The 63,831-nt window shown below is 36.0% G+C and overlaps 2 protein-coding genes, 1 long non-coding RNA gene and 1 pseudogene across 4 annotated transcripts; 1 reads left to right on the top strand and 3 right to left on the bottom strand.

Moving 5' to 3' along the window:
* Positions 1–5,374: 5,374 nt before the first annotated feature.
* On the bottom strand, positions 5,375–17,109 carry LOC109147421 (annotated as a pseudogene).
* LOC109147423 lies at positions 13,747–30,782 on the top strand. Its single transcript, XR_002048654.1, has 3 exons — positions 13,747–14,323; positions 24,394–24,396; positions 30,771–30,782. It is a non-coding gene; the product is annotated as an uncharacterized LOC109147423 (long non-coding RNA).
* A 9,087-nt stretch (positions 30,783–39,869) lies between these two features.
* Positions 39,870–44,255, bottom strand: LOC109147420 (putative late blight resistance protein homolog R1B-16). 2 transcript variants are annotated; one of them, XM_019295068.1, is made up of 3 exons: positions 43,957–44,255; positions 40,938–43,626; positions 39,870–40,217 (listed from the first exon to the last, which is right to left on the bottom strand). In XM_019295068.1, the coding sequence occupies exons 2-3, from the start codon at positions 43,614–43,616 to the stop codon at positions 40,191–40,193; spliced, it is 2,706 nt and encodes a 901-aa protein (XP_019150613.1). In that variant the 5' UTR covers positions 43,617–43,626; positions 43,957–44,255; the 3' UTR covers positions 39,870–40,190. The 2 variants fall into 2 exon arrangements, with proteins under 2 accessions (XP_019150613.1, XP_019150614.1); XM_019295069.1 differs by lacking the exon at positions 43,957–44,255 and adding an exon at positions 40,423–40,469 and having other exon boundaries at positions 40,938–43,711.
* Positions 44,256–50,939: 6,684 nt separating this feature from the next.
* On the bottom strand, positions 50,940–52,665 carry LOC109147422. The gene is made up of 3 exons (XM_019295070.1): positions 52,460–52,665; positions 51,384–51,518; positions 50,940–51,265 (listed from the first exon to the last, which is right to left on the bottom strand). The coding sequence occupies exons 1-3, from the start codon at positions 52,589–52,591 to the stop codon at positions 51,173–51,175; spliced, it is 360 nt and encodes a 119-aa protein (XP_019150615.1). The 5' UTR covers positions 52,592–52,665; the 3' UTR covers positions 50,940–51,172.
* Between the last annotated feature and the right edge of the window lie 11,166 nt (positions 52,666–63,831).

Raw genomic sequence — 63,831 nt, 5'->3', positions numbered from 1 at the left:
ATATATATATATATATATAATTACAATCGTATAAGAACCAATGTTTAAGTAGGAACCTAGGAACTAATCTGAGCCTTTTATTTTATTTAATTAACGGTTTATGTTTAATCTTTTTTAAATGGGTTTTTTTTTGCTGTTTTGGTTATATTTTAGGCAAACAAGGGTATTTTAGGTTTTTGGGTGGTGTACATAGGTGGAAGGTGCGGTCTTCTCGCTTATTCTTCGCAGTCTGAAGTTGTGAGTCGTAGGTTGGACTCTATTCCCGTCCCAAAGCTTGGTATCTCTTTTCTCTTGCGATTCCTCTTTTGAGAGTTGAAAGCAATGACGGCGAAGTTGACGGCGAGTAGTCGGCGACGACAAGAAGAACAGTGGCGCCAGTGATAGCAATGAGCTTTTGCTTCTCCCTTTTCTGCCTTGCCTCCATTCTCACTGTGCTTCGTCTTCCACAAGCTGCCAAAATCTCAAACCCTCTTCAAAAAAAAAAAAAAAAAAAAAAACCTACGAGCATCTTTGCATTTTGGACAATTTTTTTTTTTTTTTTTATCTCATTCTAATTTGAAATTTCTTGAATTCAGTGATATGGATTGTGGAACTTAATTTGTGAACTAGACTAATTTTAAATTGTGTATAATTTATGTTTATCTTGGCAGTGAAGAATTCCGTAAAGTGAACCTTCGTTTTTCAATGCATACTGGATAACTTAGTCTATGAGGAATAATAGTCCCTTTGTTATCGATCTCTGTGATTTCAATATCCGGAGTTGTAATTTTTCTCTGAGCATTGGTTTAGTTGTTTGATCCCTAATCGTAAGATAGTTTTTTGCAACAGGTTTAGAGAATTCCCCACACCTTTCTGGTAATACAAAACTGAAACTTCAAGAATTTAATCTTTTTGACAATCCAAGTTCATTCAGGCAGTATTATTGGAAATTTTGGCACACACAATTCTATGTAGGAGCACAACAAGTTGTGCTCCATCTTTTCATACATTCTTTCCCATTTAGGTTGTGTTTGATTTTGGTGTTCATTCAATTTCTAATATTTTTCATCGGTGTACGCTCTTTGGCAAAAGATTTGTTATATGTGTTCCTTGATGACGTGGTTGATGATTAGTGTGGGGCTATCGTACGAAAGCTTGTTCCTAGAAGGATGCAGATGCGTTGACGCGATGCACGTATCAAAGTGGATTGTGGCGTCTTTGCGATGCGGCACATGGAGACCTTCTTCAGGCAGTCTATGAATGAATGGGACTGTGGGCTGCAAAAGGGCGATAGTAGGGGTCTTGATTTGTTGAGGATGACTTATATGCGTCAAATTTTGTCGGTTGAGTTTAACATGCACCATTCGAAGATCATCCATAGCGCAGTTGAAACCATGACGCTGTTGGACAATGCTAGCTACCTGTGCTCATTGGATCAAGTTATTCAGTGCTTCTGTTTAGTTCATTAGGAACATTTCTGTATTATATTTATGATGTTTGACATTTATTCCTCAAGTGTTCCATGAATACAGTGAGATACATCTCAATTTAACAATTTTTCGTATATTAGTTTTTTTAACCATCCTGGCACCCACTCGTAAACCCAAGTGCTCAACCTAATTTATCACATGAACCTGACTTTCGTTGTTCATGCTGTTAGTATTATTGCACGATATGGTACACACATGTCAACCCAAATGCACACCAACTTGTTGTATGTCTTTCATACACACACTCAATTTGCACATTATAGCACATCCAGTTTAAACCAAGTGCACAACGTAGTGTATAACATCAACTTGGTTCCTGTCAATTTATTCTGTCTGTAGTTTTGTATATTAGTGCACACACAGTTCAACCCAAGTGCCACCAACCTGTTTTATGTTTTTTCATAGACACACTCATTTTGCACATTATAGCACACACGGTGTAACATAGGTGCACACACTAGTCTATCACATCATCTTGATTTTCGTGAATTCTTTTTGTCCATATTATTGCAAATATTGGCACACACAATTCAAGCCATGTGCACACTGGTAGGATATTGGTAGCATTGGTGCTATGCACATTCATATACGTGTACATGCACACATTCCGTTCAGTGTATCAGTGTGTACTCTATGTGGTACAGTATGGTGTATTGTGTGCAAGACGCTTTCGATGTGCACATTGTGAAATACAGTGTGGCACATCGTAAGCTCGCGATATTTCGTATATCAATTTTTTAACAACGCAATGACAAACACTCGTTAACCCAAGTGCACACCTTAAATTATCACATCGTCTTGGTTTTCGTGTATTCATAATGACAGTGTTATTGCACAATATGGCACACACAGTTCAAGCTAAGTGCACACCAAATTGCTTTACTCCTTCTCATGCACACACTTACTCTGCACATTAAGGCACACCCAGTTTAACCAAAATGCACACCATAGTCTATAACATCACAAGGGTTTTTGTGAAGTCAATATGTGAGTATTTTTGCACATTATGGCACACACAGTTCAACCTAAGTGCACACAAACTTGTTTTTTTGTCTTTTCATAGACACATTCATTCTGCACATTATGGCACACACGGTGTAACCCAAGTGCACATACTAGTCTATCACATCATCCTTATTTTCGTGAACTAATTCTGTCAATTTATTGCACATATTGGCACATACAATTTAACCCAAGTGCACAGTGACCTGCTTTACGTCTTTTCATACGTACATCTATTCTAGACATCATGCCACACACAGTTTAACTCATACACGCTTTACATTCTTAAATTAAGTTGTTTTATGTTTATTCAGTGATTACTGTACTTTTCATCGTGAACAAACTTGACACATAAATTGAGTTACCAATGATTGGGTGGCACACGGCAGTATGGATCGATGCATTAAAATGAATGTTATTTAAATTGAATAAAACATATTCAATGTTATTTAAATTGAATAGTACAGGCTTTTAGGGATACAAAAGAATGTTACCAAGTACTATAGGGATAAAAAATAAATGCTACCGTCATCCTTCGTCGCATACCGTATTCTCCATATCGTCGGACGACCGTCTTTCTCTCCATGTCTTAGATGAGTCGATCACAGAATTTCAGTCCAATCAGTCTCCTTCATTATCTTGTCATCCTAAAATCTCGAAAAGAATCAAAATATAATATTAATTTATAATTGGTACCTCGATAAAATTACACTAATATCCTTTTTAATTAATTAGGTTTAAGATCCACATATAAATGATTACTTATTTAAACCATTGATTGAGCAAATTTAAATGGCTTGGATTAGTTCTTAGGTTCTTACCTAATAAAGGGTTCTTACTTGAAGGTCTCCCTATATATATATATATATATATATATATATATATATATATATATATATATATATATATATATATATATATATATATATATATATATATATATATATATATATATATATATATATATATATATATATATATATATATATATATATATATATATATATATATATATATATATATAAAGAGAGACTAGGACTATGTGGTCCAATGGTACTCGGATTGGACTTTCATTTGGAAGATTATGAGTTCGAGTCTCAGTGGAGGCGTTATTAGCTCTTTGTGAGAGATAGAGATATTAAAGAAAAATGAAGTAGCGAAAAATTTCCTCGCCAAAAGAGATTAGCAATATTAATGCATTTATTGGTAAAGTTTTATACAGAGTATTTAATATTTGTGTATATATTTATTTAAACCTCAATTAAAATTAATTTGACTCCACATATGTAAAGATGAATTAGATATAAAATAAACATAGTTCTTATATAAATAATCTTTTTCAAATGAATAATAAATTTTTTGTGAACATTTTTGACAAATATTACCTGTTATTTTATTTAAATACGTTAGTTATGTAATTAAATTAATTATTTCAAATTGAAATTCAAATAATAATACAAGTAACAATGAACTTTAAAATTAACATAATAATAACATAATTAAAGTTTTAAAAATATTAAATATTGCATTGTATAGTTATACTTACATTTTTAAAAACAAATTCTGCTTAGTATCATAACATTACAATAATACTTATAATGTTTTGTCCGTGTACCGCACGGGACAAATACTAGTACATATATAATCCAAAATATAGTGTAATTATAGTACAATTTTTATGACTCATTTACAAAAAAAAAAAAAAAAAAAAAAAGGCGAAATCAGACATTTGGTCCATCAATTATTACCAGATATCCAATGTAGTTCCTAGTTTGAACAAATCTGATCGCTCACCTTTCTAACTTTCACCAATTTAGTCCTTTTGTGATTTTATACATTAACTACCGTTTAAGCCATGAACATTTTAAAAATTTCACACCCTACTTAATAGTTTTTCCAATTTAGATTCAATAAGCTAAGTTAATTTTTAAGTAAACTACTAAAGTAAATCTTCAACACATTAAAAATGAAATTTTAATATATTAAAAATAAATAAATTTTAACATATTAAAAATAAATATTTATCCATAGTTCACAACAATATAATTTTCATTAATTTTTAATTTGAACACATTACATTTTCAATATTAGTTTTTTTAGGGAGACATTTTCAATATTAGTTATTTAGTTGCAATGATAAATTGAGTCGTCCATTAAAATTTTCATACAATAGCTATTAATTGTGAGGGCAAAATGGTAAACTATTAACTGATAATTAAATCTAAAATTCTGAAATGAACTATACTTGTGCTCGGCCAAGTCATAGAACAAGGTAAAATATATGCAGCTATACCATATATCAACAATTACATATATTTATAGAGTTAATACCCAAAATCGTCCTCGACTATAGTGGTTTTTCTCAATTTCGTCCTAAACGACTTTGGTGACCTAATATCGTCCCAGACTTTTGTGTTTCGCTCAATTTAGTCCTAGACTTTTGTGTTTTTGCTCAATTTAGTCCCTCATTTGTTATTCTGTCCATTTGGTGTTAAATAAATAGACAATTCAGTAATTTTAATATTGACATCTCTTTACTCATAGACATGTGAACTGCGAAATCCTTTTTCTTTTACGAATTACTCCCAGAATTACTCCTAAAACTGCGAATATAAAATTTGATTTGTAAGTTCGGGAGTAATTCTGAGTGTAATTCGTACAAGAAAGAGGAATTTCGCACTTCACAAGTTGAAAGTAACGAGAGATCAATATTGACATTACTGAATTGTCCCTTTATTTAACACCAATTTGATGGAATAACAAATGGAGGACTAAATTAAGCGAAACACAAAAGTCTGGGAATATATTAGGTCACCAAAGTCGTTTAGGACGAAATTGAGAAAAACTACTATAGTCGAGGACGATTTTGGGTATTAACTCTATATTTATATAACTGAAGTACAATCAACAAAGGAGTTAAGGAGACATATTATACAACAGATTAGTATATTGCAGGGGTTGCTAGAGTGTCGCATAAATTAGGAAGCTTCTTTACGAGCAACTCTTCTGTACTCTGAATCCCTTTCACTTGAAAGATTCGATGAAATAGATGAGCTGGGAATTGATCCAATATGAGGATTCTCTGCTTGATTTCTAAAGCTTTGAGAAGCCGAGGGCGTCGACGCTTCTGGAGCAGGATTTCCCTGTGCTTCAGCACCAAGGCGCTGGAGAAGATTCATCACAGTTGGAAGAAATCTTGAGGAGATGGAAATAAGTCCAGAAAGCTGCATTGCATAATGCTAAACCCAGTGAGCCTGTGGAGAAAAATGTATCCAAAGAGGCAAGTACATGTCCTCTTTCAAACAAAAATGATAAGAGTACTCCCGATAAGTAAAACTCTTATCAAATGTCCAGATTTTGGGTGTGTTTGGTACGAACATGGGAATTAGAATCAGAATGCAAATCAAATAAGTACTTGGTAATAGGAATGAGTTTTGGTGAAAATATTTTGCATATTTGGTAGTCTGGTGAAATTAGAATGATTACTAATATTGATGTTCGGTTATCTATGACCCTATAATCGAAATAAAGTGTTTAAAAATACAAAAATAAAAAATAAAGGCAATTGATCTTAAAAGTGGCGATGAAATGAGTAGGTAGTGGAGTGAGGAAGTCAATGGAGTGAGGAGAGATGAGTGAAGAGGCGATGAAATAGGGAGGGATAAGGTTAAATTAATGGAGTAATACCTGATTTAAATTAGGTAATGGATTTTGTAATTACATGGGTAATTAAATTCTATACCTGTGTGCCAAGACCTTGTGGATTCGAGGCTTAGGGGAGGCGATATAGACTCTTTGTGTTTCAGTAGGTTGAGAGAGTACTTACAACAACCAATCACAAATAATTTCTATTTGTTTTAAAAAGTTACGGTTATCAACCAAACAATGTGTATAACTTCCATTGTCATTCCTTGTGTCTAACCCCATGAACCAAACACACCCTTTATTTGAAGAGAAGGAAAGAAATAAAGAGTTGTGACCTATTTCTTTCTTTCTTCTTTTTTTTTTTTTTTTTTTTTTTTTTTTTTTTTTTTCTCTTTAAATCCATTAGAGCATGCAAGTATGCAACATCAATAGGGAGTAAAAAAGGGAGTCAAGAATACATGAACTATTACTCTATTTCAAATGCAAAAGAAAAAGAACTCATAAGCAAATATTTTAGTAGCTTTACTTACTGTGCCATTTCGAAACTCCCTTGGAATGTCCATTTGTACCCACAAGGCTTTTCCGAGTAAATATACAACGAACAAAACCATGAGGTATAGAGGATTTCTGTTGTCATTGAAAGTATAAACAAAAAGGAAAATCAGTCAATTCAACCAAGAGGACAAACACAAATAAAATCAAGACAGCAACATAAGAACCTTAAACCGGTATCAACCTTAATAGAGCCATGAATTCATTGAATCCTAGTAAAATCAGAGCCAAGATTGCCCAGGGAGGGGGTAACCAATTGTTGCTTTGCTTATACACTTCCTGAAAGATATTTTCATAGACTAGGCATTAGCTTCCTTTTATAAATGTAAGTAGTCAAAATTTGCACATTGCATGATAAATAAATATCCAATGAGAGAAAAAAAAAAGTTTAAAAAAAAGTACAAGAGAAAAAAGATGATAAAAATAATAATACATCATGAATAAAGAAAAAAATAAAATTGAAAAGAAATTCTACAAGTTCAAAAAATAAGCACAATATACAATTACAACATTTAACAGTGTTTTTTAAAATGTTAACAACTTAAGAGGGAAAAAGAAAAAAAGAAGATTAGAGGATAAATTAAAAAAGAATTTGTAAATATACAAGAAAGTAAGAACAATATACAAAACTATTACTATAACTAATTATACCAACACATTTTATATTTATGTTAAAACCTTAGTCCTATGCACAGTAGGAGTGGGCTTAGTTTCCTATTCGTAGTAGGATTGGTTTAGCCCCAATGTTTCGATCAATACAGGATCTTTAAACAATTTAATATACAGAGAGACAATTAGTTGTAATTTTTCATTATAATATATTCTTTCAATTATCTTTTTCTTTGGTTTCTCACATATTTTGCTTTCGCCTAACTGGCACTGGCTGGTGGCGAATCTTTAAACCCCTCAATTTCAACATGGTATTAGAGCCTCGTATCCTAGGCTATTTCTTCTTTTATTCTTCTATATAATTAGATAAAACTTAAATATAAATAAGTAAACCAGGATGAGGACTCATCCATAGCAGCCAACCACCTTCGTCCTCATCCACCTTGGTGGACGGCCCCGCAGCTGTCCAGATCTGGACAGCCACAGCTGTCCTTCTTGGGAAGCAATGCCGTCCTTGGAATGCTTCTTTCTTTTTTTTTTCTTTTTTTCTTTTTTTTTTTAAAAAAAATTTTAAATTTAAGTAAAGGAAAATGTTAAAAAATCAAATTAGTACACTTGATATCCATGCAAGCAAGCAATGTTACACAAGGAAGCTACGTTAGTATCACCTATGATTGCACCATTTATTAAAGTTCGAGGGTTTATATGATGTCTTTAATAGTTATAAGGGTGCAATTGAATGTTCCAAAATAGTTCAAGGGCTTAATGGGCCATTTTCCCAGTTTCATGAACTCTGTCTATATACATGTAGGCATCTACTTATCACCAGAAAGTAACATACAAAATGGCCTACCTGTGCAGAAATGGCTTGGGTAACAATGTACTCTGTTTCCGCCTTAAACTGTCTCCACAAAGATTTACATTGGACTGGTGTAATCAATGTGTATTCTGGTGGAACCTGATAAACTATTATTTGTGAGAAATGGATTTCATGTAAAATAAAAACAAATAGGAGATTTGATACATTCGCTCAGACCTCTTCCCATTTGCTTGAAGCAAGAGGGTCACCAGAAACTCCAAGGGACCTATCCTGAGAAATTGAGACTGTTCCATCCAAGAGTGTTGACAAAAGTATGTTGTCTATTTTGTCGGGTTTATCACCCAAGCGTATAGCCGCCATAGTCGACAAAAGCTTTAAGGACTGTTTAAAAAAATTAATTAAAAAAATGGCAACTACCAATATATTGTCCAAAGCACTCTGTTCTGATCATCCAGAATCTAGACAATCAGGGAACTGAGTTTTTATAAAGACGTAAATGTGGATTACCGCAGAGCGAGCTTCCCTTGTTATTGCTTTAATGTCTTCCTTCCCAGTCCAAATTCTTGGCATTGAATCGCTATCATGGCTAAAGACAGTAATGAACCTAAAGGGCCAAGATTATATGAAAGTTAGAAGACAGTTTCTGAAACAATTGCAATACATTATACACTGATTACCTATCCTTCATGTGAATTAAAATTTTTCCAGCTTCCTCTCTTGCTTTTTTCACAACAACACTTTTAGCATAGTCCTTCAGATTTTGCACCATTTTATCCAATGCCTCTTGGTCCAACTCAAAGCCAGATACGGCAGTAGAAAAGTTTGATATTGCCAAATCAGTCTCACGTTTTAGAAGCTTTCTTATAGAAGCCCAGGTGTCACAGTCACTAGCATCTAGAAGTGACTCTACAGGTTCAGTGAGTGCTATTGTAAGTTGTTTCTGCAAAATGAAAATTGATTCAATTTCAGAAATGTACCCAATAGTCTATTTCTCATTTCTCTGCCCCACCCCAACAGAAAAAAAAAAAAAAAAAAAAAAAAAAAAAAAAAAAAAAACAAACAAACAAACAAACAAACAAACAAACAAACAAACAAACAAACAAAACAAAAACAAAAACAAAAAACAAAAGAGAGAGTAACATATGAAATGTTGTTAGTAGAAAACCATGGAGATCTTCCAGATAATTACCCTACAGCAAGCCTCTAATTCTGACAACTTATCATTGCGAACAGAAGATGCATGAGCCTCAATATCATGACTAAGCATTTCACGAACTTTTGAAGAATCCCAACTAGCATGCTTTATTGCAGCATCTGAAATGAGGCACATTTGATTAACAAAATAACAGAGGATAGAAGATTCAGAATTTAAATGTTAAATAATAAACTAAAACTTCCACTGTTCCTTAAAGATAAGCACTAACCATTTGAAAATAAAAGCCACATATGCAGTGTTTTTCTAACATATTAACTGAGCTGGTACAATTCACCAAAATAGAGGTTTTGCTGTCTAGGTAAAATTATCTCCAAGGTTATATAGAAATAAAAATATCAAAGGATCTATGCCTCATAAACCACAGGGGTGCTGATGTAATTAATGAAACAAGAGCAGTTACAGAGCAAGTCAAGGAGTGTAGATGAAATTATCTTATCACTAACTGTACCAAATTAGCCTAAAATCCTCTCAGGGAATTTTGATGCTATTTTTATGAGGAAAGGTTTTAACATTGATATCAATATATGTTTCTTAGTTCTAAGGGCTTTTAATAAGTAAAATGACAAGGAATGAAAAGAATAATTTGGGGTAGCTTTGAAACCATTTCTTAGTTCTTATTTGCTGCAAGTGTTCACTTCCATTGACATCAAATGATAATATTTTTTCTTCTCTTCATTGATAAAATTCAAGTGACTATTTGTGCAATTAAGAACTTTGCAATACAACCACTACCAAATTGGGGAGCAGAGAGTAGACTAAAAAGGGAAAATAAATAAATAAAAGACTTGTGAGGAAGCTGAGCATCAGGGATGACGTCAATAGGATGAATTTAAGTGAAACAATATTGTTTCTAAGAGTCTAAGACACCCCTATATCCTACACAACAACTCCAAAAAAGTAAATTGGGTAATTAATCCAAATACAGAGTGATACTGATAGTTGAAACTGCACTCATTACAGGATTTCATGAATAAATAATACTCCATAGTAATAAACTTGATGCTTTAAGAAGAATAATAGTTAAGCATTCCATGAAGTCAATTTATAAGTGTAAAGCATATTAGTTGAGAACTGAGAAGGTCCACAAATAGATTTTACTTCTTTTAGCATTGCCATAAAACAGATTTATAAACTAAAATTTAGCAACTTGCTATACATACCCAAGCATCCTTTGTCAAAATCAAGCATACAAGACTGGGTACATGTTCGAACAGATGCAGCAAATCCTTCTCCTCTGCATAATGATTGTTCCAGCCGCTTCTTAAAACCTTCAAATGCATCAGCACGTAAATGCTCCAACTGGGAAATGTAAGCAGGATGGACCAGCTGCAAAAAAGCTATAGATATTAAAATGTGTATAGTAATTCACAAAACAATGCATCATGGCAATTCTGAATTCAGCATGGATACATAGTTGAAGACACAGTTTATAAATTTCAGTAAATACTTAACCAATGTTTTTACCACAATCTTCGACACAGGTTATCTTCATACTTAAAAAGTGACAAAACATATAGAGTTTCAAGCCATCTACCAATAACAACTGCAAGCAAGCAGCACATTTGGTATGGAATTGCATTTTCCTGGGCATAGAGGGATTGACAAGAACACCCATCACAAATGAAACAGTTAAAAGAAGTTCAATTGTAAAGGGCAACCATAATTTAAATGAAGAAGCCCAGGAATGGAGAAGACTGTATTGTAATTTTGATACAAGTAATGGAGACTTGTTATATATATATATATATATATATATATTAAAAAAAAAAAAATCATACAAAAAGCAAACTTTCACAAAATCAAATATCCACAACAAATGGTAAGACAGATACCTGTAAAGCTTTCAACTCAAGATGTTGGCGCTTAGCATTTCTCACTGATTCTTCAAAATATAGAGTCAACATCATATCTAGAAAATTCAACATGCCAAACTTCAAAAATTAAGTCTCTATTTCAGAACCAAAAAAAAAAAAAAAAAAAAAAAAAAAAAAAAAAAAAAAAAAAGAATTCACTCTCAAACTTTGTGCTTTGCCAATTATAGAATATTAATGAATACTGAAACTATGCAACAAAAAACATAAAAGAATTCACATCTCGAACTTCTGTGCTCTGCCAATCACAGAATATTAATGAATAGGGAAACTTTGCAAACTTCAAAACTATTTCATAGAGGTATTCTTTCATGGTATCAAAAGTACCTTTTTGAAGATTTTTTTGTGGGAGTTACTGAGTCTATTTGGAGGATCTTTACTTTGTGATAGAAATTATAGGTAGAAGCAAAAACAAGGGGGTTTATGTTCTCCCTTTAACAAATTTTGAGACTAATGCAACTTCTCCTTCTTGGTTCAAATCAAGTCCAAAACACTTGTATGTTTGCAACAAGTCAACAGTGACCTTTTAGCCATAAGTCAAAATCCACAAAAGATCAGAGTTGGCAGACCTGAAAATTTCTATCTTATCCCCAGCATCAACATATAAATAATCCCTTTTTAAATTGAAATTACCAATTACTATGGTTTTATAAGTGAACATCTGCTCTGCAGGTCATCTAATTGAAATATTCTTGTTTAGTCTAGGCACATGGTTAAAAGTTCTTCTCCAGTTCGTTTCTGAATAAGCATTAGATATAGAAAATAACCAAACACAATATTTGACAGATAATAATGGTCCATAGAATAGATTACCAACTTATTTCAAAACTATGTAAGAAATGCACCAATTGTCACCCATGCTTATGAGCAAAATCCTTCAATTTTGTCCCAAATATTAGCCAGTTACCCATCAGATATCTACATAAACCAACACAGGTTTTCACATTGAACATTAACAAAACAAAGTGTGCATTAGCATGATTCAAAACTTTCAAATATTAATGCAACATCCTTCCATTGTTTTTCACATGCAAGGCATTGAATATGCACTAATTTTGGGAAGAGAAAGTGCATAGAACTCCTTAAAGTTGGCATCAATTCATGCACTGTTAAGCATCTATACTGATTCCCAAACTCAGAAGTGTCTACTTACTGAGACAGATAGGTATCTAAAATGGAACTTAGTCTTTTGCCAAAATTAGGAACTGCACCATCATGAACTGTGTGCTCCAGAGCCAACCAATCCTGTGCAGATATGAGGTCAGACTAGAATGGAAGTTTCAGGTTCAAAAGGATAAAATATAAAAGATAATCAAGAAAACCTCATCTATCATTAAGCAACTGAATTTCTCATTGGCAATTTCTTCACAGCGCACAGTGGCAACCATGACCTACAGAAAGTAAATATGGGTCTCTCACTCACTATTGTTAATCAGATACAATAAAACAAAGCTACTGACATTATATCACAAGTTCACAACCATACTCAACCTTGTGTGCAGGCAGGTCAAGGTCCTTATTTTCTTTGATAACTTTCCATATCTGTTGTGCACTATAACAAAATGCTGATGCTGGTACAACACCCCGTCTATCGCCAGCAAGCCCTCCTGGAGAAATAGACTGGAAAAACCGCTGCCTAAGTTGAGAAACCTGAATATACCCAGGCTGAGCATTATTATCTCCATCTGAAGCTTAAAAATACAAATATTTTAGTCGTGCAGAAGCCACCTGCTCTTTAAACTGTTCCTCCTTCTCCTCATAGCTTGACAAGGCAGTGACCTCTACCTTCACATAAAAAATAGATAACAATAAGAAATGATTATACTGATTTCTTTGTTGAAAAGCATCAAAAGGAGGATAAGGTTCTTGCATTGAAAAATTCACTTAGTGGAGTGTCCTTGTGAGCCTGGGGCTTACGAGTTCCATCCCATATCTGCAAACGAATACTTCACATCAGCTAAAAACAAAAAAGTACTGCACAGTTCTCTCTGATTAGATGTTGTGACTAAGACAAGGAAGAGACAACATCTTTAATGCAATCACAATATTACTAAGGTCACCTTCTGGATATCCTCCCGCAAAACAGGATCCAAATACTCAAGTGGAGTCTGCAAAAAGGTCAACAAGAGGATTGTAAACCATATGAGTTGACAGGTAGACAATAATGCATTAAGTGAGCAGTTCCATGGGAAGTGTAGAACTAACTAACCTTTGTTTTATCACGTATAACAAAGAGAAGGGTAGTTTTTCGAGGACTAAACAAACGCATCATGACCTAACAAAATAAAAATATAACAGAGTATTAAACATAAAAAGAATGGTAAAATTCAGGAACCAACTAAAAATACATAAAGGAGTTACTATTTGCATGTACCTGAAATACTGTTCTCAGTAGAGGTTTGTTGGCAGCTTGCTCCCTACCAATATCATGGCACCACCTGGAAATGATGAAAAGAAAAAGTAAAAGGTATACCAAATTCCTTATTTATGTGCTAAGAAATGGTAGAAGTGATATGTCATATTACAACAGAAAACTTGTGAATGAGTTTTTTTTTTTCTCTCTCTCTCTCTCTCTAATTTTAAGAGTGGAATGAGTTCCCAAAATATTAATTTACAGACAAAAAAAAATTAAAAGAACACCCTAGAATTAGCAGGATGGGAATGAACAAATTTCAATTAATTGCATGTAATTCAATTTTTACCAACAATATAACTAAATCGTTTTGGAACCATATGAAAATTTTATGATAGTTGTACCAGAGATCCAAAATATTTCGGTTCATCTAATGGCTAATGATTTTTAAGAATTCCGGTTAACGGTTAATTCGGTTTAAAAGTGTCGGTTAACTAAATTGCATGTACATATATATTTTTTATTTTTTTTATAATTCATAAATCATGCTATTAGACTCGTTTTTCAATTTTTATCATTTAAATATTGATGTAATGAGCAATGACTACTTTGTAGTGTGAAACTATGAATTAAAAATTTTCATTAATAAATTTTAAGAAATAATAAATTTGACTAAAATATTTGGTTCAGTTAATTCAAAAATAAGAATTTCAATTTGGTTATTGGTTAATGGTTAAAACATTTTGCAAATTCAGTTATTTCGGTTCGATTATTACTCATTGACGAGTGATGATGTTGAGATGCAATTGAGTCATCGACATTAGACAACCGATCAAAGACAAAGAGTAGTTTGTAGTTCCACCCATCTCACAGCTAAGACACCATCGCCAGTAACCAGTTGCTGCTGACCAGTCGTCACCACAGCCCACAATTTGCCAACTCACCACAACCCATTGGTTGGCTTTTACGTTTCCTTTTTTCTTTTGTCAATTTCCTGTAAGTTCAGTAATTTTCAAATAGAAGTATAAAACCCTACTATGCTAAAGATTCATTCTAATTTTTCTTACTAATTTTATTGTAATCTGAATTTTTTTCTATTAGGCACTAGGAGCCCATCAATCACCCAATGGGTGCCTAATGATTTTTACAACATTGACGGTGTTGATAGTATCGGGTACAATCATGTATAGTATACATGATTGTTACTTGTTAGTACCCAGTACTAACAACATTGTGTGTGTGTGTGTGTGTATGACACCAAAACCAGCCAAAGCAACATCCCCAAATGGTGGGAGGACTGTAGTCTTAGGGGCAGCAAAGCACTCCAGAAAGTCCAGAATCATGCCAAAAACAAACAAGTGAATGAGACCCAAGTAAGTTATTGTTGCAATATAAAAGATTTGCAGGACAGTTTAATTTCACTTAAGATATAAATACGCAAAAAGTTTGAACTGAACCTCAGTGGACTATAGTCCCAGATTTACTGTGGTCAGTTAAGATGTTAAGGGTAGCATATAGGACTTACATGTTTATTAGCATAACATCTGCGATTGCCAAAGCAAATAAAGCACTTTGCTTCTCAAATGTTGTATCATCCTGCAAACAACATTTCCAGGAAAAGCTATGTGAAATTTCAATTTAGTACTTTATCATATATTACAATCTTATACTAATAACTTTGCACATGCAAGGAATATATACACATTTTGGATAGAAGAATGGAGGTTAAGGCCATAAGTTCTCAGGAAAGTCAAGGGAATATCCTACTTTATAGTTTATACATCATGAACAATCTACTTTTGGACTCAAGGAGAGACTCCTATTAATGCTCTTTCTTTCCACAAACAGTCCTGCCGTGTACCACTGGAGGATTATTCAAGATTGTAGCTCCCAGTCTCCGAGCTTATGTTTTACACCATCCCTTGAGGGCTTGAAATTGCAAATTGTTTGTTATTTCTCTCATTCTAATAATCCGCTCCACAAATGCAATGTAGAGATCTCTGCAATCAATCTCCAAAGACTCTTAGTCTCTTACTCCCCACCCCTCCCACCCCCATCCAATTTTTCTTCTGTCTTGGCCTTTTGTTCACAAAGCATTTAACCCATCCCTGCTCTCTTTCTCATTACACATCCATTATTATCATCTTCCTCATCAAGAAAGGTGGAAATCTTATGACAGTAAGGTCTTTTCCAACTTCCGAGCAACCACCATGGTGACTTTTAAGGGATTCTCTTGGAATATATTAATTACCTACTTGCTGGGGAAAAAAAAAACTTCAAAGAAACATGGTTCAAAAAATTGCCCCATCCACAAAAGAAACGCCCTAATACTCTATTCATAAGCTTCCTTGACACAAAGGATTTGAAATCCAATGGAAAAGGGTAACTCTTACACAATATATACTACACAATTAAATTGGCTTGGATCAACACTTAAGCACTTTCAACATTTCCGTATATAATAAAAAAAAAAAAAAAAAACTAGCTGTATGTAATCATAATATGCAGCTGAAATTGAATAGCTTCTCTTCTTTTCTTATTTCCCATGATGCTTAACTACACCACAACAAAATAAATTTCAAGAAATCCTAATAAACAAAAATAATACAAATACAATGATCAGTACCTTCACCCTATTGTCAATACCCAATACTTGGGGAATCCTAATATTTGATCAAATAAATTCATATTTATTTGGCTTTAGTTTGTCACATCATTTCTTCACAATGCTGAAAGTATGGTGTATGATTGGGTTATCTTTTATAACAAAAGAATATAAATACAATATTCAATACCTCACCCCTTTCTCGGCCATCGGTGCCTTCCAAATCCATGACAACGGTACAAGGCTCAATGCCCACCGCCTTTGCTATCCATATGCCTTTTGTTGTCTGACTCCTGAAACGAAATTTAAAATAAATTGGAGAAATTACATGAAGGTTACATATTTAACTATTTCGTGGAACTCACCTGCCCCTGTAAGCATCCATCTCCCTGAAATTCGTATGGAAGAGATGATTCAACAAAGTACTCTTCCCTGTGCACAACAAATTGTTCAAATATTAAAACTCAAAAAAAAAAAAAAAAAAAAAAAAAAAAAAAAAAAAGAACTCTTCGCCGTGCATTGAAAATATATACAAATAAAAAGAAAAATTGTAAAATCAAACTGAAATCCAAAACATATTTTGAAATTACCACTACTCTGAGGACCCATAATAGCCACAACGGCATAGGAGAGGCCGCACTGGTTAAGCTTAATGGCGTCAATGAAGCCTTGCAGCCCGCTGACGTTGAACTCTCCATTGCCGTCTATGAGCTGCGTCGAGCAACAGTCATCCGGTTGAGAAGCCATGGAATGAAGCTTTCGTGTAGTTTTTATCAATTTACAGTTGAATTGATCAAAACTAACCCAAAAGACGATTTATGAATTGTGTGATACTCCGTACTGAGCACAAGAGGTTGCTTTGTACTGAAGAATTGCTGAAAGAGAGAATTGCTGTTCCACCGCTATCTAGAATCTAGAGAGAGTATATGGCCTTCCCTTGATTCGTGACTTCTTGTAAGTTGTAAGGAAAATGATATTGCTAGAAGAAAATATTATAAAAAATTATACTCCGTAGTCCGTAGTTCATTTTATGCCACGATAAATTGAAACCTGACATGTTAACCTTGAATAGACGAATACGTGCACTATTATGACGTTTGGTTGTAGAAAACAATTAAAAAATTGTATATTCAAAGATATGTACAGGTGATATAAAAATTTGTGTAATAGTTTTTCTTTAAAAGGTATTAAAAATAAACAATTAAAAAAATTTATTTTAAAATATGTACGGATAATATAAAAATTTGTGTAATAACTTTTTTTTAAAGGTATTAAAAATAAAATATCAAATTGACTATTTGTGAAGTTAAAAAAGTATCTATGTATAGATACAAATTGTAATAGAGTTAATAATACTCAAAAAATAATAAAATGTCAAAAGGAGAATAAGTAATTCATTTCCCATAAATTTAAAAAATTCATTTTTCATTGGAATAAATTCTCTATCAAATTCTAAACCAAATATGACGTTAGTCTTTGAGAACACCTATGCCATTGTTGTGGCTATTATGCAGTAATTTGTATGCCCTCATGCAGTAGATTGTGTGCACCTATTTATTTATTTATTTATTTATTTATGTTCATATGAGAACATCTCCCCACATGAGAACATGAGAATACATCATGATCGTTCAACAAAGTTATTTTAATGGTTCAATTTTTCCTTATTTTTTGTATCATTGTTTGTATTAGGACTTTTTGTACTTGTACTTTGTATATATAAGTCTCTACTTCTGTGGTATACTAGATTGTATATAAGTTTAATCATTCAGTATGTATGTACATAACTATTATTCTTTCACCTATCAGAATACACAACTACATTCATCGTTTCTATAATTAATTTACATATATGGGTGAAATTTTAATTGGGTGTGCATTTGAAATTGTATTAATTTTTAATGCATATCTTTTGCTTGATTTTATGACTTTTAAATATGGTACAACTACGATTTGTCTTCTAGTAGGATTTTGACGTTGCACGGATGCTTGAGGATTCTGGCAGTGGAAGCGTAACGATGAAGTCGGTGGCGGACAAAGGTTTGTTCACTATTTGTTTATTTTTGGGCATGTGTGTTGGTCTGTGTGCAATGTTGTGATCGGCCCTAAGCTTTGTACTATCGTATTTGGTGCATGTATAGTGCTATATCCATGGGGGATATTGGGGTAAGAATAGGGATGGAGCGTGTCATTGCGCTGCAATCCGGTGGAGCAGTGCCGTAGAAGATGATATGTGTGCACATGCTTAAGCAAATATGTGCATATGTGTGAATGATCGCATGGGGCGTGTTTTTTAGTGCGATGTATGCATTGTAAGTTTTCATTTTTTTTATGGAGTCGCACAGCGGTAGGTAAGTTTTTTGTTTCTTTATGTGTGTCAATCCGGTGTTCTCTTTTTTTTCTTTTTCTTTTTTTTTTTTTCCGTGGGAGTGTGGTGTTTGGCAGTGGAGTGAGGTTGGGTATGCGGTGTGAGAGGAATGTAGGGTTGTTACTGCGTAGTGTGCATTTATTTGGTTCGGTGTGTGAATTATTTAGTGGCTTGTGTGCATTCTTATGGTGCTGGGTTCCGGTAGAGTGGTTGTGCATTCCACAATGTCTGGGTCCTTAGTGGAGCTGTCGGTGTGTGGTTGGTGGTTCATGCACAGTTGTTTGGTCTGTTGCATTGCAAAGGGTGGGGGGTTTTGTCAGCTATGGTGTAGTGTGGTTTGTGTTTCTTATGTATTGTGTATGCATTTGTTTGGTGTGATGTATGCATTGTTGAGCAGCAATGGGTTTTGAGAGCTGCTCTGTAGAGTTGGTGATGTTTCTTACTTGTGTTTTGTCATTGTTTTTTTTTTCAACACATGGAGCTCAATTGGGTGCACTTGATGGGTGTGTTAGGGATATTTCGCCTAGTGGAACGAAGTACAGGTCACCAACTTAGGACGAGTCTATCAAGCCATTTATTGGGCAACGTTTTGATAATTTGGAGCATAGGAGTTCTTTTTTTATAAGCATTATGAATAATATGCACTTCTTTGTACTGTTGCATGCATTTTAGACCCACAACACTTGATTAACATATTTCAATACTTTGGGCGTTTTTTAAGTGGCTATGACAACACAACACAACACACAAATGCACATAAATGAAACAACAGAACAACAACTAAACGCATGTCTAAAAGATGATAAAATGTATGAATAAATGCACGTCATCTTATTTAGAATGCACAAAACAGACCACGTGATGCATACAACTACAAACAGCCTATATATGCACAACACTAGTGCACATACGGGTAATAGTGTGCATTTGTCTGAAGCATACCAAAGTACCCAAGATAGAGCATAAAAGTGTGCATAGCACATTACCTTCGACACGATGACATATAGAACAAATCAAAGTTAACTATTGAAATAAGTACTGAGGAAAAAAACCTCCAAAATAAATAAATAAATAAAAACAATCATAATAAATGAAATGAGGAAATCTCATATTTTTCCATTTCTACCATAAGTGAAAGGAGGCAACTTCAAAGACCACAACCATGAAGAATCTTATTCTACCATAAATGCATTCCTAAAATCATGCATAACATCTTAATCAAATAATCTACTCATTTAAATTGCTATTCAAATTTCGTATTTGCCCTTATTAATTTCTTCTGTATTAATTAATCTCTATATTTTTGGAATCATCTCATTCATCCAAACCAATAATTTAAATTGTTGTCCTTACGTTCTTATATATGATGTGTGCATTTTTTTGGTGCCTTGTGTGCATTTGTAGAGCGGTGATGAGTTTCGGGACCTGCTTTGTAGAGTTTGTGGTGCTTATCACTTGCGTTTTGTCATTGTTTTTGTTTTTTAGCGCATGGAGCTCAATCGGTGCACTTGACGGGTGTGTCATGGATTTTTCATCGGGTGGAACGAAGTACTGGTAACCAACTTGTGACGAGTCTATCAAGCCTTTTATTGGGCAACGTTTTGATAATTTGGAGCATGGTGTTGATTTATATAAACATTATGGATAGTGTGCACTTTTTTGTACTATTTTGTGCATTTTAGGTCCATTGTGAGAAAATTGACAAATAGCACTGTATTAACATATTTCAATAGTTTAGACGTTTTTTAAGTAGCTATGTCTGCGCAATACACAAATTCTCATAAATGAAACAACCGAACAACAATGAAACACATGTCCAAAAGATGATAAAATATATGAATGAATGCATCTCATGTAGAATGCACAAAAATGGCCACATGAGTGTACAGAACTACAAACAACCTATATATGCACAACGCAAAACACAAGTGTACATATGAGTAATAGTGTGCCTTCGTCTGAAGCATACCAAAGTTCATACGATTGAGCATAAAAGTGCACACAATGCACTAAAAAATCAAAGTCAACCATTAAAATAAGTAATGATGAAAAACACTCCAAAAATAAATAAATAAATATTAATCAATAAAAAAGATTGTCCAATACAAGCATAATAAATAAAATGAGTGAATCTTAGATTTTTCCATATGTAGATGAACATTCCATACACACAAAGTACTAATTTGTCCTTAAATGCTAATCTTTTTCCTTTTTTGAATGCTAATTACATGGGATTAATAATGAACATTGATCTTTTGTTTTATACGGCTTAGATTAGTTCTCATGTGAGAAGGGGTTCTCATAGGATCATCACCCATATGCTTGTGTTCAAATGAGAACACTTCCTTAGTTGAGAACGTGCAAACAAGCATGAGTGCATACAATATACTCCCAAGCATGCCTGGATGACGGTGAAGACCTTGGAGTAGATTATGTACGCTTATGTTTGTTCGCACCTATGAAAGTGTTTTCATTTGAACACAAGCTTATATAGGGGCACGCTCAGGTGAGAATGGATGCCCAGAAAAGAACTGAGAGCCAATTGCAGTCGTCGACATGTCCAAATTTCACGGATCAGATATAATTTTTTTTAAAGACGTGGTGGCATTTTCGTAAATAACTCGAACTTTGGTGCAAGTAACATGTGTTAAAAGTGCAAGTAACTGGTGCAAGTGTGCAAGTAAAATCACTTAAAAGTGTAACTTTTACTTAATAGTGCAAGTAATTTTAACTTTTAAAATTGGTGCACCTAATGATAACGTCTTTCCCATTGGTGCATTTAATGATAACGTTTGGTGCAACTAATGATAACGTTTGGTGCACTTAATATTGATGTTCAGTGTACATTATTTGTTGTATTTTTAATACATTTTATTTGCACTTATAATATATTTTACTTGCACTTAGGTGTACTATATGAAACTGTTACTTGCACTTTTAACACAATTTACATGCACTTCAGAGTTCAATTATTTACAAAAATGCCACCGCGTTTTTTTAAATAGTCTTTCTGGTCCGTTAGATCTAGACATGTGGACGATGTGATTTGTTCTCAGTTCTCTTCTGAGTATGTGGTTGTCACTTGATCTGTCTCATATATATATATATATATATATATATATATATATATATATATATATATATATATATATATATATATATATATATATATATATATATATATATATATATATATATATATATATATATATATATGTTAGGAATATATTGTAAATTTTGATGAGCCGAATGTATTTTTGAAAAATCAAGTAGTCCCCATTTTTTGTTCTATTTGAGTCAGTTTAAGTCTACGGAGTATGGTGCACCCATATCATGCAACCCATGTACAAGTCTGGAAGATCATAATTTATTTGAAGAAGTTAAGCGGGATTATAGCTTAACACAATTATGATGCGGATAAGTCACCAAGAACCGTGTTAGAGGAGTTGGAAGAAACACGTGTGAGCTATGCTAAATGATCTTAAGTTCCAATCTTAAGTGAAGCATTTTTACCTTGCTTGGGAGACTAACCTCTAGGAGACTAGCTAACAAAATTGGAGACTAGCTGGGAGACTAACCCACCAAGAGGGAGACTAAGTAAATTGGAGACTAACCAAAGTGAATGCACAAGTCTCACAATAGCCATGCACCAGATGAAGAAACACACCAAGAATGGTGGACCAAGCTTAAAATCGAAACAGAGCATCTCACAATGAACAACTATGAAGCTTTTACAGAGGTTCCAATATATTATTTTACAAGGATCATGAAGGAGAAAATATCTGATATATTTTCATCTGAACATCAAGTTTTTACGGTGGAACCGGAGACGCTCGAAGAAGGCTGATTCGCGGAGAAATTGTTTTATACTCAAGCAAGAATCAGCAGATAAATTATTTGATCAACTTGACATGTCAGAGCATTTATGAAGGACAAGAAATATCAAGCTTGCCGCGCCGAACTTATTCAAATTTTGGAGGCTACAAAATTCAAGACACGGCAACGGGCAAATTATTCAAATCATCTGACAAAAGGAGAAATGACATCTACCTAATATTTCAGATCAAGTTGACAATATCTTTTGATTAACTACAATTTAAAATGGACGATCGAGATCGAAAGTTGATCAACGGGCAAATAGTTTTCATTGGCTATAAATTGCCCAAGCAGACTTGAAGACAAACATGAATTCAACGACTTGAACAACGGCTAAGACATACAACCAAAAGATACAAGCTATATTTCTAATTAGCCGAAAAGGGGAAACAGAGCTTCATAGAATTACATTCAAGTCTGAGTGAGAGGGAAATTTTATCTCTTTGTAATATTCTCTACTGAGTGTAGAAAGAGGGCGGAGTAACTAGAGAGAGTGAAAAACCCTGGTTGAGTGTAGCTTTGTGCGTAGCACTCGTTGTAAAGGGCAGAGTAACAAGAGGAGCTTGTGGAAACCCTGTGAGAGTGTAGCTTTGTGCGTAGCACTCGTTGTAAAGGGCAGAGTAACAAGAGGAGCTTGTGAAAACCCTGTGAGAGCGTAGCTTTGTGCGTAGTTCTCGTGGTGAAGGAGTACAGCTTGGTGTGAAGTACTCGGGAAGGCGGAGTAACAAGAGGAGCTTGCGAAAAACCTTGGTGGAGTGTAGCTTTGTGCGAAGCACTCGGAGAAGTGTCGGTGGACACTTATTCACTAATGTATCTGGGTGATCGAAGAATAGTGAATTTCCTCCTTGGAGTGAAAGGAGAAGAGTGGACTAGGAGGATTACACCACCTCTGAACCACTATAAATCTCTCTCTATTTACTTATTGCTCATATATTTTGTGCATGCTTTTTATAACTGCGAACTAACCCGATTACGATTTATCACATATCTTTATCTGTCTGGGTTTGATAGTTTCCACGTTTGCATGCAAGCCACACTTTACGTATATCATCCTTGAACCATATCAAGTGTTTCTAACGTGTTGCATGTTTAGAATCTCTCTTTGAGCACCGCACTTTTAAGCATGACACTTTAACCGCTATCTATTCCGCTGCACACTCTAAGTTGTTTATCTTGTTAATGCTTGTTACTTAGAGTTGAAATTACCAAAGTGTTATTTGCCTTGTGTGTTTTCGAAGAAAGTTTGAAAAGTTAGAGAAGTCTATTCACCCCCCCTCTAGACTTCTCGCCACCCTTTCGGGACCAACAATATATATATATATATATATATATATATATATATATATTGTAATTTTGCATATTCTCTTAATCTGAATATTGATTTAGTTTCTAGCAAACTGTAAAATAGACTGACTGACTTAGATTCTCGATTAAGCAGTCATTCAGATAGAAAGGCAGATATAGCGCAATGCGGAAGACAAAGGCAGAAAGTAAATCAACACATATGTTTGTTTACCCAGTTCGATACAGTATGTATCTACATCTGGGGGACGATCACCGATGCGTCCAATCCACTAACTCATCATCCAATGTACAAAGGTAGAGAAAAACAATCTCACCCAAGTGCCCCACACAAGGTCAATACCCAGTCTACAAAGGTTTAGTGGATTGTTGAAGTCGGAGAGCCACGCATTCAGGAGTCCAATGAAATCCCTTCAATTGGAGAGTTAACTCTGATGCAATCCGCTTCAATGACGCAGTCCCACGTTGTTCCCACAACTGAGTGATCTTCGCGTCCTGTCGTTTAAGCAACGTTGATACTTCTCAAGTTCTTCTTCGTAATCACCAAGAACTTATTGTATTGAGAAGAGGCATGACAACCAGAGATGTGTATTCTGTTTAGTAAGAGTGTTGCGGCTTCAATCAATGCAACCCTAACTTCTGAGCGAATAAGAATATATATACTTCTTTGATTTGGACATTCTCCAAATATATATCTGATTGTAGATGGTAGGACTTTTTGCGAAGAAAGAAATCTTAAGATTCGGTCCATACCTCTCAAGCTGATTCGCTGATATTCTTTCCAAAACCATCATCTCATAGCCGCGTTCCAGCTTTTAGAAACTTTCCTTTATCAGATCTTCGGTGGCTTGATCTAGAGGTGCCTCTGTTGAGTTTACTGATCAATCAGTCTTCTTCAAGGACAAACAGACACCAAGCTAAACCCTATCTTAATTTGCCATAATAATATTGCCAATTATATTCTGAGATTTTCTTAAAGAAATAAAACACTAACACACACACACACACACACACACACACACACACACACACACATATATATATATATGAAATTCAGTTCAGTGCAGTTGGGTGTGTCCCGTGCGATTGTGCAGTTAAATCTGATCCACTGATCTTGCCTAAATCAATGTCCAAGAATAACAAAATTAAAAAAAAATTGCAGTGGCAATTTGGTAATTTTTGAATCTAGGTCAAATTTAAGGAGCGTGGTTTTCCTTATAAGGTGCGTGATTTTCCTTTTTAAGATACGTAGTTTTTGTGCTTAAGGTGAGTTATTTTTGTGTTGTGTGATTAAGGTGCGTCAGTTGTTGAAAACTTAAGTGCGTCGATATAAAGGTTTTGGTCCGTGGTTTTTCTTCTTAATTTGCGTTGTTTACCTTCTTAAGCAGCGTGGTTTGTGTGCTTAAGGTGAGTCAGTGGTTGAAATTTAAAGTGAGTCGGTCTAAAGCTTTTGATGCGTGGTTTTTCCTTCTTAAGGTGCGTGGTTTGTATGCTTAAGGTGCGTCAATTTTTGAAACTTAAGGTGCGCCATTTTAATGCTTAAGGTGCATCTTTTTTAATTAACCACACAACCACACGAGAAGCTATACCCGCATGGCCGCATTTGAACCCTTATATATATATATATATATATATATATATATATATATATATATATATATATATATATATATATATATATATATATATATATATATATATATATATATATATATATATATATATATAGGGTAGGGTTCTAGTGAGAACATGTGCTTAGGTGAGAACATGAGAACACATCATGTGCATCCATCTAATATTTTTTAATGGTATAAATTAGATTAAGTGTGTGCGAACGCGCATTAAATGTGTGCAAACACACTTAATCGCGTTTGCACACATTTAATGCGCGTTTGCACACACTTAATCTAATTTAAACCATTAAAAAAATATTAGATGCATGGATGTACACGATTTGTTCTCACGTTCTCACCTAAGCAGGTGTTCTCATATTATCTTAAATATATATATATATATATATATATATATATATATATATATATATATATATATATATATATATATATATATATATATATATATATATATATATATATAATTCAGTTCACGTGCGGTTGTGCGATTAAATATGAGACATTGATCTTGCTTCAATCAACGTCCGTCCAGGATTACCAAATTTTTTTATAAAAAAAACGCGATGACAATTTGGTAATTTTTGCATCTAGGTCAAATTTAAGGTGTGTGGTTTTCCTTCTTAAGGTGCGTGATTTTGGTGCTTAAGGTATGTAAGTTTTGTGCTTAAGGTGAGTGGGTTGTGTGTTTAATGTGAGTAGTTGTGAAACTTGTGGTTCGTGATTTTTGTGTTTAAGGTGTGTGAGTTTTGTGCTTAAGGTGCATGGGTTTTGTGCTTATTGTGAGTAGTTGTTGAAACTTAAGGCGTGTGGTTTTCTTTCTTAAGGTGCATGATTTGTAGCTTAAGTTGCGTCAGTTGTGTGAAGCTTAAGGTGAGCCATTTTAAAATCTTATGTGCGTGGTTTTTGTTCTTAAGTCTTTTGTTGTGTGCTTAAGGTGCGTGGTTTGTGTACTTAAGGTGCGTGGTTTGTGTTCTTAAGGTGCTTTGTTTGTGTGCTTAAGATGCCTGGTTTATGTACTTAAGGTGCGCCATTTTAATGCTTAAGGTGCGTCAACCGCACGAGAAACTATACTAGCTATACTCACAACTGAACCCTTCTATATATATATATATATATATATATATATATATATATATATATATATATATATATATATATATATATATATATAGAGAGAGAGAGAGAGAGAGAGAGAGAGAGTGTTAAGTTGAGGTGCGGCCCCGCTTTATCGTGCGGTCAGTGCGGCCGCATCAATGGTTAAGCGAATATACACCATCAACGTTAAGAAATGAACTACAAAAAACACACAAATTAGGTATGCATCACCAAAAACACACCATTAATTATGAATAAAAGCACCACACAGTGTTCGGAAATACAGCATTAGGGGTGGTGAGTTATATGGTATATTTTTTTAGGTGTGTTGTGTATTTTTTTGGTGTATTTTTACACTTCATTGTTGTGTGTTTCCCTTACACTATTGGTGTATTTTCAAAACGGCCGCACAGGAGGGTGCGGTCACATTTAAGCAATTATATATATATATATACTAGCATTTTTGTACGCGCGATGCGCGAAAATATATGCCCAATATTGGGTGTTAGCTTAGTATTATTTGTAAATTATTATTATATAAATTTTTTTTTTTGATCACTATTATTATTTAGATATATGATAATTTAAAAGTATCATCACTTTAAGGAATTGAGAAACATAATTTAAACTAATTTTTTAAATTTTGTTACTTAACAATATTTTAATATTGGGCATATGTTTTCGCGCATCGCGCGTACAAAAATGCTAGTATATATATATATATATATATATATATATATATATATATATATATATATATATATATATATATATATATAATTTAACATTCATATAAATATTTAATTAAAATATAATTTATAATTAAATTAATTGTTATATGATAATTTTAATATAATAAAATGATAAGTAAGAATAGGAAAAAGATATGATAGATGTAGGTGTATGGTAAGATTGGTGGATATATTAAATACTAACGGTGTTATAACGGTGTAAGGGTGATTTTGTCCAATACAAATGAATTGTACAACAATTAAAGCAAAATGTATATATTTATTAGCATATAAAAAGGGACAAAAATCAAGGACATAACTTGTATTGATACATATTATGTTTATATATATATATATATATATATATATATATATATATATATATATATATATATATATATATATATATATATATATATATATATAGTAAGGTTCAAGTGCGGCCGGGCTGTTAGGTGCGACAGTGCGATCAATTTTCATCCATTGGATTGCAGCGAATCAACGCACCAGATTCTTTTCCAATTCGCGCCTATGAGCTCCAATTCCACGACGTGTAGGGACAATTTTGTCCGATCATAGTGTTGTGTATTTTATGTTCGTTATTGGTGCATTATTAACCTTACTCTGGTGTATTTGTGAATTCGTGTTTGGTGCCAAGTTCAGGTGCCCTGTGCGGTCAGTGCGGCCGCACCAATAATTATACAAATATACACCATCTATGTTAGAAAATGCAAACCAAAAAACATGCACAAATTAGGTACGCATCACCAAAACGCACCATTAGGTATGACTAAAAGCAACACACAGTGTTCGGAAATACACCATTAGGGGTGGAGAGTTATATGGTGTATTTTTTGGGTGTGTTGTGTGTTTTTGTTGTATTTGTGCATATCATTGTTGTGTTTTTCCTAACACTATTGGTGCCTTTTGTTAACACTGTTGGTGTATTTTGTCAAGCGGTCGCCATAAATGGCCACTGAAATTACGATAACACCCCTCACTTACCCAAACATGCTTAAATCCTCAAATCTTCAGTAATTAGTCACTACCGTTAGATTGCAAAGATTGGGCGGTGCTGATATAGCCACACCGCTGCACCTAAGGGGCTGACCGCATTTGAGCGATATATATATATATATATATATATATATATATATATATATATATATATATATATATATATATTGCACGTTTTTGGAGCGTTCAGTGGTTTAATTGCACTTTTTTTTTTTTTTTTCGTTCAGTGGCCTAATTGAATAATCAGGTTACATTCAGTGGCCAATTTGAACCTTATTCCTAAATATTATCTTCTCCATCAATTTCTATTAGTTCACCCGTTAACTTACTCATTGATTTCAATAAGAAAGATTTTAGGTTCGAACTGTTAATAATAATATGTTATAACAGTGTTTTGTTACATAGTTTGTATAGTGTGTGGTCTTAGATTAGTTTGTTATTCTAGTCTATTGTATAGGAGAGTTAGGTGGTAGCTTTCATATAGGTCACTACCTTGTAATCTCTCTCATCCATCTGAATCAATTTTGAATTCGTTCTCTCATTTGGTATCAGTTAGCGTTAGGCTTTCTCTGTCCTATCTTTTCTCCTCCTCCCGATCATGTCAACGAATTCTTCCGAGCGCACGGTAACAACCACCACCGTGCCTGCTCAGGCCAACACCAATTCCCTAAACACTGCCCATCACTTCGTATCCATGAAGTTAACCACACAAAATTTTCTTTTTTGGCGTACGCAAGTCATTCCCTTCTTGCATGGACAAGGATTGCTGGGCTATATCGATGGTGATCTCACATGCCCTTCGGCAACCATCCCCGCCGCGGATCAAGCCGGCGACTCCGGTGTCATCGTCGCCTGTTCCACCATTCCAAATCCGGCATACACTGCCTAGGTTCAACAGGATCAGTCGATCCTCTCACTTATTATCTCGTGGCTCTCCGATGAGGTAATGCACCTCGCAGTTGGCCAGACCACCACCCGGGAGGTGTGGAACTCCATCACATTGGCACTGGCATCCTCGACGAGAGCCCGGTGCTTGAACCTCCTTGGTCAATTTCAGACGCTCCGGCAGGGGAACAGAACGGCGTTCGAGTACCTGGGTAAGGCGCAGATGATCGTGGAAGCTTTGGTGCTCGCCGGCCGGCCACTCTCCCTCGACGAACAGATATTGTACGTGTTGCGGGGCCTCAGGCCGGAGTTCTGGGCAATGGCGAGTGCCCTGACAGTGACTGCACTCCGGTCAGCCTCTCCCAACTCGCCGACCTCCTACAGGTGCAGGACTTCATTCACGCCGATGAGTTCTCGCCGCCGGATCACATTGGCTCTCCGACGGCTCTCTACGCTGGTCGCGGGAATCACATGGCGGTGGCTCTGGTTCTGGCGGTCGGCAGTCCTTCAACAGTCGTGATCGAGGACGAGGGCGGCACAACCAGGGACGTGGGCGAGGCGGCAATCCACGCTGCCAAATATGCAGAAGCCACGGCCACAGACGCTACGCCGATCCTCCTGCTCCGCATGTGAATGTGGCGATCTCTGGTGATTCTCCGGCAAACGCACAGGTAGATGCATGGTTCTCGGACATCGGCGCCTCCACTCATGCCACACCGGACGAACAGGCGATCGGGCGATCGAAAGTCTACAACGGCGGCAATGTGCTTAAAGTCGGGAATGGCGCATGTTTGAATGTCTCCTGTGTTAGCCATACGGTTATCCCTTCTGAGTCCAAAAATCTTAATATGTCTAATATATTGGTTGTACCGAAATTGTCATTATCTCTCTTATCGGTCTATCGGTTTACTAACGAAAACAATGTCTATTTTGAGTTTCATAAGAATTCTTTTTTTTTTTTTGTGAAGGACTGCACCACCAGGGCGGTTCTTCTTAAGGGACCCACCACGGGCGGCTTATACAAATTGTTGGTGCCACGGTCGCATTTTGCATTTCTCACCGCTAATGCATCGCCCAAAGTTTGGCATCAATGATTGGGTCATCCTCATAAACAAGTCCTACATCGTGTCCTCAAACACTGTCCAGTCACGTCAAATAAAGCCTGTGAGTCAGAAGTGTGTACAACGTGTCAACTTGGCAAATCGGCGCGTTTCCCACTAGATAGAGTTCCTACTACAAGCTTAAATGTTTTAGATTTGGTTTATACAGATATCTGGGGTCCGTCCCCTGTAATTTCTGATTCTGGCTATCGCTATTTTGCTTTATTTGTAGACGATTTTTCGCGTTTTTGCTGGTTTTATCCCTTACGGTTAAAATCAGATATATATAAAAGTTTTGAGTTGTTCCAGGTGATGGTAGAACGACGGTTTTCGCATTCTATCAAAGCTATTTAGTCTGACTTAGGCGGTGAATAGCGTCGCCTTCATAAAGTTTTTCAACTTGGCATTATCCATAGGCAATCATGTGCTTACACACACGAACAAAATGGGCGAGTTGAAGGCTAGAATAGACACATTGTTGAAACCGGTTTGACACTTCTAGACGAAAGCTCAGCCTCGCTGAAATATTAGGATTATGCCTTTGAAATAGCAACTCGATTAATCAATTGCCTACCCTCGTCTGTCATACAGTTCCAGAGTCCACACTATTGTCTACACAGAACACCACCAACATACACCTTCTTTCGAGTCTTTGGGTGCAAAAGCTATCCCTATCTAAGGCCGTATAATCGGCACAAAATGGAATATCGGTCTGCACCATGTGTCTTCCTAGGTTACCCAGTTTCATTTAAGGGATGCCGTTGCATGGACCTAACCACGGGAAAGATTTTCATCTGCCGTCATGTCCGGTTTGATGAGTCCATCTTCCCTTTTGCTGTGCAGACTCCTTTGCAAGTTGACTACGGGCTAGTCTCAACCACTACACCCTGGGGGGCCGGGCCCATAGTGGTACATCCCCGTCACACAGCGGTGGTAGCGGAGCAACCACTGGCACAGGAACCAGGGCCTATGGCTATAGAGGCTCCTCCAGCAGCTGCAGTGCCCCGTGCACAAACACAAGAAGGCGGGCACATCATGCACACACGGCGCAAGACCCAAGGTACGGGCGAGCAATTTTTCACCTTTAACACAACGGTGGACCCCACCTGCTACCTACAAGTTGTCGGACACCCACAATGGCGAGATGCATGGATCAAGAGTTTAATGCTCTTTTGCATAACAATACATGGCAATTAGTCCCGGCTACACCGCATATGAACATTATTGGCTGCAAATGGGTGTACCGCACCAAACGCAACGCCAACGGCTCAGTTGAGCGCTACAAGGCGCGTCTGGTAGCAAAGGGGTTCAACTAGGTTGCGGGTGAGGATTTCTTTGACACATTCAGTCCAGTGGTCAAATCAACCACGGTACGTATATTATTTTCTCTGGCAGTGTCAAACACGTGGACTCTGCGTCAGTTGGATGTTCACAATGCGTTTCTCAATGGACACTTGTCCGAAACGGTGTACATGAAGCAACCACCTGGCTATGAGGATCCCACACATCTGGACCATGTCTGTCATCTTCAACGCTCTCTCTATGGGTTGAAACAGGCTCCTCCGGCTTGGTTTAAAAGGTTGCATGACTTTTTAACATCGACAGGGTTTGTGGCATCCAAGATAGATGTATCGCTCTTTTACTACACGGGCAGCTCCCGTGTTTATTTACTTGTCTACGTCGACGACATCATCAAGATGGGCAACGACTCAGCTCTCATCGACACTCTCCTACATCGGCTATCCACAACCTTCAAGATTAGGGATCTCGGCACACCGAGTTTCTTTCTGGGCATCGAGACTCTATTCTCCGGAAGTGGGTTCTTACTATCTCAACGCAGGTATATGAAGGACATTTTAACCCGAGCAGGTATGGCCGACTGCAAGTCCTTAGCAATTCCAGCCTCAGTTACACAGCTGGCTATACCTTCACTTAACCCGTTTGATAATCTGACACAGTATCGTCGAATTGTGGGGGCCCTACAGTATCTGACTATCACTAGGCCGGACCTCTCCTACTCCATCAACCGTTTATGTCAGTTTATGCACTCTCCCACAAAGGATCACTGGGCGCTGCTCAAACGGGTCCTGCGGTATGTTAAGGGGACACATGACTATGGACTACGGTTGACAGTGTCTTCATCCTCCGATCTACATGCCTTCACTGATTCCGACTAAGGCGGGTGTCCAGTGGACCGCAAATCCACCAGTGGGTACGCGGTGTTTCTCGGGGATAATCTCGTTTCGTGGGTGTCTCGCAAGCAACGCACTGTAGCCCGGTCTTCGATTGAAGCCGAATACAAAGGGCTAGCTGATGTTACTACCAAGGTGACTTGGGTTATCTCGTTACTTCGTGAACTCGGCTTGCACTCCAACAAACCAGCCACATTATGGTGTGACAATCAAGGGGCTATTTATCTTGCTGTCAATCCTGTTTTTCACGCCCGAACAAAACATGTTGAAATCGACTATCACTTCATTAGGGACAAGGTAGCATCCGGGGAGTTCATTGTTAATTTTGTCTCAACAAAGGATCAGCTGACAGACATCTTCTTGAAGCCACTACCAGCACCGCGTTTTCAGGCTCTACGAGACAAGCTCAATGTTGTTTCCTCCCAACCTTGTGCTTGAGGGGGTGTGTTAATAATAATATGTTATAACAGTGTTGTGTTACATAGTTTGTATATTGTGTGGTCTTAGATTAGTTTGTTATTCTAATCTATTGTATAGGAGAGTTAGGTGGTAGCTTTCATATAGGTCACTACCTTGTAATCTCTCTCATCCATCTGAATCAATTTTGAATTCGTTCTCTCATCTGAACCCCATCCCAATCAAAGTTGACATAATTATTACTCTATTTTACTCTTATTAAATTACTATTTTTATTACGCGCTTTGCGCGAATGAGATAATGCCCAATGATTATTTTTAAATAAGTATTTCAAAGTATAGCAATGCAATATTATATAGGAGATGTTTATGCATAGGTAAATAAATGTTGAATTTGTTTATTTAAATCGATAATTTAAAGTATATAAATTCAAGATAATATATGAGAGATTGATTATAATTGTTACTAAAATAAATGTTTGCAATTTTGTAATAAAGCTAGTCTAAATAGTTAGTCTTAAAGCAATAGTCTAAATAAATACTACTTTTGGTTTATATTTCTCTAATTCTTCTTAATTCTCTTTTGAGTAGCAATGTCAATGTTTTCATCTTCAGTATATGTCCTCTCTTTTTTTTTTTTAGTAGTGTGTCATATGCAATTAGGTTACCGGTGGCAGATAAAGAGATTCATCATGCAATGAGATTATGGTGTAGGAAGTTTTAGATTTGTCTTGTTGTGTATATAACTGAGATTTTAGTTATAATATGAACTCTTTATTTTACAAACACATATTGATATTTAGTAGTTGTAGTTTTTCCCATACATGTTTCATGTGGTGTGAGATGTGGGTCGTAGGTTATCATGTGAAAGTATTGAACAAAATATTAATATTTATTATAGGGAAAATGACACTTTTCCCCCCTGTGTTATATGCTTATAGCACTTTTTCCCCCTGAGTTATTCATGCATTCACATTTGCCCCCTCAATTATTATAGAAGTGGCGGTTTTCCCCCCTGATAATATTAAATGGACATTTCTACCCTTAAAACAAATATTTTATTTATTTCTCTTCTTCAACAAATTATATTGCTTATACGTAGGGATGACCACGGTTCGGTTCGAACTGAACCAAACACTATAGCAATCAAATTAAAAAATTTCGGTTATGATTCATAACATAACCCAATATTTGGGTTTCCGTTTATTAAAATCGTGAACTGGAAAAAAATGGATCATGAACCATGAACCGGAGGTTCAAATCGGAACAACTACTAGCAATAGCTTAAATTAGAATTATAATATTTGCAAATAGTGTATGTTTTTTTCCGCATTTATATTGATGACTCTCACATATAAGTATATATAATCGCGGTTTGAGTTTTATTTTGAACTGTCGGTTCACGATTTTGGATCCAATTTGAACGGTTGGTTCAAACTTTCTTTTAAAATTTTATTTTTTTATTTTAAAAATATTCTAAATTCAACACTTAATGTATTTTATTTTTTCAAATTGTGGTTATAATTTGTTGGAGAAGAAAAATAAATGAAATATTCATTTTAAGAGTAAATATGTCAATTTAATATATCAGGGGGAAAAACTGTCACTTAAATAATTTAGGGGGAAAAAGTGCTATAAGTATATAACAAAGGGGGAAAAAGTGTCATTTTCTCTTTATTATATTTGTATAAAATACTTGGTAAATAAATATATATAACATATTTTATATTATAACTTTGATATTTAATTACAAAATAATGTAAAAAGAAGACAATGGACAATGTAGTGAATATAATAAATTAATAAATTTGAAGGCAATGAATTTTTGAATTGTAGAAAATAAAGCTAATATAAATAATGAAATTATATTTCTTTTAAATTTTTTTATAATGAATAATTTTTTTTTAAATAAAGCATTATAGACATCTAATTCTAAATTAATTAAATGCATATGTACTATTTTTTGTTGTAGTTACTAATTTATTTAATTTAATAAGAGTAATAAAGTGTCGTACATACTTTTTATCAATAATAATGAAATCAACGATTTTTTTTTAAATTTTTATTCCTTGTTGAGACAAATTGTTTTGAGAGTTTGTCAATGACTATTGCTACAATTGCTGTCAATAGATGATGATAATAAATAATTCAAAATTTATGGTTACAATAGATATTGTTATAATGATATAGTAAACATTAACTTACAAATTTCTTTAGAAGTTTTCATGCATTGATAACATTCTGATGTGTAAACTTGTTCAATTGGAGCTAGTAGAATGTTAACATTGTCAATTATTTGGAAAATGGTCCTACCGTTTTAGAGCCATGTGTAATTGTATTTATGATCAACAACTTTGTAGTTAGGCCGCGCAGGGCTGACAATGATTTATGAACAAATTTATCCAATAAAAAAATAATAGTATAATATTTGTAAAATAATGTACAATTGTACCATTATAAATAAATACAAAAAATATTAATACATACCATAATGACTTGAATCATTCTAATAATGCAAAAGCAAATATTAAGTTTTGTTCTAAATAATCAAAAGAATATTAATTAAACATTAAAAAAAAAAACTTAACCTAAATTTGTTTATAAAAAAAAATTCAAGAAAATCAAATGATTTTTAAAGTTCCTAATTTATAATCTTTGAATGCTATGTATTTAGTCGGGCTAATTATTTGAACAATGTTTATATTTAATTTTATATTATATATTTTTTAATACATTTTAACATATTCATAATATATGTTTAATAATTATGCCAACTCTAATTGGGATGGGGTTCGAACCTAAGACCTTTCTTATATAAATTAATGAGTATCTTAAGAATAATAAATAGTTAATGGAATATTGCGGAATTTAGGGTTATTTAAGAGAAGAAAATAATAAAATAGAGGGTAAATAAGGAAAATTATTAAAAAAATACTAAAATAAAAATAATATGAACCATTCATTTTAAGAAACAACTACGGACATTTTTTTTGTTCTAGTTAAGGGTCTAACATTATTGACTCTTATTAGATTTGTAGAAATACATTTTAACATATTCATAATTTATGTTTAACAATTATGCCAACTCTAATTGGGGAGGTTCGAACCTAAGACATTTCTTATATAAATTAATGAGTATGTTAAGAATAATAAATAGTTAACGGAATATTGTGGAATTTAGGGTTATTTATTGGAAGAAAATAATATAATAGAGGGTAAATAAGGAAAATCATTAAAAAAATACTAAAATCAAAAAATATGAACCATTCATTTTAAGAAACAACTACCACCGACATTTTTTTGTTCTAGTTAAGGGCCTAACATTATTGACTCTTATTAGATTTGTAGATAGAAATAATAATTTAGTAGAAACAACAAAAAATAATAAATATGCATTTCTTTAATTTAGAATTATGTGTCTACAATGCCTTTATTCAAAAAAAAAATTATTCATTATCAATAAATTAAATAAGAGAAGTAATTCCATTAGTTATATTGTCTTTATTTTTCTCCAATATAAAAATTTTTTACATTTTAATTCATCAATTGATTATATTCGCTACATTGTCCCTACAATGTCTTTATTAAAAAAAAATATTCATTATCAATAAATTAATTAAGAGAAATAAGTTTATTAGTTATATTGTCATTATTTTTCTCCAATGTAAAAATTCTTTACATTCAAATTCATCAATTGATTATATTCATTACATTGTCTATTATCTTTTTTTTTTGTGCACTATTTTTGAATTAAATATCAAAATTATAATACAAAATAATGTTATATATTCATTTACCAAGTATTTTATTAATACGATGAAAAAATTAAAAAAAAATATAATTAAGTCAATCATATTAACTACTTGATGAATTTGTTGACAAAGAGAGTATTCAAATCACACAACAAGTTGAAGTGAGAAACTATCTCGCAATGCCCTTGTTTAACAATCAATAGTTAGCGGATTATATTAGCAGATTTGACCAGGAAATTATATCAACGGTTGATAAAAAGATATTTGAAAAAATTAGCTGTTTAGATTAATATGTAAAATGACCTAAGGGTATAATAATAATAATAATAATAATAATAATAATAATAATAATAATAATAATAATAATAATAATAATAATTGTTTTAAAATAATAATAATATTAATAATTTAATAAAGGAAATAAAATTAAAAAAAAAAATAAAACGTATTGGGAGCCGAACGTTCAGCTCTCCTTAGTTTTGTCACTTTCCCCACATTGGTGAAAAAAGTGACATGGGAGCCTTGAGGCTCCTATAAAAGGAGCCTTAAGGCTTCAATTTAAAAATTAAGCTTGTCTATCTGTTGATGGGCAAGCAGTAAGCCAACGAAACTGACTCTTGTTATTTAAGAAGTCGAAATGGCTCTACAGTAAACTTTTTTTTTTTTTTAAATATAGAGGTGTTTTGGGGAAATCATTCTAAGAAACGCTAAGTGAACATATTGTAAATTGCAATCTTTGTATTTTTAGTGGCTTGGAACAAATTGTTGCTTAGCTTTAAACTGTTGAATAACCAAACACTTTCTTTAGCATTTTGATCTTTGTGTTACATCATATTTACCAATTGTCCAATATCTTTGGGTTACATTATAATTAAAATTTTTAAATTTTTACTACTTCATCTAAATTCCTTAAATTAAGAATTTCTTTATCCATAATAATTTATTCAACAATAATGGTTGAACTAAATGAACACGGAGAAAAACACCTAAAGGACTGGTACCTTTGATTCATTCATTGATCTTGAATTTGCAACAAAAATACTTGGTTACTATTTAAAAAAAGTTTAGTAACAATTATAATTAATCTCCTATATTACATTGTATTCACATATTATGAGTTACATATTTAAATAAACAAATTGTATTCATATACGATGAGTTACATATTTAAATAAACAAATTTGACATCAAATTGTATTCATATATTATGAGTTACATATTTAAATAAACAAATTTGACATTAAATTACTTATGTATGAACTTCTCATATATAATCTTGTATTGATAGACTTTCAAATATTTATTTAATTATAAATATTGAGTATTAACTTATTCACGCAATGCGTGTAAAACTAGTAAGATAAAAATAGAAGAAAAGTTGAAAAAAAATCTTAATTATAAAGAAGTCGATCATATACTACCAAAATTACAACAATAAAAAAAAATAGAATAACATACCATTTTACTTTTTGTAAAAACTGAAACTCAAAAAGAAACAAAAATAGAGTTAAATATTTGAAATTATAATTGAAAATGTCCCTTGTTTATGAAGAGTAAGTGTAAGTCTATCATTTCCATTTTCCAATCCCAAGACCCACTTCTGCAGAGGGTTACATGCTGGGCTGCGGCTCCTGGCCATCGTCCGCGTTTGGGTACGTTACACACTTGAAAACTTTGCACTTCCAACACAAAAGGTACCCAATCTGCAAACACCAAACTAAACAAATTACTTGGATTGACGATGGCAAACACATCTCTCTTGTTCTTAATTCCCCAGGATTCATGAATGTATGAATTAGTGTTTAAGGAAGAAACTTACAGCCCTGCAAGAAGGACAGCGCCGATATATCTTCTTATTAGTTTCAGACTGTACATTGGTCTTCTGCCACCACAAGGCTCGCATTATATTCCCAAATCAATCTGCATTATACAAACAAATGTATGGTTTGCTTCAAATCAAATGAATACAGATCGAATTCAACAAATGTTGGGATGAAGCCCGTAAAGGGCCAAATTTAGCATTTGATGGCTAGGGAATTGTTGAATAGAGGCGGATGAAGGGCCAAGTCCAACACCCTCCCCTAAAAAATGGTACCTGTATACGCAAATAAAGTTAAGGGCCAAGTCCAAAACCCTCTCCTAAAAAATGGTAGCTGTATACGCAAATAAAGTTATGCCTTCACTGTGAGCTAAAATTTTTGGTATAGTGGTAAGCGCTAGATCTAACGAGTGGTGATGGAGAATATACTCCGGGTTCAGACTCCCCGTACACTCCGTGCCCTTGTTTGGGTCAGGTCAAACGGTTCGGTCAAAATCAACGGGTCAAGGTCAAACTCGTCTTGGTTGCACCTATATAAGGGCACTTGACCCTTCATTTTGGGGGGCCCCCTTCACTTCCACCATGCCCTCTCTCTCTCTCCACATTTCTCTCTTTAGCCAATGCGCTCAACACTCTCTAGATATAGGGAAGAACAACAATGAATAAAAAAGGATCCCTTTGAGGGACTTCTTGTCTACCCTACATTATCCATACATACAATATACATCCTACGTACACGGGTATTACCCGTATCAAGTGGTATCAAAGCTAGGTTAGGTGTTGGGAGGGAGAATTGTTAGGTCAAGACCAGCAATTGGCTAGAATTGTTGGACAGAGACAGTGAAGGATCAAGTCCAACATTCTTACTCTCGAAAATGGGATGACAGTATAAGAAAATAAAGTTGAGGGTAAACACCTTATCCTAACAACAAATGTATAAATCTACAGAACTGCTGACACAGACTACAGGCAAGGATGGCTGGATGAATGTTTTGCAGAATGCTGTAACAGACCACTAGACACCTCAGCATTGATCAAGGTTAAAGCAAGTAAGGCCAAATGTAGCATAAAAACACATATAATATTATGCCCTTTCATCAGAGTACAAGGTCCATTCCTATGTTGTAATGGAGGAAATAGCTCATTCATTTCTGGTAATAAATAAAAACCTTAACAAAAGATAAACAAGGTCCATTCCTATGTTGTAATGGAGCGTTATGCCATTGACCAGGGTTCACCTTGCAAGGTGAATCTAAATCAAAATAGACAATTTATATACTGAATGTTCACAATTTATATACCGAATGTTCACAATTCAAATTGTAAACATTTAGTAGGTAAATTGTAAATATTTAGTATATAAAATTATAAACATTCAGTATATAAATGGTAAATATTGAATATATAAAAATTATAAATATTCGGTATATAAATTGTAAACATTCAGTATATAAGTTGTATATTTTTGAATCCAAGGTTGACCTGGGCCCACAAAATAATTTGCCATGTTTGTAATATAGCATGTGCATCATATGGGTCATGGCCAAACAATACAATTGATTTCTAGTTTAAAAAAAAAAAAAAAAAGATCAGTTCCAAGAAGCAGAAACCATTTCAGCTCACCATGATGGTACATGGTGCAACACTGCGTAAATTCCTGAGTAATCCAACAAAATAACCACAGCAATAAACCCACAAGTACAGTACAGTACAAAAACCACTGGCAGGCAATTTTCTATTCATATATTACAGCTCCTGCTATGCTACCCCAACATCATATCCATCATCACTCAAGAACACGTACACAACATCCATCATCATCATCATCATATCTCTGCTTCGCTTTGTGCCTCTTAACTTTTCATCGCCTCCCAATCTTTGTAGTTGTCTGTGTTTAAGAATTAGATGTTAAGGAGAAACGAAATGCCTGATGAAAGATTAAGATTAAAAGCATATAAACAATACTGAAATAGCCAAAAAAAAAAAAAAAAGAAAACAACTAACCCATGATTTTTCTTTGAGAAGAAACGAAACAAAATAAACAAATAGTATAGGTGTATGCAAATACATAGAACAGACTTTCAAGTACCTACCCTAGTTACATCCTTCCTTTAATTTGAGATGTTTACACTGGTGGATGCTGGAAACAATAAATTAAAAAAGTTATTAACGCATTTAATTATTGTTGAATATTAGGAAAGTTGTCTTAGTTTCCTATTCTTATTAGTAGTTTCCTATTCCTATTAGGACTAATTTAGTATCTAGTTTAGTATATATAGAGGTCCATAGAAGTATAGAACATAGATTAAGAAAGACGATCTATTGTAATCTTTCACTATAAGATATTCTCTTTATTCTCTTGTTCTTTGGTTCTCACATATTTTGCTTCCGCCTAACTGGCGGGTGGTGGTTATTCTCCACCCGCCAGACCTATCAATCCCTCAATTTCAACAATTATATAGTAAGCAAAATATGAGATATAGAAAAATGAGAGAGAGAAAGCATGCAGATAATTATTGAATGCAGAGGAATTGCTACCTTGGGCAAAGAATTTAAATAACATAAAATGTGAAACAGTCAGAAATATAATGGAGGGATAGAAAGAGACCCGAATATATTTAGAACGAACAAGGAAGGCATCATTTCCAAAGCTTTGCTTCACTTTTTGAATTCTGTTTGCAGAAGCCAAAACAGAATGCAAACATCTATTTAACTGAATCAATGCAAGTGTGTCGATATCGGCAAACTTAATAGGGATCTCTCGCAACGAAGCACAACCAGTTAACTCTAAGTGTTCAAGCACAGGGAAATGATTATCCACAGCATTCCAATCTTCAAAACATGTGCTTTCAATTACCAACCTTTTCAATTGATGGAATCCTCCCTCACATGGCTTCCATTCTTTGCCTTCACAAGCATGTATCAATTTTAGAACTTCTAGATTTGACAACATACCAATAAGCTTCATATCACTCCATAGCAACCTAGTCCTGAAGAATTTGAGCTTCTTAAGATTTGGTAGAAAACTAGTTGGCCATTGGATGCCCCTATACGAAAGTTTGATATGCCACTCTTTGATGCTTAGTTTCTCAAGCTGCCCCAAGCACACAAAATTATAGAAACCATCTGAATTTTCATATTCAAAATGCATTTTACCTTGAATTCCCAATTTTTTTACATTTGGAATCCTTGTAAAAAGATCCTTTATGCAACACTTTGGACGCAACCAAGATATAGTCGCTATGTTTCTATGAATAAAATCCGAAGCCTCTAATGTAAAAGGAATTATGTCGGCATAAAAGTTTCTTAATAGTGGCATTTTCCAAATTCCAGATGCCTCAGAGGAATCCAATATAACACTACATCCACGCACAATATAACTTTGCATATTCCAATGCTCAAAGAGCTTTAGTTTAAGAGGGCCTACTTTTTCACTAAGGGACAAAGCTAAGTATCTCAAGTGAACAAGATTTTCCATATATAGCATCTTATATTCAAAGTTCCAGAGTCCAAGTTTCATGTCTACTACTCTTAATAGTTTGAAGTGACAAAGCACCTTAATGCTGAAATCAATATGATCAACAGAGTGTAAGGAATGGAATTTGTCAAAGCACTTAGATCTAATTTGAATATTGTAACATCCCGGTTTAATACTTATCCAAGGACAAGCTTTTGAAAACAAGTGCTGTGATTTCCTCTTGTAAAATGGAAGTTTTACTTGTCCAGCAACTGCACCATGATAATCATTTCCAATGACATTCAAGAGATTTTCACATTGAGCTTCTTTTAAGCACAAGTCTCGCAAGAGATCATGCATCCTAATTGTCTTGATTTTGCCATTATAACTTTGTTTACCAACTAGAACAAGACTTCTATCAACAAGATCTTGCAAGCATTTCGTGGCTACTTCCTCCAGATTCTTATTGTTCACTGCCTCGAAAAATCCCTCTGCTGCCCACAACTTAACTAACTTCTTTACAGGGATTTCATAATCTTCTGGAAAAACTCCAAAATATAGAAAGCAAGCTTTAGAGGGGTGTGGTAATTGGTTGTAACTCAAAGATAGTACACTTGAACATGCTTCATTAGAATCACCAATTACACTTTCTGCAACATTCTTCCACTTTTCCACCTTCTCCTCTGTCTTGGAGAGAAGACTAGCTACTAAAGTAATAGCTAGAGGTAATCCTTTACATTTCTTCACTATGTCTCTACCAATTAGCTCAAACATCGGAAGAAATTCTGTTTTACCAAACACATTGCAGTAGAGATTCCAACTTTCATTGGCATCTAAGAAAGGCATGTTAATGATAGAGTTACCTGAACTAGCAGCATATTCAGCCACCTCTCTGAGCCGAGAAGTCAGTAGTATACGGCTTCCATTATTATCATTTGGAAAGCATCTTTGCACACTATCCCAAGCTTTTTTGCTCCATATATCATCTATCACTATCAAGTATTTCTCATCCTTCAAGCGTTTACGTAGCATTTCTGCTAATTCGCCTGGATCATTGCTGCTTTGTTCATCATCACTTGATGCACTAACACAACCAATAAGGCATCTGAGCATTTGCACCTCGGTATACTCTTGGGATACTGTAACCCATGCTTGCTTGTAAAAATAAGAGGTAATTGATGGATCCTTGTAGACTTCCCCAGCTAAAGTGGTCTTGCCTATTCCTCCCATGCCAACGATTGATACAACTTGGAGCTGCTTAGCTGATTGTTGTGTGAGCTTATCCAATATCATCTTGAATTCCTTGTCGCATCCAACCATTCTACTGTCAAGCTTTGAAGTGCTTTCGGAAAATTTACTCACAAAAATATTCTCTCGTTCTGGATCAGCAGGCTGCGATGATGTTGAACCAAGAAGTAGTCCTCTTTGTCGCATCCGACCAAGGAGTGAAACACCTGGACCCTTTGCAAACTGGTGTTTACTTTTAATCTTAATCAATTTCTTCTTGAGGTAATCAGTCTGTTTTACAGCTTGCTTGAGGATTCGATGAAGCCTCTCTATACTGCTTGACTGAAGGTATATGTTACTCAACTCCATCTCAATCCCTTTTTCGGCTTTGAATGCTACATCTCTCACCTCTGCCTCTAAATCTTTCACCGCCGAATTATTATAAGGGATCCCAGATTCCTCAAGAAATTTTTGGAGGAAACCAAGATTTTCATGGAGAGAATTAATTATCTCTTGTTTGTGTTGAATAGACAAGCGTGGTAATGGTTGCAAGAAGTGTAGATGGACTGTTCCTTTAAGTGAAGTTACAGCAGCATAAGCCATTTCCGATAAGCTGATCGGAGCAGAACTAAGTAAGAAGAAATGAACGATGTGATAAAATAAGTTTAGACAGCAATTTTCTCGTCAACGATAAAGTCTACACAGCTGAATGAGTGGACAGTACTTGGCGCGTTTTTTTTTTTCTTTTTTACTCCGTAATAAATTACAAGTGTCAGGTAGATATTTAAAATAACAATAAAAATAAAAATAAATTTTTTAATTTTTTCCACCGAGGGATCCCCAGATTGAAGCTTCTTGCTGTTCATATTAATGAAATCCCCAAATTGAAGTTTCTATCAATTCATATAAATAAGAACAGGAAGAAGAAGAAGAAGAAGAATACCTAAACCAGCATTAAGAAATCCCAGCCTCTCTTCACCCTATCACCACAACCAGATAGCTAAGCTCATCTCCACATGGCGGTAATTGAGCCCTTGAAGAAAACCTTGTTAATGGCACTGATTTTCATAATGTGACATGGGCGATGAATTGAAAAAAATCTGGTGGCGGCGGCACTACTTCTTCTTCTTTCTCCTCCAATAGCTTGTTGTTCGAACATGGCGCTCGCTCGCTGTTGCTTCTGTACTGTTCAGGGCGAATACATCCGCTCAAACAAGAACGGCTTCTACTGCTGCTAAAGGGAAAAATAGCCACTGAACAAATATTGAGGAATTCCATGATTAAGAAAGGATGTTAATATTTCTCTCTCAAAAAAAAAAAAAAAAAAAAGAGAAAGGATTTAATACTCAATTTAGTACTTTTTTTTGTTTTTGTCATAAACGATTTTTTGGGTTTTATTCAATTGAATCTTCTATTTTTAATAGTTTGATAATTTTCTATTACTAATAAATGTTATAATTACATTATAATCTATAGTTTATATATTTGTGATTATAGATTAGTTTGTTGTTCTAGTCTAGTACAGTGGTGGATCCAGAAAATTACATAAGTGGAGGCGTACTTAAAATGATTTTAGAATTGTTAATGCCAAAATATCAAAAAATTATAATACGGTTCAAATACATTAATAAATTATAATAAAATGTTTATGATAGACTATATGATAATAAGAAATGAAGCCAAAACCCTATTAGAGTAAGGTGAAATTTTAAAACACTTTGAAATGTTATAAAAATATGTATAGCAAAATATTTGGACTACATTAACTAAATGATTCACAAAAAAGGGTAGGTAGAACTAAAATAAAGAAAAGAAGCAAAACTATACTAGAGTGTTATAAGTGTGATTTGAACACACACCATTTCATAGATCATAACCAAAGCTTAACCAACTAAGATGCTAAATTACTTGGTTATTTTTACATATGAATATATATTAATGGGAAGAGGTGAGTGGGGGCAGCTGACCCCACTGTCCCCATTGTGGCTCTGCCACTGGTCTAGTATAGGAGAGTTAGGTGGTAGCTTTCCTATAGGACTCAATCTTGTAATCTCACTCTTTAGCTGAATGTGATTTTGAATTTATTCTCTCATTTGCTATCCGTTAGCGTTATGTTTTCCCTATTCTAATTTTTCTCCTCCTCCCTATCATGTCGACGAATTCCTCCGAACGTACGGTGACAACCACCACCGTTCCCGCTCAGGCCACCACCAATTCACTAACCGCTGCCCACCACTTCGTGTCAATTAAACTAACACACAAAATTTCCTCTTCTGGCGTACACAACTCGTACCCTTTTTACGTGGACAAGGCCTGCTGGGGTACATCGACGGCGAACTCCCCTGTCCTCCGGCAACCATCGCCGTCGCGGAGCAACCTGGTGATTCCGGTGCCACCGCCGCCGGCTCCACTGTTACAAATCCGGCATACACTGCCTGGGTTCAACAGGATCAATCGATCCTTTCTCTTCTTATCTCGTCTCTCTCCGACGAGGTAATGCACCTCGCTGTTAGCAGGAACACTGCCCTGGAGGTTTGGAACTCCATCACGTCGACATTGGCGTCATCTACGAGAGGCTGGTGCTTGAACCTCCTTGGTCAGTTTTAGACCCTCCGGCAGGGCAACAGTACGCCGACAGAGTATCTGGGGAAGGCCGAACTTATCGTTGAGGCACTATCAGTTTCAGACCCTCCGCCCAGATACTGTATGTGCATCGGGGACTCAGACCGGAATTCCGGGTAATGGCCAGCGCTCTCACGGTGACAGGTACTCCCGCCAGTCTCTCTCAGCTCTCCAACCTTCTGTAAGCTCAGGACTTCATCCACGCCGACGAGTTCTCGCCGTCAAATCACTCTGGCTCAACCAGCTCTCTGACGGCCCTCTACGCTGGTCGCAGAAATCAGCACAGAGGTAATTCGGTTATGGCGGCCGCCAGTCCTTGAACAGTCGTGGTAGAGGACGGGGAAAAGGCGGCCAGAGGCGTGGACAAGGCGGCAATCCCCGATGTCAAATTTGCCGGGGTCACGGGCACACCGCCGTTTACTGCTACAAGTGCTACATAGAACCTCCGCATGCGAACATGGCAGTATCCCATGACTCTCCGGCAGAATCACAGGTGGATGCGTGGTTCCCGGATACCGGTGCCTCAATGCATGCCACGCCGGACGAACAAACGATCGGAAACCTACACCGGCGGCGACGTACTCAAAGTTGGAAATGACGCAGGTTTGAATGTTTCTCGTGTTGGGCATACGGTTATCCCTTCCAAGTCTAAGTGTTTAAATATGTCCAATATATTACTTGTACCAAAGTTGTCGTTATCTCTTTTATCGGTCTATCGATTTACTAACGAAAACAATGTCTACTTTGAGTTTCATAAGAATTCTTTTTTTGTGAAGGACTGCACTACCAAGGCGGTTCTTCTTAAGGGATCCACTATGGGCAGTTTATACAAATTGTTGGTGTCGCGGTCTCATTTTGCCTATCTCACCGCTAGAGCATCGCCCATAGGCCATAGTATGGCATCAACGATTGGGTCACCCACATAAACAAGTCCTACAACGTGTCCTCAAACACTATCCGGTCACGTCAAATAAAGCCTGTTTGTCAGAAATTTGTACGCCATGTCAACTCGGCAAGTCGGCGCGTTTCCCACTAGATAGAGTTCCTACTTCAAGTTTAAATGTTTTAGATTTGGTGTATACGAATATCTAGGGTTCGTCCCCCGTTATTTCTAATTCTGGCTATCGCTATTTTGTTTTGTTTGTAGATGATTTTTCGCGATTTTGCTGGTTTTATCCCTTACGGTTAAAATCAAACATATATAAAATTTTTGAGTTGTTTCGGGTGATGGTAAAACGACGATTTTCGCGTTCTATCAAAGCCATTCAGTCTGATTTAGGTGGTGAATATCGTCGCCTTCATAAACTTTTTGAATCCCTAGGCATTATCCATAGACAATCATGTGCATACACGCACGAACAAAATGACCGAGTAGAACGCCGGAATAGACACATTGTCGAAACCGGTTTGGCACTCCTAGCCGAAAGCTCGGCCCCACTAAAGTATTGGGATTATGCCTTTGAAACAGCAACTCAATTAATCAATTGCTTACCCTAGTCTGCTATACAATTCCAAAGTCCACATTATCGTCTACACAAAACTCCACCAACATACACCTTCTTCCGTGTCTTCAGGTGTAAATGTTATCCCTATCTAAGGCCATATAATCGGCACAAGATAGAATACCATTCTACACCCTGTGTCTTCCTAGGTTACCTAGTTTCATTTAGGGGATACCGTTGCATGGACCTAACCACGGGAAAGATTTTCATCTGCCGTCATGTTCGGTTTGATGAGTCGATTTTTCCATTTGCTGTGCAGACTCCTTTGCAGGTTGACTCCAATCCAGTTTCCACTACTACGCCCTGGGGTGCCGGACCCGTAGTGGTACATCCCCATAATACATCGGTGATAGAAGAGACACCACTGGCGCAGGAACCAGGGCCTAGCTATAGAGGCTCCCCCGGCAGCTGCTGTGTCCCGTGCACAAACTCAAGAAGAAAGAGGACACACAATGCGCACACGGTGCAAGACCCGGGGTACAGGTGAACAATTTTTCGCCCTTAATGCAATTGTGGACCCCACTTGTTACTCTTAAGCCGTGGGATACCCGCAATGGCGGGCTGCCATAGATTAGGAGTTTAATGCCCTCTTGCATAACAACACGTGGCAACTAATACCGGCTACACCATATATGAACATTATCGCTGCAAGTGGGTGTACCGCACCAAACGCAAAGCCGATGGCTCCGTTGAGCGCTACAAAGCGCGTCCGGTCGCAAAGGGGTTCAACCAGGTAACCGATGAGGATTTCTTTGACACATTCAGTTCCATGGTCAAATCGACTATGGTACGTATATTATTTTCTCTTGTAGTGTCAAACACATGGACTCTACGCCAGCTGGATATCCACAATGCGTTTCTTAATGGACACTTGTCCGAAACAGTGTATATGAAACAGCCACCTAGCTACGAGGATCCCACACATCCGGATCATGTTTGTCACCTTTAACGCTATCTTTATGGGCTAAAACAGGCGCCTCGTGCCTGGTTCAAACGACTGCACGAGTTCTTAACGTCGACAGGGTTTGTGGCATCCAAGACCGATGTCTCACTTTTTTACTACACAGTGGGAGACTCCCGCATTTATTTACTGGTATACGTCGATGACATCATCATGATGGGCAATGACTCAGCTTTGATTGATACTCTCCTACGTCGACTGTCAGCGACTTTCAAGATTAGAGACCTCGGCACACCGAGTTTCTTTCTTGGAATCGAGACTCTATTCGCCAAGGATGGGCTCATACTATCCCAACGTAGGTATATGAAGGATATCTTGACTAGAGCGGGCATGACCGACTACAAATCCTTGGCCACACCAGCCGCAGTTACACAGTTTACTTCACCATCACTAGATCCGTTTGATAATCCGACACAATATCGTCGAATTGTGGGGGCTCTCCAGTACTTGACTATCACTCGGCCTGATCTCTCCTATTCCGTTAACAAGTTATGTCAATTTATGCACTCTCCCGCAGAGGATCACTGGCGTTGCTCAAGCGGGTTCTCCGGTATGTCAATGGGACGCAGGACTACGGGCTACAGCTGACAGCATCGCCATCCTCCGATCTGCATGCTTTCACTAATTCTGACTGGGCCGGTTGTCCGGTTGACCGCAAATCCACCAGTCGATACGTGGTATTTCTTGGGGAAAATCTTGTTTCGTGGTTATCTCACAAGCAACGCACAGCGGTCAGTTCTTCGACAGAGGCTGAGTACAAAGAGCTCGTTGATGTCACTGCAGAGGTAACTTGGGTTGTCTCGTTACTTCGCGAGCTTGGCTTACACTCCGGCAAACCGGCCACACTATGGTGTGATAATCTGGGGGCTACATGCCTTGCTGCTAATCCAGTTTTTCACGCCCGCACAAACACATGTTGAAATCGACTATCACTTCGTCCGGGACAAGGTCGCCTCCGGGGACTTCATTGTCAACTTTGTCTCTACAAAAGAACAGCTGGCAGACATCTTCACCAAACCACTACCAGCTCCACGTTTTCAGACTCTCCGAGACAAGCTCAATGTTGTTACCCTCCAACCTTGTGCTTGAGGGGGGGTGTGTTAGTAATAAATGTTATAATTACATTATAATATATAGTTTATATATTTGTGGTTATAGATTAGTTTGTTGTTTTAGCTGAATGTGATTTTGAATTCATTCTCTCATCTTTTTACTTTTATTAATACATAATTAATCTTCGACTATAGTAATTTTATCCAAATTAATCGTGACTATAGTGGTTTTACTTAATTTAGTAATTTATTAATAGTAATTTTTTTCAATTTAATATTTGATTTTAACCATCAAGTACTTAATCCGATAAAATCATTGAAATCGAAGACCTAATTAAGCAAAAAAAAAATCATTTAAAACTAAATTGAAAAAATTACTATAGTCAAGCTAAATCAAGTATTAACTCGTTAAACATGCAATTAACACGACTTTTGCCCATTTTTATTTAATTAATTCATTTTTTCTTGATGGAAATTAGTTGCAAACTGATTTTTTTGGGGTGCATTTTGGTTGTTTTCCTTGCAATACATGCACTTATATATGATCTGATTATTATAAAGAGTAATTAGATTGAAAGCTAACTAAGAGTGAGTGATGAGGGGCTAAAATTATTGGATGAGATTCTTCTGGTGCGAAGGAGGTCCTAGGTGAAACATGCGGTGACATTTGAGCCGTTGATCAAATTTAGATCAACAGTTTAAATCAATGAAAATTAAAAAAAAATGTGCATCCTAGAGCAATGTGTATAAATGGCGCACCTTAATTAGTGTTACAAAGACCGTACCATAAGTGTTAAAATGATTCACCTTAAGTGTTAACATCGCGCACCTTCAGTGTTAAAAATGACGAACCTTAAGTGTTATAAAGACGTACATTTAGTGGTAAAATTACGCACCTTAAGTGTTAACCATGGAACTTATGCACCTTAAGTGTATAACTCACACACCTTTAAATGTGAAAATGATGCGCCTTAAGTGTTAAAATAACGCACCTTAAGTTTTAGAATGACGCACCTTAAATTTCAACAATAACGCATTTTAAGTGTTAAAACGCTGCACCTACCTTAAGTATTAAAACGACACACTTTAAGCATAGAAAATACGCACCTTAAGTTTCAACAATAAGCAACATTACCAAATTGCCACCACATTTTTTTCTTTAATATGTGTTCAATCTGGACGGTTGATTTTGGCGAGATCATGACTATCATTCAACCGCATGTTTCACCTAGACTCATCCACCACATCTTAAAAACAAAGGAGAGGACGAAGGTATGCAACCATCCTCAGGGTTTTTTCTCAAATTTTAATAATTGTTGCTTCGTGTAGAGCTGTCAAAACGCGGGCCCAACCTACTGGGTTGGGCCCCTTTTTATACGAGCTGGGTTGGAGGTTTCTACAACCCATCCCATTTAGGCCCGACCCGTATAACTCGTGGGGTGGTATGGGTTGGTTCGTGGGTTACACGGGCCAACCCATATAATCTGTACCTCCACCCTACCACCAAATTTAATTTATTTTCTGTAATTAAGATTTGTATTAATATTTTAAAATATTGTTGATAACAAGACTTAAACCCTTGACCCGAGAAGGATTAGCCTGTATGGGTTGAGCTGACCCGTTTTGACAACTCTAGTTTCGTGAATAGACTCTTATGTCTAAAATAAATAATTTTGTTTCAAATTTAATTCAAGTGAGCTAAGTCTAAAACTTGTAATATTTATTTAAATATATTAATATAAGATAAGTAGAGAATGTACCAAAAAAAATAAGATAAGTAGAGAAGAAAAGTTGAAAAAAAATCGTAATTATACAAAGAAGTCATATACTATCAAAATTACAACAAAAAAAAAAAAAACAAAACAAAAATTAAAATAACATACCATTTTACTTTTTATAAAAACTAAAACTCAAAATGAAACAAAATAGAGTTAAATATTTGAAATTATAATTGAAAATGTCCCTTGTTTATGAAGAGTAAGTCTATCATTTCCAATCCCAAGATCCCACTTCTGCAGAGTGTTACATGCTGGGCTGTGGCTCCTGGACATCGTCCGCGTTTGGGTACGTTACACACTTGAAAACTTTGCACTTCCAACACAAAAGGTACCCAATCTGCAAACACCAAACTAAACAAATTACTCGGATTGACGATGGCAAACACATCTCACTCTTGTTCTTAATTCCCCAGGATTCATGAATGTATGGATTAGTGTTTATGGAAGAAACTTACAGCCCTGCAAGAAGGACAGCGCCGGTATATCTTCTTATTAGTTTCAGACTGTACATTGGTCTTCTGCCCTTTACAAAAATCACACAGTAGCCATCCTCTGCCACCACAAGGCTCGCATTGTATTCCCAAATCAATCTGCAATATACAAACAAATGTATGGTTTGCCTCTAATGAATACAGATCGAATTCAACAAATGTTGGGCGGAGGCCGGTCTAGCATTTGATGGCTAGGGAATTGTTGAGCAGAGATCGAAGGGTTAAGTCCAGAACCCTGCCAGAAATAAAGTTATGCCTTCGCTCTGAGCTATAGTTTTTGGCATTATGGTAAGCACTTTCTAACAAGTGGTATCAGAGCAATGTTAGATCTTGGGAGGGGGAATTGTTGGGTCAAGACCAGGAATTGGCTAGGATTGTTGGACAGAGGCGGCCAAACCCAGAACCCTGTCTCTCGAAAATGGGATGACGGTATAAGAAAATAAAGTTGCGGGTAAGCACCTAATCTTAACAACAAATGTATAAATCTAGCAGAACTGCTGACACAGACTACAGGCAAGGATGGCTAGATGAATGTTTTGCAGAATGCTGTAACAGACCACTAGACACCTCAGCATTGATCATGGTTAAAGCAAGTAAGGTCAAATGTAGCATAAAAAACACATATATTATGCCCCTAACATAAATTTGATCGATTTTAAAATTAAGAATTAAAAGTGAAAAAAATACCATCATTGATGGACTAAAATCAGAATTAACTCTTTCAAAGCATACTGTTGTATTCATGTATAAGACAACCTCATCCTCAGACTGTAAATTTCTATTCTATTCAATTAAGACATACAGATTAAACAAGTTTTTAGTTGAAACACCAAAATTAAAGATTTCTGGGCCATTCGCCATCCGTTTTGCGGGCCATAAACTTGGAATTTTCCCAATTTCGGAACTTAATTAGCAACTCAACTCAAGTAAACAAAGCTTCAATCTCAATTTAGGGTTTAGTGTTCATGAGTAAATGGATTCCATTTCACTTATGTACTGAAAAAAAAAAAAAAAAAAAAAAAGAGGATTATATTGTTTACCTGCTGCTGAACCGGCGTACAGCGCACCGGCCTTAGGAACACCCGAGAAGGATGGATCGGAGGCGTGGCCGGCGTAACCGGAAAATCAAGACTCCGGCAAGCAATTTCAGCTATGGTCAAGGGAATAGCCATTTTAGTAGTATTAAGAATTATTTTAAATTACTTTATTTTATTTGATTTTATTTTTCTCCTCAGCCCAACAGATTTATTCCTATCTTTGGCGCTTAGAATGATGTCTTTCCCACCACAAGTAGTTATCAGTTATGTACTGGAAATTACAACTCAACCCTCGCCATGTTTCTCCAGCTGGACTAGGTAAAGGCCAACAATTATATCGTGGATCATGGTCCAAAAACAGTGCCGTTTCTTTAAGTAAAGAAACAGCTGCCGTTACATCTTAACGGAACTCGTATTTTTTAAGTGTTAGTTATAAAATGAAACTACAGTGTATATAAAATGAAACTGTCTCACATATTGTTTTTATATTATCAAATGAAACTGTAATTGAATTGAAATGAAATCGTAGTTGTGTTGAAATGAAGTTAAAAGGTATATAAAATGAAACTGAATAACACTTTCACATATTTGAGTGTATATTGTCCAATGAAACTGTAGTTATATCGAAATGATATTGTAATTGTGTTGTAATGGAACTATAGTGTATATAAATGAAACTGAATAACAGTTTCACATATTTGAGTGTGTAATGTCGAATGAAACTGTAGTTATATCGAAATAAAACTGAATAACAGTTTCACATATTTGAGTATATATTGTGCAATGATACCATATAAATAGGCTGCCTTTAACGGGAAATTATACCATATAAATAAATATATAAATATGTGAAACTGTTATATATTTATATTTATATTTATATATTTATAACTGTTATATATAAATATGTGAAAAATAGTGCACGTGTGTAGGTGCATATATGTCATATTATACATCAATACATACATACATACATATATATATATATATATATATATATATATATATATATATATATATATATATATAAATGAAACTGAATAACAGTTTCACATATTTCACATATATAATTTCCCGTTAAAGGCAGCCTATTTTATGGGTCCAATTAGGGAAAAGATTTTCCTTACACAGCTAGTTGGGCAAATTTTGGTCCATTTAACGTGAATCACGGTATGAGTTGTATTTAATTTCATTTTTCATATATATTAGTTTCATTATAGCAATATTAAAATATTATTTAATTACACGTTGTCACTATTACTCAGATTCATTTTATACATATAATAAGTTCATTATAACAATACTAAAATATCATTTTAATTTCAAAACACGTTCATTTAACAATATATACATCTATATGAGTTCTACTATTCAGTTTCATTTTATACATACAATAGGTTCTGTAAGTGTACAAATGATACACGTTTAACTTTATTATAATTGGCTAATTTATTTGACAAAGGTTAGAATTTAATTAGGTGTAATCTTTGGACCGTAATCCTATCAGGATCTGTCTTAGCATTCTGTCTCAGACTCTATTCACGCTGGATCAGAGTCAGCGTATATTTCAGCAAGTTTCTCTAACTAAATTCAGTTGTGAAGAACTGGTATTCAACCTGAATTAAAGTGTGTGGATATCATTTATCAAATGATTTATGGTCAGCATTATTATGAGAAGTTGGTTACGTTATATTTATTAAAAAATGGTTGAATTTCTATCATTATGATTCACAGTTTTATTGATATCATTCCAAGGATTATTCTCTCTATATTAATCAGTTTATCAGTCTATTATTATTGTGTTGAAGTGATGATCTCGTCGAATCAGCCTGCTTGAAGCTGGTTCAGCAGTGTTGAAGCTTGAAGAAGAAATTCGGCATGCACGCACCTTTCCTGAATTAGATGTGAAGATTGAAGTTGGTTTATGTGGATGAGGCCTTTTTGTATTCAAACCCCTTGTAATTTTGGTGAACACCTAGTGGATTGAGCTGACGTGAGTTATCCCGTAGACATAGGAGTTTAGCTCCGAACTGCGCAAACAATTGCTTTGTTCCTAGTTCTACTCACTATAAGAAATTTCGCATTTAGTGATAACAGAAGTTGTCACCAAAACTATCGATTTTGGTCACTATTGGTATTAGTGACCAAATTTTGAAGTCATCACCTGTCGTCACTATATCCTCCGTCACTATTGTAGTAGTGACGACTTTTGAAAAGTTGTCACAATTACTAAGACATTTGTGACAATATTTATGTACACTAAAAGTAGCATTTGAGTGATATCAATATTCGTCGCAATAAATGTACATTTGGTGACGAAATATGTTATTACAAAAAAGTGATTTAGTGACAACTAAAATCGTTTCAATTAATTATTTTATTGTAACAATACTTATACTTATTTGTGAGAATTGTTCTTGACTAAAAAATGATGATTAGTGACCTAAAAGTGGTAACAAATAATTACTTTGTTGTGACAACAATCATGGTAATAAATGTTGTATTCATTTGTGACAAAAGAAGTTAACTCTAAAACAATCATTAGTGTTAACTAAAGTCGTACAACGATTCAATTTCTTGTAGCATTCATCTTCGTCAATGATATCTTTAAAAATAGTGGCAGTGTATTTGTCACTAAAATACTGAAAATTAGTGGCGAAATTTGTATCACTAAAATAAGTTGAAATAGTGTCACTATTGTTAATCTTAATATTTTTATAAGTGACAATTTCTTGGTCACAAATTTTTTTTTTCAAATAATACTAGCTAAATACACACAATATAAAATTATTTATTTCAAAATCTTTTTATAATTAAATGTTTTAATTTAATTATTCTATGAAATAAAATAATTCTTTCAACAAATGTTATTTATCAAATATATATATAAAGACCTTATTTTCTAACAAATCCATGTGGTAAGAATACAACAAAATTCAAATAAAAACTTTTTAAAATAAAATATCTTGATTATTCTTCACTTGAGGTAGTTGATGGAGATCAATGCATTGCTTAGCATATTTCGAAGCAATCACTAAGTGAGCAAAATTATGTTTGATTTCAGCCGCTTGTTTCTCTAAAGCCGCTGGCGCAATTTCTTCAAATTTTGCAACATCTTCTTCTAAATTCTTTTCACGCTTCTTTGAAGCTTCTATATCTGCACTTTCAGTAATAATGTACCAAGAAACAATAAAATCTTTAAAGCAACTCAGTTCGATTGGAAAAAATACCCTGCAATTACAGGCATTTTTAGTTCATCCCAAGAAATGCAAAACAAGTGCTTCAAGTAAATTAAACAATTAATAGGTATACATTAATACATAAACTGATTACTAATCTCCAAAATCCAAACTATCAAATGTTCAAAATCCGATCCAAATCACAAGCACCGTGAAAAATAAAAAACTACTTATGGATTTTGGATATTAATATTAACCCACTGTCCAATATTAACATGAAAAAAAAAATTAAATACTTATATTGAGTGGTTGATGGGTCTGCCGGTTAAGCCGTTGATGAATGAGGATCGTGAGACGACTGAGGAGCGAAGGCCGAAAGGGGTTGGAGACTTTGCGTCATAGGGCGTGAGGGAGTGACCGCAGACCGCCTAACTGGAGTTCGTCGACTCGCTGAGGGTGGAATCGTGGAAGCCGAAGGGCCTGAGGCCGAAGCCGAGAAGCGGAGTCGCGGAGAAGGTCCTGTTAGTCAGTGTTATTATTCTTTATATTATATAGTTCTTTTATGTGGTTTAGAATAAGTTGACTTGAGCTTCTCTATTAGTTAGGAGATCTCTCGTCACTTATGTTTAATAATCTGTAATCTCTGTCAGTTGTAACTAATCAATCAAATTCAAACTCTAATCTGGTATCAGATAAGTTACGATCACTTCGTTTTCTCTCTCCACCTTACCCATTCAATCTCGATCGGAAAAACAAACCAGCGCAAATATGTCGCAGTCTTCCGAACGCACTGTCTCAGCCGGTGGTTCTCCCTCACCGGTGACCGCCAATCCTCTCGCCGGCGCCCATCACCATGTTTCTATGAAGCTCAACAGCCGCAACTTCCTCTTTTGGAGGACTCAATTAATCCCGTTTTTGAGAGGGCAGGATTTGTTGGGGTACGTGGACGGCTCCACGCCGTGTCCACCGGCTACGATCGCAGCAGCTACGACTGGAGACTCCGGCTCTGGTGCGACGCAAGCAACCGCGTGACTCCCAACCCGGCGCACAAGGCCTGGGTCCTCCAAGATCAATCGATATTGTCGATGTTGATCTCCTCCATGTCTGACGAGGTGCTTCATCTAGCTGTCGGACGGGAGACTGCAGCGGAGGTGTGGACGTCGATCACCACGGCGCTCGGCTCATCTACGCAAGCGCGGTGCCTCAGCCTTCTTGGCCAATTCCAGTCGCTGAGGCAAGGTAATCTGTCCACTGCTGAATACTTGGGGTGTGCAGAGGTGCTCGTGGAGGTGTTAGCACAAGCCGGTCGACCGCTCTCCTCCTTCGAGCAGATTTTGTACGTGCTGCGGGGTTTGCGACAAGATCTCCGTGTCATGGCGGCGTCCCTGACAGCCACCAACGCCACCGTCTCGTTGCCTCAACTGGCGGATTTTCTCCAAGCCCAGGAGTTCATCATCTCCGATGAATACTCCTCTGTTGGCGAGAGCAGTGGTGGACAACATACGGCAATGTATGTTGGTCGAGGCCGGGGTCCGAATGGTGATGGCGGTCGACATTCCGGCAATGGACAGCAGTGGCGAGGCGGACGCGGAGGTAATGGGCGCAATAGCCGTGGCAGAGGCAACCGAAATGGGTGTGGTGCTCCTAAACGTCAGATTTGCCGTGCTCAGGGGCACACGACAGTGTATTGTTATAAACGTTACACAACGCAGCCTCTTGCCGAAGCCCATGTCGCTACTGCCGGCAATCCACCGGTCACGCCATCGGCAGCCTCGTCGGACGGGTGGTATCCCGACACTGGCGCCACCGCCCACGCCACGCCGGATGCAAGCATGATGTCGCGCTCAGATGAATACACCAGCCCCGATGTCCTACGAGTTGGGAACGGCGCAGGTTTGACTATCTCACATGTCGGTCATGCATCGATCCCATCCATGTCAAAAACTCTAAGTTTGTCTAATGTGTTACATGTCCTGAGTTTGTCCGTCCCATTACTTTCTGTTAATAAATTCACTAAAGAAAACGGAGTTTATTTTGAATTTCATAACGACTGTTTTGTTGTGAAGGATTCCAAAACCAGGGCAACTCTGCTTAAAGGACCAACCTCCGGGGGATTGTACAAGCTTCCGCTTTCTCACACTCCATTTGCCTTTGTCAGTTCCCGGGCCACTCCAGATATTTGGCACCGCAGGCTAGGTCATCCGCACGGTGTCGTTCAGAACCTTATTCTCAAGAATTGTCCAGTTTCATCCAATAAACAAAGGTCGTTGGAGTCTTGCATGGCTTGTCACCTCGGCAAGTCGTGTCGTTTTAAATTAGATAGAGTTCAGAATACCAGTACAAATGTATTAGATTTAATCTTTACGGATGTATGGGGCCCGGCTCCGGTAGTTTCTAGTACTGGTTTCCGCTATTTTCTATTGTTTGTAGACGACCATTCTCGTTTCTGCTGGTTTTATCCGCTACGGGTAAAATCAGACGTTTATAAAACTTTTGAATTGTTCCGGGTGTTGGTAGAGCGACAATTTTCGCGCTCTATCAAAAGTATACAATCTGATCTAGGGGGTGAGTACCAAAAATTACACACACGGTTCCAAACACTGGGTATTAATCACCGACAGTCATGTGCCTACACACATGAACAAAATGGGCGAGTTGAGCGCCGTAACAGACACATTGTCGAAACGGGCCTTGCTTTACTTGCCGAAGAGTCAGTACCAATGGAATATTCGGATTTTGCGTTTGAAACCGCTACATGTCTAATAAATTATCTTCCAACACCAGTGTTAAACTTTGACAGTCCTTACTCGCGTCTATACAAAGTGTCTCCTCCATACACGTTTCTTCGAATTTTCGGGTGCTGGTGTTATCCCTATCTAAGGCCTTACCATCGCCATAAGATAGAGTACTGCTCAGCACCCTGCGTCTTCTTAGGTTACCCCCCGTCCTTTAGGGGATATAGATGCATGGATCGTACAACTGGGAAAGTTTATATCTGTCGTCATGTCCGGTTTGACGAGACGGTGTTCCCTTTTGCCATCGGGACACCCGCCCCGTCTACAATTTCAGAGTCAACACCGTGGGCTTCTGGGCCCATAGTCCCACGACTTGCCCCGATGGTCCCACGGCCTAGCAGCACACCTGTGTCCTTGGAGTTTGAACCTATGCCGTTAGCATGTGAACCTGGTCCATTTGCCATTACCAAACCTCCTCGTGGCAGGGCTAAGCGGCGGCGCACTGAGCCTCAGGATCCGGGCCATGTTATGCACCTTCGGCATCAGACTAAGGGCACGGACGAGTTGTTTCATGCTCTGAATGTAACTACTGATCCGACTTGTTATTCTCAGGCTGTAGGGCATCCACAGTGGCGTGAAGCCATGGATCAGGAGTTCAATGCGCTCCTTCACAACAGCACTTGGCGTTTGGTACCACCAGAACCACACATGAATATCATCGGCTGCAAGTGGGTGTTCCGCACCAAACGCATGGCTGATGGCTCAGTCGAGCGCTATAAAGCTCGTCTAGTCGCCAAAGGCTTCAACCAGGTCGCAGGCGAGGATTTTTTTGATACTTGTAGCCCGGTGGTAAAACCGACTACTGTTCGATTACTGTTCTCCCTTGCTATCTCCTCTAGCTGGACCATGCGCCAGTTGGATGTCCATAATGCCTTTTTAAATGGACACTTAGCCGAGACTGTTTACATGAAGCAGCCTCCATTAGGAAGATCCAACACACCCGGATCACGTCTGTCACCTGCAGCGCTCTCTTTATGGGTTAAAGCAGGCCCCGCGGGCCTAGTTTAAGAGGCTTCACGACTTCTTAATTCTTGCAGGTTTTCAGTCATCAAAGACTGATGTTTCTATGTTCCACTACACAACTGGTACATCTCGGGTATATCTACTCGTTTATGTAGATGACATCATCATGATGGAGAATGCTGCTGTGTTGATAAACACTTTGCTACAACGGCTTGCCTCCACTTTCAAGATTCGTGATCTTGGCAAGCCGGGATTCTTTTTAGGGATAGAAACCGTAGCAGTAGATGGAGGCTTAATCCTGTCTCGGAGGAGGTACATGACGGACCTACTCAATCGTGCCGGGATGCTTGATTGTAAGCCACTTACCACACCTGCTGCTGTCACGACGGCAGTGTCATCTGAAGCATCTCCGTACGAGAATCCCACTCAGTACAGGCGTATTGTTGGGGCCCTCCAGTATTTGACGATCACGAGACCAGACTTGTCCTATTCCGTGAATCGCTTATGTCAGTTTATGCATGCGCTTACAGATGATCACTGGGGTTTGGCTAAACGGGTGTTACGTTATATAAAGGGCACTATCAACTACGGCTTGCGTATTGCTCCTTCCACGTCCACGACTATTCAGGCATTCTCAGACTCAGACTGGGCAGGATGTCCGGTAGACAGGAAGTGCACAAGTGGATATGCTGTTTTTCTCGGGTCCAACCTAATTTCATGGCTATCCAGAAAACAGCGCACAGTAGCACGATCGTCCACAGAAGCAGAATACAAAGCTCTGGCCGATGTCTCCGCAGAAGTCACATGGGTTGTCTCTTTACTCCGAGAACTAGGCCTGCACTCTTCTCATCCGGCCACGCTCTGGTGTGACAACCTAGGAGCAACTTATCTATGTGCAAATCCCGTTTTTCATGCGCGGACGAAGCACGTCGAGATCGATTATCATTTTGTTCGAGATAAAGTTGCCTCAGGAGACTTCGTCGTCAACTTTGTTTCGACCAGAGTCCAGCTGGCAGACATCTTCACCAAACCACTCACAGGGCCCAGGTTCACGCTTCTTCGAGACAAGCTCAATGTTGTTACGCACCAAACTTGTGCTTGAGGGGGTGTGTTAGTCAGTGTTATTATTCTTTATATTATATAGTTCTTTTATGTGGTTTAGAATAAGTTGACTTGAGCTTCTCTATTAGTTAGGAGATCTCTCGTCACTTATGTTTAATAATCTGTAATCTCTGTCAGTTGTAACTAATCAATCAAATTCAAACTCTAGTCGGTCCAGTTCTCCAGAGAGGCAAAGACTCCAACACGATTAGAAAATAGGAAATTAGGAATTATAATAATTTTATAAGATTGATGCAACTATCACTATGATTATAGGGTTCAAGTGTAATCAAAGAACAAAAAAAGAGGCGCCAAGCCGGCAATTTTCTCTCAAAAAAAAAAAAGGCACCATGATCTTTTTATTATTTACTTTCCAAAATTATTAAATAATTACTAAAGAAATAATATATAACAATAAGGAATATTTGACCATACTTAATATTTTAAATAATTAATTTTTTGTTAATGTACATAAATAACAAAAAGGCTAAACTTGTTCAATAATTTGATTAATTTAAAATTGAATTACCTTTTGGGTAAAATTGTTACTTAATTAATCAACCAAATTAATACTTTGATTGTTTCAATTAATTGGTCAAATTAACAATATTTTATCATGTATACCATTTTTTATATTATATATTTGATACAACCAACTTGTACAAAAAATTGTACTAAGAGAATGGCTCTTAATGTACAAATAATAGGCCAATGTAGTTAGGAGTAATAATTCAATTAATTAATTTGATTAATTTCGAATCAAACTAGCTAATTGGATTTTTATTTTGAAAATTTTTACCTAATCAACCAAACTAAATTATACTTTAATTAATTCGATTAATTGATCCAATTAACCAACTTTTTATTATATACAATTTATTTTATATTACATATTTGATACAATCATATTGTAAAAATTGTACGTACTACATTGGATAGCTCTTAATGTACAAAATTGTACGTACTACATTGAAATATATTGTTGGTACTAAATATATACATTTTATTTCTAAAAAAGTTGATATGACAAATTAGTAAAATAAGTGACAGTGAACTTATCGTTTACAAATGAGTGATTATAAAATGTATTTTCACAATTACATTCATTTTAAGAGGCACTAATTAGTTGCATTTTAAGTGACCAACATATTTAATACCTAGTTCACACCAAATTACTTGACACCAACTTGAATGCAATTTTACAGGGCGTTTGGTTGGAGAGGGAGAATTACGTGGGAAATGAATTGCAATTCCATAGGAGATGAATTACTGGAAATAAAGCAAGAATTTAAATTTCAGTGTTTGGTTTATAGGAATAGAATTACTGGGAATTTTAATTCCAATGTTTGGTATACATGGGAATTGAAAGAGAATAAGTAGTATAAAATCCAAAATGTCAATTGTTGTTGTCAGGCATTAATTTTAGGTTAAAAGGGAAGGGGTAATTTTGACTCGTCACTATCTTTTTTTCTTCCTAAAATTCCAGGAATTAAAATCCCAGAGGGGGGACATGTGATTTTAATTCCGCGGGGGAATTGCAATTCCTTTCAACCAAACAAGGGAATTTTGTGGGATTTTGAATTAGGTGGGAACGAAGTGGGAAGAGAATTTAAATTCCCTTCAACCAAACGCCCTGTTAGTGGCAAACATTGATTACAACATAACTTCACACAATATTCATGTATTTAATTAGAGAGACAAAGTCATTGTAACAACTAATTACTCGTCACAATTATCATAAATTAGTGACAAAACTTGAAATCAACACAATTATTGTCTCAATTTAGTAATTTTTGTTATGGAAATTATAGAGCGTCACAAATATTTGTAACAATTTCATCACAAAAAATAACAAAATTAGTGACAATAGTATTTTTCTCACAATTGTTTCTCATTTCTAATGGTACTAACCAATTGTATTTTTATTGACAAAAAAAATTGTCACAAATAGTTTACACAAGAGTGACCAACAACTAGTTGTCACAAAAGGTACAAATATTTCTGGCCACATTATATTTTGTCACAATTACATTCGTTCCCGCCATAATTATAATGCCGCCAAAATGCACACACATTTAGTGACAACAAATATTGACAACGTATGTTACGACACTATTATTCTAGTAATAGTGACAACTTATTCGTAACAAATACTTACTTGTCACAATTACCATATTATCTGTGACCAAAAAAAGTTATCACAATTATCCCACACAATAATGTCGAATATTTTTTTGGTCACAAAAAGAGTATTATTTGTGACTAAATTACTAAGTGTCACAAAAAAATTTGTCACTAAATGTCTTCATTCTTGTAGTGACTTTTTTACCTTTAATATGTTTTAGTTTAATAGAAAATCAACTTAATGACTGATATGTTAATGTGTTAACTAAAATTAAGTAGAACTAAAGGTTTTAACTTGCGTTCAAGACCCACGATTCAATTTCAATTGGTATCAGAGCCTGGAAACTTAAATTATTAGTCTATCAATCTGGCTATCCCGTGTCTCTTGAACTCAAGTTTTTAGCAATTTTTAGTGATTCTTTTGCCTTTGTTGTTTTGTTCAATCTCACGGTGCAGTAAGTGTTTCAGGATGGAACGTTATAAGGCCCCTCCCCAGTTAACAGGTGACAACTACGCCTAATGGAAAGCACGCACCAGAACTCATCTTAATTAAGGCTCAAGGAGAACGTGTTTGGCGTTCTGTTTTAATAGGATGGGCACATGCTACTAAGGCTAGAGCAACTCCAGAAGATCCCCCTGTAACAAAGCTTGAAGTAGAGTGAGATGAAACTGAAATAACTAATGCTGGATATAATGATAAAGCTCTTGACACTATATACTCACTAATGCATGAAATCCAATTTACGTCGGTTACATGTATTGATTCAGCAAAAATTGCATGGGAGATACTCGAAACACCTACGAGGGCAGGAGTTCAGTAAAACAATCTAAACTATAACTTGTCCAATTTGAATTTGAGGAACTATGAATGAATGAAGATGAAACCATTGTGAGTTTCCATGGTCGTGTCCAAGAACTTGCCAATCGTGCAACTATGCTTGGAGAACCTTTCTCTCAACTGAAGCTGGTCAAAAAATCCTATGGTCTCTACCATCGCGGTTCAGGATGAAGGTAACAACTATTCAAGAACATGACAGTTGGGAAAATAAATATGTTGCCCAATTAATGGGAAATCTACAAACTTATGAAATGGAAATCCTAGTTGATCACACGAAAAAGCAAAAAATTGTGGCCTTTACCGCTGAAGAACAAGGTGCTGCATCTGATCCAGAGGAACCAGGTGATGATCCAGTTGTGTTTTTAACTAAACAAT

This window comes from Ipomoea nil, unplaced genomic scaffold (genome assembly GCF_001879475.1).
Source record: "Ipomoea nil cultivar Tokyo-kokei standard unplaced genomic scaffold, Asagao_1.1 scaffold1993, whole genome shotgun sequence".
NCBI classification, from domain to species: domain Eukaryota; kingdom Viridiplantae; phylum Streptophyta; class Magnoliopsida; order Solanales; family Convolvulaceae; genus Ipomoea; species Ipomoea nil.
Note: the sequence above shows the minus strand (reverse complement) of the source record. Positions and strands in the feature narration are given on the sequence as shown.

Excerpts from the sequence above, each read along its gene's own strand:
- LOC109147420 (XM_019295068.1), bottom strand. The coding sequence starts at position 43,616 with ATGGCTTATGCTGCTGTAACTTCACTTAAAGGAACAGTCCATCTACAC. Across the intron at positions 40,218-40,937 it reads TTCGTTCTAAATATATTCGG|ACAACTACAAAGATTGGGAG; the intron begins GTCTCTTTCTAT and ends TCTTAAACACAG.
- LOC109147422 (XM_019295070.1), bottom strand. The coding sequence starts at position 52,591 with ATGGCTATTCCCTTGACCATAGCTGAAATTGCTTGCCGGAGTCTTGAT. Across the intron at positions 51,519-52,459 it reads GTACGCCGGTTCAGCAGCAG|ATTGATTTGGGAATACAATG; the intron begins GTAAACAATATA and ends TGTATATTGCAG. Across the intron at positions 51,266-51,383 it reads GCTGTCCTTCTTGCAGGGCT|ATTGGGTACCTTTTGTGTTG; the intron begins GTAAGTTTCTTC and ends TGGTGTTTGCAG.